General features: G+C 39.2%; 1 protein-coding gene across 1 annotated transcript; it reads left to right on the top strand.

The window, feature by feature from the left end:
* The first annotated feature begins 7,867 nt into the window (after positions 1-7,867).
* Positions 7,868-45,563, top strand: TRIM66 (tripartite motif containing 66). The gene is made up of 18 exons (XM_009952625.2): positions 7,868-7,891; positions 12,404-12,551; positions 18,790-18,922; positions 19,521-19,637; positions 20,556-20,670; positions 22,015-22,161; positions 22,306-22,423; positions 23,741-24,630; positions 25,662-25,823; positions 34,905-35,177; positions 35,390-35,612; positions 38,803-38,863; positions 39,566-39,737; positions 40,495-40,799; positions 42,340-42,463; positions 43,347-43,421; positions 44,515-44,667; positions 45,294-45,563. The coding sequence occupies exons 1-18, from the start codon at positions 7,883-7,885 to the stop codon at positions 45,561-45,563; spliced, it is 3,495 nt and encodes a 1,164-aa protein (XP_009950927.2). The 5' UTR covers positions 7,868-7,882.
* Positions 45,564-67,480: the final 21,917 nt, after the last annotated feature.

The raw sequence follows: 67,480 nt of genomic DNA, 5'->3' as shown, positions 1-67,480 counted from the left end.
AATGATATTTAGGCCTACAGTGGAGTAGAGTTTGGCCACCTTGGTGTTACAGCTGTTATATCTCCAGGACCCAGATAACCTTGTTTTGATGCAGTCATGTAAGGCAAGTGATGCAATGCAGCACATCTATTAATTCTGAAGGAGAATACCCATTTGCTTTAATTAGATCCACTTAGCACCAAATACGTTTTATTTCTGAAAACGGAAATAGAAAGGTAACTCTAAAGAGGGAAACTGTTCATAATGTATATATTTAGTAATTTTAAAATTGATTTAAAGTTAGTCAGCCCTTCTCGCTCTGCTGTTCAGCTACCAGATCCAAAAGGCAAGTGAAACAATGGGGGGGGTTAGTTATAAAAATATGAAGCTGTGGAGTGGGAGGTTGTCTTCAGAACTGTTTCCTATAACCTATAATTGGGTCTCCAAGGAAGTGTAAATTATGCCTGCAGCTTGAGCTATAGCTAATGCTCTCTGAGAATAATTATTCTGATGGCTGTTGGAGGAAAAAGAGCGGAGGAATAGGTGCAACATGTGGACAGCAAGTATAAATGTGGTGTGTATGATAGCTCTGCTGTTTGTTTCTTTATGCTAATCAATTCTCATTATAATAATAGGTTAATTATCTGCATTGATTTATTTCTGAGACAACCAGCTTGAGGGTTATTTCTATTTAAACCTGACCAGACTGGAAGACCTTGAAATAAAACTGCGAGCTGTGGCTTTTCATGTTCAAAAGGTCTTTGTACTCAGTTTTTATACGTGGTGGAGAGGTTACAGTTTGCACTTTCAGAGATTATTGCTGCAAATTATCCACAGCTCTGTCACTTGCAAATTAAATTGCTGTAACATAGGTGGAGTAAAAACTTGAGAGCACTCAGAAATTTTAGTTCTTTCATTGTTTGTGCTTCTATGAAGGAACACTTGTATGAGGGTCACTACCTTGATGTCTGCTTACTATTCCATGGGTCCAATGCAGTGTGGCAACTTTCATTAACAGAAATAAAAGTGCTGTGGGATATGAGAGATCTGACCTGTGGAGAACTAGGGCTTGAACAGTATATGGCAGAACCTTGTTGTTTTCCTGAAAGCTAATTTTGGATATCCCAGGTGTGGAGTTGGAGAGTCCAGACCGGGCACCTGTGGCTGACTACTGGATCTATTGCCTTTGGTTTTTCCATTTTCCCCAACCCACTGTCCAGTTACTATTGCTGATGGGAATGTGAGGGTGGAAATAAACATGTAGCTTATGAAAAACTTCTGCAGACCAATTCAGCATAGTAAACTGCTGCTGAAGCTTTTCAGGGCTCAGAGATGTGTGTGTATAAAGATAACATCACAGAGAGATATGTATGCCTATCACTTACTAGTGCTCATGGCTTTTGTGGTGGTGTTCAAGTCCATTAGCCTACCGTGGATGATTGTTAAAGGACTAGTGGAGCCCTGAGAGGATGTAGCTATAGGACTGTTCCTCCACATCTCTCACGTGTTGAAGCTTCATGGGAGTCTGTTCGATACCGTGTGGTCTTCAGTGATTGTTCAGTACTAGCTGGTAACTCAAATACACTGAGAATAGCTTATATGTGGTTTATCTTGCATGAAATTCTGAAATTGGGTTTTATTCTGTATATCACAATGAAATGGGGCTTAAATCCAGCATTAGGATCCTTGCTAGCCTTTCTAAATTCATGGTCATCTCTTCAGCAGTGAAATGTGATGTCATAAATAACGATTTCAAATAATGAACAGCAGGAGGTAATGAACTTCTAAAAAAATAATTTATGCAAATGCTCCTACCTACTTCCTACCAATTTCCATGTGAAAACAGAGCATGTCAACGGCTGTCTTAGCTTTTTGCTCCTTCTAGAGGTTTTGATAACAATAATGGACTTCATTTGGGCATCATGTTTGCATCATAGCTGAATTTGGCTCCCGATCTCTTAATATGTAAGCTGTTGTTTGAGTCCTGTAATTCCATGTTGAATTGCTATTCAGATCCAGAAATTGCATCATTCTCATACGTACAAACAGTGACTCTCTAGGGCTTCTGACTACTCTTCCCTTCACCCACAGTGCTGTAATAATGATATATTTAAATGAGCTGTCTGCAAGTACAGGTTCTTACAACAAATTAACAATGTTATTTCAAAGCAGGGGTAAGGTAGGAAGGCAAGAAAAATACTTAGGGAATGGTCTGCAAAATGTACCGTGGGAGTGAATGGTGTGGTAAGACCTGCTGCTACCCAGATCTGGAAAAGCTCTTCTCTTTCCTTGTGCACACTTGCTCCAGGTTATTCTGAGGACTGAGAGAAGACCCAGGCAAGAAGGGAAGTAGGATGATGCTATTCATTCTTGCTGTGGGTTTTTTATTCCACCACTTCAGGAAAAATACAACCAAGGCAAGTTACCAAAGGCCTGAATGAATCTGAGAGGCAAGGGCAAGAAAGAAGGCAAGAAGTAAGAAAATATGCACCTTGTAGTGGCCCAGTACATCTTTCTGCCCTGCTGATTTATCAGCACTTCTGGCTGAAGAAGGGGGAGCAGCCTCAGTCTGTGAAAGGTGTAGTGACTTCAACCTGCAGTACGGCAAAGCTTGCTTCCAGGGAGCACACGGGGAGCGCAGTTCTGCTTGATAACCACGTGCTCCCCGACACAAGTGACTTTGTGTGTAGCACTCTAAGTGACTGTCCAGAGGACAGGTAAGGGATGTCTAGGAAATTGTACTTCACTGGTGCTTTGCACTCTTGAGCATGAGTACAGCATAGTGCACTGGCTTTGTATTGAAGTACCCGTTTCTTGTGGCTATTTGTAAATATGTACATAAGGTTTGCCTAATTTCAGGGTAGTTGCTTCACAAACCATTCTGTAGTGTATTTATTATGCCATGTTATTATTAGGGTTTTTTTGGAGTTTATCTTGAAAAATGTTGGGCATTTCCAGGGAGTGCAGGTTTTTATTAAATGGAAAAGGAATCCACTAAGAAGCCCAATTAACTGAACAAGTGTGATCTCCAAAGCTACCATATTCAGGGAATCCCTCTTCTAGCAAGATGCAAATCCATCTCCTGTGCTTTCAATAAAGTCTTAGATATAGAATTCAGTATTAGGGTAGGCGAGAGGGTGCTTACTGATTAGTCCTCCTACAAGCCAGGAGAGTACTTCCAATACAGTATTGGCATGATTTCCCCATTATTCTTCCTGTTAACTGTTATGCTCTTTTTATGATTTTTTTATTAAGTTGAGGACTGTATATTCTTATGTTCATCTCAAGGGAGTTTTAGGTTTGAAATCATTATAATTCACAGTTACTTGGATATTTAAGACACACTTTGGTGTTTACACAGTCAAAGCTGTACTTGATGGTCTGTGGTAGTGAGTCTAGTACAAAGTTCTGATCTGTGTGTGCGCAACTCAATGTGTATCTCTGGAACAATACTGATTTCAGTAGCACAACTTGGATCTAATACCTGGGAAAAAAATTGTCCCATGGCACCCAGAGCATTACTTTTAGATATACTCTAATATTAATCATCAGTGATGTTGTCTAAGTCCAAAATCATGACTGTTCCGTATTTCTTAATGTCACTGCTTTTCTAAATATATGTAAGGAGGCTTTTGTGGAAAACTGAAATCCATGCATGATATATGTTTTCTCAGGGTGAAAATTATTGATGTTTTCTTTAAATACATTTAAAAACCTTAAAAAGACGGTCTTGGCCATTGTCAGATTAATGCATTCTTTATACAATGTATTTTATACTTCACTAGTTTGTAACAAATTAGCAGAATTTAAAGTTCACATGAATGCGCCTGAGGCCAGGAACATTCCATTAAATGTAATTCAATTGATATAATTTGATTGAACATTCTGCACTAACTGAATAATATCGGAATGTAATAAAACAGTAGCTTCAATATTAGCTTTTTTTACCTTATGTGGTGTGTAGACAGAAGTTGTCCTTCCTATGGCAAAGTCCTGAGCACCGCTTTTGTTTCCCAGTAAGCAGCTGTTCCCAGAAATGTTTTGTGTAAGACTATATGCTCACCCGTGTGGCATTTAGATGAAGGAATCGTGAGAGTCGTACATTTCTTGGTTCAGAAAGTAACCTGTTGACAACTTCCCCTTTGGTCAATATGTGGCATATTATGTAGCCTCAGCATGGAGGTTTCCTCTCTGTATTAGCCAGATCAAGAACTGGCACTGCTTGGGCAATGCTGTTACGGGAGTAAGAAACTGGTTCAAAGTCTCAAAGGGCTAGAGGCGATTCCCTGTAAAGTCAGTAGATGGTTTCCTATCGGCTACGCCAATAATTAGAGCCTGTCCCATGAGACTTATTTGAGAAGCTGCTTGCAAAGTAGGTATTTTGCTTATCAGTCAAAATGTATCTGCCTTTTTATTTCTGCTGCTGTTTTAACTGTGTTGCTTTGTAAGGTGCTCACAGGGAAACTTGAAAACAGTTTCACCTTCTAGGAATTAGCACTAGTTCACTGGTGCTTGTAGTGTGCACCATTTACAAGGAGTAGAAGGGCACTGTGGGTATAACACATCTCATCTTAGGTACTGCAGTGCTCCTGCTGTTTTTACATTTCTCTAGAGAATTGAGCTGTTAATGGATATCTAAAAGACACACACAACTGTAATTTGGGAAAGCGTGGAGAGGTTTCAGTGTGACTAATATGAAAGCATTCGGTTGTCCGAGGGTGTGACATAAGAAGGTGACTAGCTACAGATATTGAAGGTAAATAAGATACCTTTTCAGCTGCTCTCCTTATATTACAGATGCAAAGTGCAGAAAGAGTTTAAAAGACTTCTACATCTTTCTGTCATCATGGGCATCTTTATCAGATGAATTTTTAGCCTCTTTGTAACTCCTGTCACCAGAACACACTTAAACAAGATTTGGGTTATATGCCTAGAAGACAAGCAAAGCATTGGCAATTGCTTGCATTGCCCTGTCCCCTGGGGTGACTTGTAGCCGAGCAGCACAGGCACCTGTGGATACTGCCTGTTCCTTCTCACGTCTATGTGAGCACTCAGTGTTGTATGAAATGCAGTTAAACAAGTTGTCGTGGTTTGAGCCCACCCAGCTGGCAACAAAGCCCCCCACAGCTGCTCACTCACCCCTACCCCATCCCCTGAGGGACGGGGTGGAGAAAATACAACCAAAAGGCTCAAGGGTGGAGACAAAGGACAGGGAGGGCTCACCCACCAGTTATGGTCATGGGCAAAAGACAGACTCAACTTGGGAAAAACAACATCAATTTAGTTTAAACAACCACCACCATCATGGATAATGAGAAATACAACCAGGTCTTAAAAACACTTTCCCCTGAACCCTCCAGTCTTCTTGGGCTCAGCTCTGCTACCTCTTCCCCTCAGCAGTGCAGGAGGCAGGGAATGGGGATTGTGATCTGTCAAGTTGTCTTTGCTGCTCCTTCCTCCTCAGGGAGAGGGGTCCTTGCAGCCCCTCCCTGCTCCAGCGTGGTGTCCCTCTCACGGCAGACATTCCTGCACCAACTTCTCCAATGTGAGCCCTTCCTGTGGGGCTGCAGTTCCCCATGAACCGCCCCAGTGCGGGTCCCTCCTGGGGCTGCCGCTCTCCCAGCGACGGGCTGCTCCAGCGTGGGCTTCCTTGGAGTATGGCCTGCTTCAGGCCCAGTCCCTGCTCCGGCCTGGGGTCCTCTGCGGGCTGCAGGCCAACATCTGGCCCATGGCTTATCTCCATGGGCCGAGTGTCCACATGGTTGTTTCTTCTCACATCCCCCTCCTCTTCTCTGCTCACAAGCAAAGAACTCGCCCAACATGTTTTTCCACTCTTAAACAGTTATTCACAGAGGTGCTGATTGGCCAGAAGTGGGTCCAAATTGGAGCCAGGGGAACTTGAAGCCTCTTACAGGACGCACCTCTGTAGCCCGCTACCCGCTACCAAAACCTCACCAGACACAAACCCACCACACAAGTGTAAGGTAGACTATAGCCTGCCGCTTGCCCCCCCCCCCCAATCACAGTTCTGTTGTAAATGCAACCTCAGAAAATAGTAAACAATATATTTGTGCTTCTATAATAAGATTTGGGTTAAAAAAGACCTAAACCTCATGGAAGGAGTTCATAGTAAGGTGTCCTCTTCAAAGGAGATGTAACAGAACTCAGGGTTTCTTCAAAACATTTATGAATGAAAGTGAATGTATTCAGACATCTGACTGCATAGTGCTTTTGTCAGAAGTGGTAATGTAGGAAGGGTTTGGGGTTTGTGTGTGTCTGACAATGTAAAGTGCTGCTGTTAAAGTAACAGTAGCCCAGTTCTGCAAATGGGAGACACTCAGGGTTAGAATTGTGCACCTGGCCAGGGGCTGCAGGAGCCATGTCCCAAGGGCAGGCAATACTGCGCACCTGGAAAACATGAGGGTCTCTGGTAACTGTCTAATGTGAAAAGTAATAGATGTCCTAAGATTTAGTTAATCTACAGGATGCTGTCCTTATTAAAAAATCGTTTTAGTTAAGGAAAAGAGCATATTGAACGTTGTCAGTTCAGTAGAAAGTTGTTGATCTTGATTTAAGTGAGTTTGCATCATTTAGTCATGGAAAATACTGCTGTTGGTTATCATAAACAGATCACATGGCAAGGTGAGCATAGCACTGAAATTCTGTTCTCAACAGAATGGAAAAACTTAGATTAAAAAAAGGACTTGATGAGATAAGGCAAAAATAGACTGATACACCACCGCCGTCTCTAAAGGACTGGATTCACATCTATAGTATTTTACAGAAATGTGGTCAAAAACCTGCACACTGCTTTGGAAAAAAAAAAAAAAAAAAAAAGCACTAGACCTACATCCTAGCCCAAGATGTAAGCTGGGGGCAAGAGGTAAGTCCTAGCCCAAGAAATCTAGAAATGAAATAGCAGAGGTGCAAAAATGCAAATACACAGTTATGGACACCTTCTTGAACTGTTAGTTCTCAGCCAAGGCAAATGCTAAAATTCATCCCAGTTGTGCTCAGTAGCTAAAAATATTAAAAAATATTGATACTAGTGGTGTACGACTAGATCTGTGACAATTAGTATATTAGGAAGATACTGAATCTCTTGGATTCCACATTGTCCCCTTTCTGCTAATGAAGGTGGAGCCAGGTTTTGCTGCTCATGCTGCTCACTTCGCTTTGCTTTAGGTCAGATCGTATTTTGCCACCTGTGGATTTGTTGTCATAGATGGTTTGCAATTCTGACTTTTATTTATGAAATTGTTTTTTTGTCCTTTACCCTTATTCTGACTTGTTGCTTCTGCTAGCAGCATATTACTCTCTCACTTCACTTGGGTAGCATGCTGCACTGTAAAAGTAGTATTAGGCAGTGTGTGTTTCGTGCTTTGATATACCTCTGGTAATGTAAGTCTGGTCTAGGAGAACTGTAGCGAGTATCAGAAAGCACAAGTAGATCTCTAACAAGGGAATACAGTTCAAAGTGCAACTCAGTTTTTATCAAAGCTGTAAGCCCTATTGAATTCATGGGAATTTGGACATGCCGATATCATTGATAAATACTGAAATGAAATAAGTCAACTGAATTTTAGTGTCTTTCAAGGGATTTTGTTGCTTTGTTTTTCTTTCGTATGTATTGAACTAGATCTAGACACAAGTAACTTACAGCTTGAAGAAAGTCTTAGTTTCCTGGAGCTAAGTGTCTGTGTGATGTAAAGAAACGAGAGATACTGGTGTGGTTTATATAAATTTCCTGGCTCACATGGCTGATGTGCATTGTTTTATTTGTGGTGGTTTTTTTTTGTTTGTTTTAAATTCAGGTATCCTTTCCTGCCCTGTGTGCAAACAGACCTGCTTTGCAAGGGATGTAGTTGAAAATTTCTTTCTCAAGGACTTTCCCAATTCAGCTATGGCAAAGGTAAGTGAAAACCACTAAGCTGGATGCCTTGTGAGGTGTTGAAATACTACCAGATGAACACTGTTTGAAAACAGAGCAAACTTTGCATTGAACAACAGACTCTTTTACAGGTTGCTTATGCAGCACTGTAATTACTTCATTCCTAGAGGTGGACATACTGCCTTCATAGATTTTTTTTACCTGTATTTGAAGAATAAGTCTGACTCCATATACTTAAAATAGAGTCAATTAAAAAATATTGATACTAGTGGTGTGGGACTAGATCTGTGACAATTAATATATTAGGAAGATACTGAATCTCTTGGATTCCTCATTGTCCCCTTTCTGCTCTCAACACAAAGTAAACAGAAGCAGACTATTGGCTGAATGGTTACACCAAGATTACCCATTAGATCCTGTGGGCAATTACCATTTTCTGATTGTCTGTTTTAATGACGAAAAGGGTCACGTCATATTTCAGTTTCCCATTGGGGAATGAATGCAAAGGGTAACTGGAAGGCATAAGATTGCTAAACTACCTTGGCCTTGTATTGGCGCTGTACATAGATGGATTTCACTTCTGTTAAATACACAGTTAACAGGCCAGACTATTCTCACAGTTTTGTGGTTGTTACTACTTTGGGTCACAAGGAGGGACAGTGAAAGGTGTGTATTTTTGCCCCCTCTGTTACAGAACAGTATTCTATTATTTGCGTAAATAGGATTGATTTCAGAATGTGGTAGTATTACCTGTACTTGGGAGTTAAAACAGGTGAAAACTTGTCAAAACTATTCTGTAACCTGCTGACTGCTTTATCCAAAGTGTGATCCAAAGCAAGGGAAGAGTAACAAAGAAACAGGGATACTGATGGGTACTGGACTTCACCTTCTGAACCAGTTCCTGGACCTCAGTCTGTCTCTTCTGCACTTTTGATTCCTAAGTAAACTGGATAGCCACATTGGATATTCAGTTTCAGGGTGTTTGGGTGGAGGGGAACACTTTTTCCATAACGTAGGACAGAAGATATATTTTTTCACTCTTCTGAACTCCTGTAGGAACAGCAGCAATTTGTAGGTCAGTTCTGTCCCATGCAGAAGGCTTGAAACCGCTTTAAATTGTGCAAGTGACTTGCCCAGCGGCATCGTTGCAAAAAAGCGTAGAGGGGATGTGCTTTTTCCCTGTCAGTCATTTCTGTGTTTTGTTTTCACCATTGTTAAGAAAAGAACATGTAACCTAATCCATGGAGTGTTCTGAGGAAATTAAAAAATCAGCGCAAGCAAAGTGTGTTGACATCTTCAGGTGTAAAGTGCTTGAAGAGTGCAACATAACTTTATCCGAAACGACAAGAGGTCTATTCACATGTACTCTTCAAAGAGACAAAAACACATAAGATATTGCTGAGTCTTTAGAATGCGGTTATTATACTGGGATTCCTTAATTACCATCACTCACATCATTTACCTTTCAATGAGAATTTGTATAGAAAGGAAATCAAATGAGAATATCTAATGTCTTCAAAAGCACTAGATTATTTTTTCAAACCCTCTTTAAAAGGAGTTTTTCTTTTCTGTAATCCCTTAGGAGTCCTAAGAGCAGTTCAGTAAAGCAGATTTCACGCTGGAGCATAGGAGTACCCTAGAGGGACTCGTGAACCTTCCTCATAGTTTTTGGCTTACTTCCTTTTTATTAACAGTCAAGTCATGGATCGGTGAAGCTTGCTTACTGTCTTTTAACCACCATCCACCCCAAAAACTAAAGCCATAGTTTCACCATCAGTGATACCAAAAGGAGAAGCACAGCTCATCCAACTGAGACACAGCTGAACTGCCATCATTTTCTTAATTTACCTACTACATTTAGTGGGAATCTGTCAAGGCTTGTAACAAAGTGTTTGGAAGCAAGATGTTTCTCAGTGTGTGAGATAGTGAAGCATAAATGATAGAATGTGCTATATACCAACAGCAGGAGTTTTGAAAATATGCAGTTCAGAATCTCTTGCCCAAAAGCCCATTTCCACATCATAAATAATTTAACTCTGGGAACACTCTGCAGCTTTAAAGTAATGTTAACACAGTACGGTGTCAACGTAAGTTCTTGTCAGACTGGCAGCTGAACAGTTACAGATAAACCTGTGATTAAGCAGTTTTTGTTATTGCAGAGAAGGCAGAGCATCCTTCAACTTTTGACCTGTTCCCTAAGCTGGCCCTTCATGTGTATGTTTTAAATTAGACACTTATTTTTATGTAACAAGCTTTGCTTCCCAGACTAAATACCTTCACATTTTGGTTATATAAGTTATATTAGGCTTTTTGGTTTAAATTATTACATGTACTTTTTGGAAAGCACTGGTGACAAGCAAATGGCTAAAATAGGAGAATGGCTTACACAAATACTTCCCTGCCAAGACAATCAAACACATTTAAAACTTTGCTTTGCTGTCTTATTGTCAAGAATTGCCCAGTCTCTGAAAAAGCTGGGGAATACTTAGAAACTCTTGAATGATGAGTGAAATTCCAGCCTCACTGAAGGGAAATGTAAAATTTAAAATCATTTCAACAGAACAAAAATTTGTCGTCTTGTGCTGAAGGGATTCAGAACTTGACTCACTTGCATCTAACAATTTAGGTGGACATAGATGTTCCACTTAATTTTAAAGCCATGACTTAAAACTAAGGCAGCAAAGAACTGTGATTATTCTTCCTTCAGGCTTTCTATTCCCTGAGACACTGTGAAGAGAAACTCTTCTATTGAATTGACCAGTGCTTGCATCAGGGCTTTCGTGCTGAGTGCATGCTGCTATATCCTTCTCTTCATGTTTCCCATCAGAATGGCTGGGATGCAATTGTAACTGAACTGCATTGAAGATAAGCTGATGTCCAGCAGAAAGGACACCATAGGAAGTAGTTTTGCCATCTATTATTAGTTGCTTGAGTAGTCCTGAGTAGTAGCAATATTCAGGAACTATGCATAAGCACAGTAGATATATTGTAACCTTGTAGAAGTGTTTGAGTTTGATAATCTGGTGGCAAAGCTTTTATGCTTTGGTGATGGTAAAATTACATCACTATGTTCACTCTACCCTTAGTGCCTATTTGTGGCTATAGTAAGTCACAACCAGTAGTGTCAGGAGTTTTCAAATGAGGTATTTTATGCCTAGTGCAAATCCTTTTTAAAAGAAGTGTCATTGTAGCTGACTATATGATTAGTTTATATATAGTTATATAATTTATGTATATAACATATATAGTTTATATATAGTTCTCTAAGTTATATATATATATATCTCTGAAATAACTCTTGAGTTCATTCAGGATACTGAAAATCAAATTACCCACTTCATTTACGTGCTGCTTTATTAATTTCATTTCATTTTATTTAGTGGCAGTTCCAGACAGCATGGCCTATATTACAAAGGGCATTTCCTAAATTGTTGAATCAATAGAGATTATAGTTAATCAAGGTTTCCAGCTCTTCTCATGTTCCTGTGTCTCATGTTTCCAGTTCACCACATGTTATACCAATATATAAATTGAGCTTGTTTCTGGTCAGCTCTTTAGAGAATAACAACTAAGTTTTTAATTAATAGTGTGTAAGTGTCCCCATATTGTTTTCTAAATTGCATGTTTTATGTATTTTTCTGACAGTTACACTGTATCAGAGTGGTTCACACAGTGCTAAAGCAACTAGAGTAAGCTCTAATTTTAAATAAAGCCATGTAGATTTAGAGTAGCTCTGCTGAAGTAGCTCTGATTTATGTTCATATACACGAAAGCAGAAGTGGATTCTAGCCTATGTTTTTTTTAGTTTGTTAATAAATAATTAGTAATGGACAGAAATTAATGAATGACACTTAAATGATGTGGTAAAATGCTTCTGCATAATGTGATTAGAAAGGAAATGGTAGTCAGATTAAAAACTTTTTGCTGGGCTATGTTTGACCCTTCAATACTTCTAATATTTGCTTGACAACCTAGACTATCTTTTCTGAGGTAGAAAATATCTATTTATATATCTATCTAAAGAAATACATGTGTGTATGTATAAAAGGTGTACACTCATTTGATGTCTCAAAGCCATTAGTAAGTAGTACAACACTGATAGAAAGGCATTACTAAGCACACCACTCATTTTCAAAAGCAACTTTTAATTTAACCCTCCTTAACTTAAATTCGGCAAGTCTTATTTCATAGTTTTATGGCTTTTTCAGTTCACAAGAAGCAAGTCATTATAATTATTTCTTCTGACTTCATGTGTAACACGGACCCTAGAATTTTGCTGAAATTTCTTGCATCATCTCATAATTATGCTCGATTGTGCTAAAGCACAGAAAGACAACCAATTTAAGAGCTTCAAATCTTAATTTTATTCTGTTCCCTTTTACAACAATAACTGGACTCTTAAAATCACTTGAATTGCATTAGTCTGAGGAAGAAAAATACTAAGGTTACCAATCTGAACCATAGTCTATTGAAGATAACGGTTTGTATGGCCAATTTGTTATCCTTGTACATAACTGCACTTTTTGTTCTTAGAGCTGCTCCACGTGTAAAGAGAAGAGACCTGCTCACAGTCTCTGTACGAGCTGCAATAAGTGGTTGTGCAGCTCGTGTACAGAGGAACACAGACATGGCAAGGAAACTGGAGACCGCTTCCTGTCTGTATCCCTGAAGGGCTGCACAGGTACTGAAGACGCACTTTGAAATTTTGTTTCTTCTCATATCAGTTATTCATCTGAAAAAGGAGCAGTTGCAGGCTCTATGTCTGTGACTCAGAAGGGTATGTACGTGTCAGTGAGAGATCATGTGATTTTTCTGTAACTTTGGGGCCATTGCCACGATCAGCATTCCACAGCATTTGAAAAATTTTCGATATTTGTGTTTCACAGAGACTTTTCCACATGCCTTTTCAGTCTGCAGAGTGATGGGCTAGGGTTTGGTAGGCTACAACTACAACAGGCCTTGCACTTCCAGTATTTCTGTCCTCTTTTGGGTAATTTCCTTCAGAAAACTACCATGAAGCAATTCCTGGCTCATGGACAAGGTGTGGGAGGGAGAGTGACAGACAGCAAAAGGCTGTGGCTACTATAGGATGTTCCTTTTCTAAGCCTGGGATGAAAAACATGGCTCCTGAGTGTGACTACTTGCCATTGGCAAGCACAAATGAAGCCTGCTGGCAAATGCATCCCATCCCTATACAATGATGATCCACAGAAAGGATTATCATCTCCTATTACTTTTATTTTTATATTTATTTTATTTACTCCTATTACTTTTATATTTACATTATTTTATTTTCTTATATGCCAGAAATCTGCTGAGGAGTATGCTAACCTAAACTTACATGAAGAATTTGTAACCTAAAATAAGAGTTTTGCAATTTTATACAGTGATTTATACTTACACTTTGCTCACATATGAAGTTACTTGTGCTAGAGAGTTTGTGCTGCATTATGATTCTTCTTCATAAGGAAGATGAAGGACAGAACAAGGAGTAGACGTAGGTGTAGCCCACTGATGATACGTTTTATATTGGGTTTTTTTGGCTTTAGGATTTTGCTTGTGGAAGCATATACATTATGCTTGCCATAGACAGAGCTCTTTTAAGTTCTGGGTGTTCACATCAAACAGAGTTTGAGGCACTTGAGACATGAAATGCCATTGCTGAATAGAGTGTAAACAAACAAACAAACAAAGTCTGTAAGAATGGTAATAATAAAAAAGTACAGATGGCATTTAAGTGTTTACTGGGTCTTTTCTAGAGAATAATATAAACTGAAGTCCCTCCCAGCCGCCCCCTCCCCTGCCCTTAGATGCTCTGATTGGATGGACAATGTGTTTTTCTTCTTGAGTTGACAGCAAGATAAGGACTGTGGTTTTGAGGCTCCAGCTGTTTATAATTTCATTTCACCTTGAGTGAGATTACCAGCTCATATTGTTGACAAATAATGGTAAGAAAATATACCTATGGCTTAGTTGCGGTTTTGTGTGTGCTGTGTAAATAAAAGGATGCAAACACATGAACTAAAATGCTTTCTCATCTTTTTAGTCCTAAATTCTTTGTGCTGAAAAAAAAATTAACAAGGAATTGTTAATGTATATATAGCCTAGTTAATCTAAAAAATTATTTGGGATGTATTCTGTGCTTTTTAAAGTATTATTATTTCTGTATATATTATTTATTCAGGACATAGATATCCTCTCAGGATATTTCAGAGAAAGCAAATACTAGGATATTCTAGAACTCAGGCTGATTTTAATTTTTTTTTCTTTTCTGGAAATAAAGCATCCTTTACTTTCAGATTCAGTAGCCACCTTCAGTTTGTGTATGGTGCTTCTAAACAACAGCCACCTTCTTTGTAGGCCCTTGGTAACTATTAAGAGACTCTCTATCCCATTGATCTTGCACCTTTAAACTGGTCTATCTTTTGCCATTTACTTTACAAGGGCTAGCCTTTGTTTTGTCATCTGAATACTGTAAGATTCACTGGGTCTGAAAAGAAGTAAAGTAGAAAAACCCCCACGAAACGACTTGAGTCCTGCTTATTCTGATTTGGTTTTATAAACATTTTCTTCTTTGAGTGGCAGAACTAAAGGAGCTTGGCTTCCCTGGGAAACCTTTCTTTCTGCTTCTTCCTTCATGATACCTGTGCTCTGTGTGACAGGTCTGATCGCCCCGTGTCACACAGAACCTGCAGCTCTCTGTCACAGTTCCCCATCCACTTGCCCTGCACATCCTCTTGCTTCCTTCCCAGGCCATCAACTGCCTGCTGGGTGGGACCCAGCTCACGCGGCTGAGCTGGCTGCCAGGCAGCACCCTTACCTTGGTGACTCCTGAGGTCATGTGTGCAAAATTCATGTGATTTTTGAGAACTTTACCCTTCATTCAAATTGGTATTTAGAAGTTAAGGGTGTGAGTAGTAGCAGGACTAGGCTGGGACAGAAAAGTGCCATATTGTATAAGAAGAAAACAATTTTAAAGTAGCCTTTTACTTTAAGGCTTTACTTTAAAAGAAAATATTTCTTTTTCTTACTGACTTATCCTGTGTGAGTCTATAGTAAAGGCCCACAAAATCAGTGCTGCTGTGAGGGCTTCTTGATGTTGGAAATGGCTCCATTCTTGTTTGGAAACAGCTTTATTTTATTCACCTTTGCAGTATTCAGTAACATCTGGTAGCTTGGGCGGGCATTCCTGCTAGCTAGATTTCACTGTTTTGAACATGCTTATTGAGAACTGGAATGGGAAATTACAGGAGTGTTGTGTGTCACAGTTGTTCAGCTAAAGCTGTTACTGAACTCCTACGTTGAAAGAGAGACCTTATTTTTTAAGCATAAAACCAGAGAAATAGCATACACTGGACATCACTTTGGTATTCCCCCCCGCCCCATTTCACACTAACATTTATGTGTTATATGGTTGCTCCAGTGTATTCTTGTTAGCTGAACCACTTGTAGAGGTACTATCAAAAGTTCCAGACTATTACTGCTGGTTATCAATATGATGAGATGTGTTTCACAGATGATTAAACTGCACTACTTGCAGTTTTTCGCAGACACTGATTTTTCCTGACAGTTTTTTTTTTGGGGTGGGGGGTATTTTTTTTTTTTAAAAGAGGCAACCCGAAAAAACCTCAAAACTCTGTGGATCTGTGACCATAGTATGTGAAAACATGAAGTTTCCTTCTGGAATGAATTTGCTGAGTACTGGAGAACAAGGTGCTGGAACATGGGCCAAAGCTTTATGACAGATTAAGCAGCAGTCTTGGAGGAATAATCTTTGAAGAGCAAACTTTTCACTGGAGGGCTCTGCATTAGCACTAGAAATAAGTGAACTTTGTTAAGTTCAAAGTTCCGCAGAGGTCTTGAACTACTTAAAGTCATAAAACCAGAACTTCTTTCTCCCTTAGTCCCAAGTTCCTTAAAAGGACATTCAGTATTAGTACAGATTCTTTCGTTGTTAAGTGGAAATCTGTGCTTTGCAACTGAGTAGAAACAATCGTTTTGAAAAAACTATGTTAGAAGTGAATAATCTGGTACTGACATACCAACTATTTATAGGCTAGTGAACACACAATAATTTTCTCTTTCTTATACTACCCTTTTCTTTCAGTATCTCAAGATTGAGTGTGAACTTAGGAAATCAAATTTTGAATTGTTGCGAATTACGCAAGTTGAGGGAGGACTCTGTTAGACAAGATGAGATTGCGTTTTCAAAGTTGATGTCGACTGGTAACAGGAACAGAGATTTAAAACTTCCTGTTAATTATTCAAGACATCCACCTGAGATAAAGAAAATATAGGCTGTAGAAAATGGTGACTCAAATTGTATTAAATCAGAATTTAGGGCAGCTGAACTTTCTCTGTTCTTCAGGTGATGTTCTTTTCAAGAAGCTAACGTTGACAGTTATGGCCAAGATGTCTACTCCGAGAAAAACAGGCTTGTGCCCTTGTTTAGCATCTGAGTTGTAAGAATTCAACTTATTTTAAAACTGAACAGTGTAGCTCTGAGCTGAGTGTAAAGTAGGTTGAGAATACCATGGCTCTGTGGCAGTTCTCACTGATATGTCAATTGAATCAGGGAATTACCAGTGGCAGAGGCTGTGGCTCTCTGCTGTAATTTGATAACATTGATTTTTTTTTTTTTTTATCCTTAGTTTGCATTTGGAATCTGCTTGTCACTTAAATCGGCCGCAGTACTAAAACCCACACTGATTTCTCGGGGGTGATTACAATCACCCAAAGGCTAAAGAACCCTTCAGAGAGGGAAAAATGGAGAAAGCATCGTCTAAGCTTCATTATACTTGGACCTTAAAGACCGCATCTCAATATAAATTGGAGTTTAATATGGACAATTTGACCCTGAGTTTCCAGAAAAACAGCTTGCATGCTCTGCAGGTGCTGAACACTTAGAGGGGCTTTGCCGACTCATGAAAATTGGTGTACTTATTATGGGCTTTTTATTTTTCTTTTGAGATATCTGACGCCATAGGGGAGGAAAAGATAATCTTCAACATGCACCTTGGTTATATATTGGTTATATACAGCCTGCTTGGTTACATGTTATTTGCATTGTCAGCTGCAGGTTTTAATGCAAAAGTGCATATTTGCAGTACAATCAGAAAAAACTTGCTATTGATGTGAGTTCAGTTTGTACACTGATATAAAAAAATACTGGAGTGGGCTAAAATCCCTCCGATCCAATTTCCTCTTTTAATAATGCATTTTAATTATCATTTTATTCAATAATAATATAAACCAATAAACCTACCTGAAGAATAATGCACGATACTGTAGTAAATAATTCATAACAATGTAAACTAAGTAATGCTGTTACATAAAACTTGTGGCCTAATCTGTCACAAATTATCTTCTTGCACATAATGTTAAGAAGGTGAGGGGAAAGCCATTTGAACTGGAGTAAGTAAATCGACCATCTCTGAAATAGAGTAGATAGCGACCTAAAAAGTAGGAAATTTGGCATATTTTCTTTAGAGCATGGCATGGATTTTCTCCTTATTTTCATTGTCTTTGGCAGCCATCAGACTTTCTTAGCCTTTCTACTTCTATATTGTGCGTTTTCCAATTCGAAAATAAAGTGACTGAACTGCTGCAGCTTGCTGTACTCTGTGTGTCTGTGTTACTGTGACAGTACCACTTCAGAGGCTTGATTCTATAAAGGGCTCCATTTTACTGCAGGATAAGAACATGGTCACTGCCACAAGTTGGGTTTTTTAAAACATTTAGATAAGCAAGATAGGTTTGCTGTGGGAAAATGGAAACATTTTTTTCGTTTTATGTGGGCAAATAGTGATATATAAATAATGTTTTTATTTAATTTAAGGTTTGTATCAATAACTGTTACCTAATGATGATTAGTTTGTTTAATTTCTTGTATTGTCTTTCTAGGAATACTTTGAGGATGCAGTAATGTACTTTTCTTGTTGTCATCGTATATGTCCCCATGTGCTAATAAAGTTGGTAGCTTTGTGGACAGAGGATTTGAACATTGACCTGCACAAATCTGTCACTGTACTTTAGCATTGCTTGTGCTTTTTGACCATTTTGAGAAAATAATGATTTTCACCAGAAATAATGATGGATGGTCCTTACACTCATTAATGAAACAAAGCTCAGGAATCTGCGTTTTTTGGGATCCCAGAAAAGAACTTCCCCCTCCCTGCCTTAACTATTGATGCAGGTGTTCTTGTGAATGTCTAACTTCAGCAGAACGGGTTTTGTTTTGCCATGTTTTTTTGGCATTCTTTCATTGACAGTGTTCCTTCTTTCTGAATCAATTCTACCGTATCCAGGAAAGAAGGTAAGAATAAGTTGAACAGGAGCAATGTTTCCACTTTACATATCCACTGTCCGTTCTTACTCTTCGTCACATTACTCTTTAGAAAATCCTTCTAAGAACAGGTTTTAGTGCCTAATATCAGTGTCTCCTGGCTGCTGAAGTTTATGTACTGCATTTACAACAAACACAAGTTTGAAAAACAGTTCCCCATGTGAGTTTTTAAGAACAAAGTTTTTCCTTGCTTCTGCTGTGATTTCAGGTTTATTTGCTTTTCCACATTTTACAACAGTTTTGTTGGCTGGTTTACTAGATCAGGGCATTCAAAGTCATGAGGCAGGTGCCCAAAATCATGAGAGATATTTAAAATTGATGAAAGTTTAGAGGACAGTCTGAATTTGGTTTGATGACTTGTTTCTGAACCCCTTTGATGTGCTCAGTTTGCAGGATGTTTAAGGGCAGAAAAAAGTATAAACAAACCCTGCTTCGTATAATCAGATGGTTTCAGGGTCTGGGTGTTTTAAAAATAACACCAAGACTTCCAATAAAATTATGAGATATTGGCAACTCTTCTCCTGAACTATAAGAGTAATCCTTGTCAATGTCACCATTGCTTTATATTCCTCAGCAACTGAAGATGAGGCAAGCGAATTTTTCTTATTTTGCCCAGTGCACACTCAAGAGCCACTCAAGCTGTTTTGTGAGACCTGTGATACCCTTACGTGCCACAGCTGCCTTCTGACAGAGCATAAGGAACACAGGTACCACACATTGATTACTTAATCATAATCCTGTACAAAAATGTAGTTAACTCAGATTTAAGACTGTTCATCTGCATTTGCTGTCACCTGAAATTACAGGCTAGTCCAAACTTAAAAGCCACAGCAAACTCAGTTCAGTTGTCTCATGCCCGAGCAGTGTAATGCATGGGTCACGGCCCTCACAGTCACTCACCGCTCCCAGCAGTGCGTACCTTCCCAGTCACATTGTCTGCCCAGATGCTGTGTACGCATGCATATAATTCCTTGTGATTGTGCTCAAAGGCACAAGCTGAACTCAATACTTAGTCTGGTTCAAATACTTCTGTTTGTTTTTATCAAAGAAATCATGACTATACAGGACCAGAGTTACCAACGCTTAAGCATGCTGCTTGCTTGTGGAAGTGCGTGAGCCATGAGAGGGGCCGTCTATACAGTGACACTTTTTTGTGAAATGAGCCTGTCTATATGAGGGGCAAGAAAGTTTAGCTGTAACAGAGAACATTTGTGGTAGGGAAGACACAGGGGACTGTGTTCAGACAGATATTAACACAGCTGGTCCCCTAAACTTATCAACTGAGAATTTCCCCTTCTTTTGCAGGTTCAGACGTCTTGATGAAGCTTTGCAAAATCAGAGAGTTATACTGGAAAATGTTGTAACTAAAGTAGAAGAGAAAAAAGGTGGGATTCAGGTTTCAGCTAAACAGATTGAAGACAGGTAATTGCTATGCATTTTGTTTTTAATGAAAGTGGATGATCAGTAAAAATATTTTCACTAGACGTAGGTTAACAGAAGTAAATGCAGATGTTATTTATTTTTATTCTTGGAGGGTAGGAAATAATAGGAAGATTAAAAATATCAAATTTGTGTTTAAGCGGTACTGACAAGTCATGGCATTGTAATTCGTGATTCCATAGTCCTTATAAGGCATGTGACATCTGACTTCAGAGTTAAGATTTCTTTGTATAGTCTGTTTCTAAACTAGAATTTGAAAAGGTTACAAATAAAGACTATTTTTGAAATAACTAATTTTTTCAAGAAACCTCAAAACAAGCTGCAAGTCAAGACTAGTATAAAACTGAAAATATTTAATTCTATGAACTGGATTTTGGCAACTGATTATGTATGACCTGCTTGAGCGGGTCCAGAGGAGCATCACAAAGATGCTCAGGGGACTGGAGCATCTCCCCTATGAGGATAGCCTGAGAGAGTCGGGGTTGTTCAGCCTGGAGAAGAGAAGGCTCCGGGGAGACCTTACAGCAGCCTTCCAGTGCTGAAAGGGAGCCTACAGGAAAGGTGGGGAGGGACTTTTTTACCACGGAGTGTAGCGATAGAACAAGGGGTAACGGTTTCAAAATAGAAGAGGGGAGATTTAGATTAGATATTAATTAGCTATTAGGAAGAAATTCTTTACTGTGAGGGTGGTGAGATACTTTTAAAGGTCCCTTCCAACCCAAACCATTCTATGAGTCTATGTTTGAAGAGAAGTGTGGGAGAACTTAATGGGAAATGGTACAACTTTTATTGGATTTCTCTGTCAATAGTTAGATCAGTTCTTGTAACAAATAACTACAAAGGTCTGAATAAATGACATACTAGCTGGCTCATCCAGGGATGTGTATCTCTTACCCATAGGTTGCTTGAAGTAAAACATTTATACAAAAAGGTAGAAAATCAAATAAAAATGGCCAAGATGGTTTTGATTAATGAAATCAATAAACGAACAAACACCCTTCTTGAACAACTTGAAGTAAGTAAGGCTAGTTTCTGTGATACCTTGGGAAATTAAACTAAATTAAATTTAATCCCAGTGCCAATGGAAAGAATATGTGAGAGTTATTGTCCCTTTGCTTATGTTTTCAAAATTTTTTTAATTTGTTTTTTTTCCTGCAGAATTTTATGTAGAATCAATGGTTGACAAAGGATGAAGTGGCAAAATGTTTGCTTATCATGGGTTAACTACATTTTCTAATGCAATTACAGAGAATATGTGTGCACCTTTTGAGTACTTACAAACCAAACCAGCTTCTGTTTTTAATGTTTAATTTGTAGAAGACCAGTAGCAGCACATTTAATATCCTGTGTTGAAAATGATCCTCTGGTCTACAATCTGTTACAGAGCCTGCAGTTTTGATTCTTCAGGTTTTGGATGTCCAGTTGAAGTATATATGATTTTACTTTGAAATGTGCTGAACACAAAAATTGCTATCAGATCTGGTCAGAATTTCCAGTTCTCAGTTATTCTTGAGTAATTTTAGTAGGTATTGGAAAGACAAGGCACTCAGCACTTGTTGGCTACCTTTGAACTTACATATTTGACTCAAATATGGCTACTCAGCTAAGTAGCTTTACAAAAAGAGGAACATGTATTCTCTTTTCAGTATTATTAAACATTAAGTAAATTCAGTGCTCATGTGTTTTGCCAACATTTCAGTGTTTGAGTTATCTATAACCATAACCTAACTTTGCATACACATAAAGTATATGCACAGTGCTCTGTTGAAGTGCGTGTAGGTAGGAGGCATCAAATGAAATCAGGAGGTGCCAGGTTCAAATTAAACAAGGGCAGATAGTTCTTCACATAAATGGTAGGTAAGTGTGGAACTCCTTGCTGTGAGATATTGTGTGTGAGCTCAATATTTATAGACAAACACACTGAGGGTGATAATGTAGCTTCTGGTTTTGTGGCCCCTAAATCATGAACTGCTGGAGACTGGAAGACCATTCTGAGGAAATGCTGCATGCTTCCCCTCTTTTTATATTCTTTTTCGAGTCTCTTCTGTTGTCTGTTCTAAGAGACAAGAAAGCGGTCCAGGTGAAAATTTAATCCAACTTCTACAGCTTTCTTGGGTTACATTATTCTGTTAAACCAAGGTCAGAGTGATGTAGGTTGTTTGCTCCTGGAGAAGTCTTTGTTCTTGCTGAATTCAGACATATCTGTTGAATAGGATTTGCTTGCTTTTTATGATTGGTGGGTTGAAGAGATTCTAAACAGTGTCCCTGCATATAATGCATAATGTAGTGGCAATGCTCATATACATTATGTGTGTCTGAAGAATGACAACTATCTTTTACTGATTCACATTATTAACAGAAAATCACCAGTGAAAGGAAACAGAAATTAGAGCAACAACTGCAAAGTATTGTGGTTTTAAGCAGACAGGTAGAACACGTGCAGAACTTCGTCAGCTGGGCGGTGTGCAGTAAAAACAGCATCCCATTTCTCTTCAGTAAAGAACTGGTGAGAGCAATACTATTTTCTCAGTAAAGTGAAATTGTGCAGTAAATATGAGAATTGTTTTAAGGATTTAATGTTTCTCAAATAAAACATTTTTCATGATCTTATAGCTGTGAATAAAATTATCATCCTTTGATTTGTTACCAGATTGTATTTCAGATCCAGCGCTTACTAGAAACAAACTGTAACACAGATGTAGGCCCTCCTCTGAAGATCAGATTTACTTGGGATCCCTCCTACTGGACTAAACAACTGTCCAATTTGGGTAAGAAAAATATATTGTTGTTTGTTAGGCAAGTTCCCAAAGCTGGGCAAGACAGTTATAGACAACACAGTACTTTCCCTAAAGTGGTCTCCTTTTATGTTTCGACTTGTGTCATGTTCTGAAGAACAGCAAGTGTGGCTGAACTTTCCCATTTTTCCCTCCAGTTCCAATATCAATTCACCTATTAAAAGACATCATTATATATAAATATTACCTTATAAACATTGCCTAGAAATACAGTCTATAAGTATCATCTTTGATGGTCTTACAAAATCACAATGTAAGAACACAACTACTAGTTTAGTGGAAACACTGTGTAGGACTAAACAAATGACTTTTAACTGAATTTACTTCACATGTGGTGTCACTGGCTATCACACAGCCTTGACTTTGCCCAATGTATTTGAAATTCAGTTCTGTCCCAGCAAGCAATAGCTCTGTACAACAGTGTGACTGGCAGTCCTGTAAGGAGTGCCCTGGGTGAAACGGAGTATCTGCAGTGGGCCTTGTGCTGTTTCCTCTGCCTTATCCAGGGACAGCTGGGCTCAGTCATGCTCACACTCCTCAGATCCTTTAGTATCTTAGTGGCCAAGGGACCTGAGCAGTGCTTGAGACACTTAAATTAATGGGCAGAAAGATGGCTTTAGGACATTGACTCTATCATAATTACAGTGTTATTTATATAATGAATGTGCATACTGTGACTGTTTCCCAGATGTAGTGGATTTTTACAGTAAATTCAGATCAGTGGGCTGATCAATGGTCTAAACGGTTGGTTCTTTTCCCATTTTAAGATATTTAAAACTTGATGGGGTAAAATACTATCAAAAGTATTACAGGGAATAATCTTCTTTTGACTAAAAGTATGGACAAGATCTGTTCATAGGTCATTTCTATTTCTAGCTTTTACGATTCTCCCCTACATAACATCAATCTCTTTTATTTTTGTCGCTTTCATCCTGGAAGCAGTCTTCTGTGCCTGTGCTTATGGATGAGAAGATATGCTCATACTTCAGTAAAAAATGAAAGTATAAGCCGTATCCATCCGTTAAAATAAAATAAGTTGAGGTCAGTTCTTCAAAACATTTGGTGGTAATTCAACCACGAGTTCCACTGACATAGGTGGCAGTTTGGTGTGATTTTAAATTACTGAAAAATCTTGAAAAATTTGTCTTGAAGGTATGTTGAAGGACTGTTTGCATAGGATATTTGAATATCTTTTATATTTGGAATGAAGATAAGGAAGTGGCCACCATTCAGAATTTTGTGTAAATTTGTCAAGATCATATGAGAGACTAAATTTGCTGTTTTTTCCAGGAGGTTTCACTATGGAAGGTGGACACATTCCTCACTCAGATGTGCTAACTTGTGGAAATGTGCAAGGATTACAGACCTCTCTGATTCATGGGCACTGTTCACCAGCATCACAGCTGGAGCATGTGAATAGCCAGCCACATCCGCTTCCACCTGCAGTTCAGTGTTCTACGCCTGTGTGTTGCTCACACTGCCTCAACATACCTCACCTGAACAAAGCTCAGCTTTCTTACCAAGACATAAACTGCCATCAAAATTTTCAACAACCTCCCGAACTGCGTCAGCAGCACTTTCCTCTGCAATGCAGCATGCAGCAACATGACAAAGAGCAAAGGAGTGTCCCCCAGTCTATGAAACTAACACAGTCTAGGCTGGGACAGCAGTCACAGTCAGGGCCTGAGAAAGGGTCTGGAAAGATGGGAAAGCACTTACCAGCCCAACAGCTGCAGCAGACTGCACCCCTGGGTTATGCTGTTGTATCGCATGAGGCTCAGGAACTTCACACAAGCCATCCACAGCCATTCCATGCACAGGCTTCTTTGCAGACATCAACTGTGCAAGTACAACTTGGTCATCTTCAGAAGATAAAATCTAACCACTTGCAGCAGCCAACACAGCAGCAGCAGCTGCCACCACCATCACCACCATCAGGTCAGAATGAGAGCACCCATAAACAAGTCATCCATCAGAGCCTGGACATAATGCACCACCAGTTTGAACTGGAGGAGATGAAAAAGGATCTGGAGCTCCTTCTGCAGGCCCAAGGACAGTCCAGCTTGCAGCTGAACCAAGCCAAGCCGCCTCAGCATGTTCAACAGACCATAGTTGGTCAAATCAACTACATAGTGAGGCAGCCAGCCCCAGTTCAGCAACAAATTCAAGATGAAGCACAAGTAAGTTCTCTAAAAGCTCTTTCCTGTTGAGTTTAGTCAGTGTGATCTCAGAAATGGGAGACACCTTTGAGATTTCATGTATTTGGTTGAACTTTCTCTTGTTGTCTTGTCTGTGTTTGTATTCAACAGAGGCTTCATGCCTCATGCGGATTGGGCCAAAATTTTGTGTAAACTGCTTCATAAACAACCTGGATCCCAAGGATCTGAATCTCTAAATAGATAAGGTGAGCAGCAGGTGGGAGGATAAAAGCATCATCATTCGTCCTTTGTGAATAGGTAGTGGAAGACTGCAGTAGTCTTACTCTCAGTTTTTAAAGTTTCGACTCATTTAAAACTGGAAAACTCGTTAAATTCATTAAAACTCATTTTTACTGGAAACTTTAAGCCCTGAATCCTTGAAAAAGATTCCCTTTTGATTCTGAATGGTTAGTGAAAAGAGAGTGAGGAACACCTTTTTTCAGTCTGAGAATTATTTCCCATTCTACAGCTCTTGCTCTGCTGCATCATGTCCTTTAAGATTTTCATCAGTATTCACACATGCTGTTCTGTTAGTTTTGTCAGCAGGGCTTATTGCTCCCCTTTTCCTCTGTTGGTAAGAATCCCACTTTTGAAAAAGGGACAGTGCTTGGTGGTGAGCATCCAAACCGCAAGGCAGATGAGATGCACAATAAAGTGGCTTTGAAACTCATTCAAAACAGTGGGGATTGCAGCAGAAAGGTGGCTGGGACTTCCTATTATGTAAATTTTGTGCAGTTCCCACCTTGAATAGCTCTCAAAGGGGTTTACCTGTAGGGGCAGACTGCAGGCTTTTGTACATTTCTGCAGCTTTATTGATCTTTTTGTTTAGTTCATTAATGTTTGAGAGAAATCTTTATTAATTTATGTCTTTATTTAGGGTTACTTTGAACATCTTTGTTGTTTTAGAGTCTTTCCAGTCTGATCATATTGTGTATGCTGTGAGTTGGTGTGAATTTGTTACCATTTTTCTTTCAGAGATTTTGAAAACACAAATTCTTAATTGCGATTTGTAGGTCTGTGAGAGTTCCGCTGAACTTGATGCCCAGAAGCCTGTAATTCCTCTTGACAAAAGTGGTAGTCTCTCTCTGTCACAGTCACTAAATGAAGAAGCCAGTGTCAGCAGTCACTCCCCTGAGAGCACATTGCAACAATCAGCTTTCCATCCAGTGAGAAAGGTATAAAGAACTTTTTTTTTAAAAAAAAATATTTTAAAGGGAAAACATGATTTCATAATATTGAATATAATATGGTATTGGAATTTGGAGTCAGGTTGAAAAAATTAAAATACAGCTAAAGTCGACAAAATGGCTTGTAGATCTTGGAAGACAGTCATAGCCTAACCTAGTGTGCATCTCCCAGTAAGATGCCTATACACTGTGCTGTAGCCAGGATCAGCAACTGTTCTATAAGCTCGTGACGTTTAGATCTGGCTGGCATGGTTGTTAAGCAGGAACTGGTAAATAAATAGGAGACTATTCCTTCACTGAGTAAATTCTATCCAGTCCCTGTCTAGGGATATAACTATCAGGTCTTGCTAACTATGCACAGTTTCTTTAAAACACCCCAACTAAAGCACTTCGTATTCTGGTTGCTCAAATCTGTACTTCTGTGCATGACTTGTGTACTATGTAGAAGTCTTTCATGGATATTTTTTCTTGGAATTTGTCGGTGGAATATTGTGGAAAAACTTGTCTTTCCTTACTAGTCCCCCCCCAGAAGTTATTTTGTCCTTCTTTAGTGTATAGCTTTGTTGACCCAACGTATTTATGATGCAATAACGATTCAGAGTGTTGTTAGGGATCCTTTTGGGAATTGTAGAGACACTGAAAGGTAGTGATTACTAAGGATCTGGAAGCTATGCAATTCAGATTTGGAAGCCACAAAGAAATCTGCAATTTCTAACTTAATGTTGTAGATGTGATAGAATTCCTGGATTAGGCTGATGGCATCACAGCATTCTGAGATGGTTTGGCTCTGAACTTTCACATGTGGAAGCAGAACTCCCTTAATGACAGAGCACAGGACTGAGGAAAGCTATGCAAATTTTCTAGGATAGGGCTACCTTTACTTTAGGATGTGACTGTAAAAACTGAAGATGTGTATTTGAGGCCTGAGCAAGACCATGAACCTGAGCACATACTTTTCTTGTGATGCAGACACACCCTCAAAGTTATTTGTTAAAACGAATGGCAATGCTAATGACCTGGCTTTCAGAGGCTTTTTCTACATGCATGTTGAAGAAGCTGTCCTTTGTTTTCTGGACCTGTAAAGGAAGGTTACTCCCAACAGCTTAAACAAGAAAAGTGAGAAAGAGGGAAGAAAATGGAAGCAGATATGCAAGAGAGACACTAGTGTAGTCTGATGGGAAAGGGGGAAGAAAAAAGGAAGAAGGGCTGATTCGTTGCTGTACAAATTGCGAAGTCAGCAAGAGGAGGATACTCCTAGGAAAAAAAAAGGAAATTTTTCTAATAGTGCTGAGAAGTGTATGCTCTTGTACAGAAGGCACAGCTGTATCTGTTTTTTCTACTACTTTCCTGGTACCTCTGCAAGAAATGAGGACATTCAACAGCTACAGTACCCCATCTTTGCTTGTATTTAACTCTTGTAATGAGCTGTTTGGGTTGGCTAATTAGAAGCGATGAAGAGAAACAGCACAGTGAGGAAACCCTTGAAATATATTCTTCATGAACGCTGTTTAAATATGGCTGACTGCTTTTGCTGACAATTAGACTAAATCCAGGCTTAAATGGAATATCAGATTTAAGAACAAAGACATGTGTCTATTTTTTCATCTCTATTTCACTTGGTAAATGTTTTCACACTCATCCGCAGACAAAAATTTCTCTATCAATGTTTGTCCATTTGCTTTCATATGGCCTGTATTCAGACATTTCATCTTTCTCAAGTTCTTGGAGGACATGGAAAAAGTGAATGTGGAGAAGTCTAAAATACTGCATTTGGAAAATATGGCAGAGAAAATGGCTAGAGAAACCTTTTGCTGCCTGGAGAAGAAGTGTATTCTGCCTTCTGGAGAATAATTGATATTGGACTTCTTGGCCTTGTGTTGCCGTTTTGCTGAACTCCGCCAGCCTTCGCTGTGTGCAGCATTCCCAGTGGAGTAGGTAATTCCCCAGCTGCTGGGATCCTTTCATTAAAGGGAAAGCAGTGTGAACTAGGATATGACAAAACTCAGAAGTAACTGTTTAGTGATATGTTTGCCAAGACCTGTTAAAAAAATAAAAGCTTCCGTTAGCCCAATGGTTTCCATTATTTTGGAGGGGGACAATGCTTGATTTCTCATGTAATTGAACAACTGTGCATTACTTTTGAAACATGTTTATGGTATGCATTTGATACTATTGGCTAATAACTAGATGAATTGTCTGCATACGGGATCATATTCATGTGTGAAGCAATATAGAGCAGATGCTATAAATAGTTTGGAATCACAACATTACTCATAAAGAGAGAAACCACAAGTATGTTATTCAGATCATCCCAGACAAGTCCTAGTGCAGCCATTACACCACAGTGAGCGCCTTTAAGTTCAAAGAATGCCTGTTCAGGTTATTCTGATGAGTACTGTTTTCTGTTCTTCACATTTAAAGCTAGTTAGTCATAAGCAGAATTAGAGAAGCAAGGACGAAACACTTCACGCACTTGTAAAATGTCCTCATGTGTTATGTTTCACCATGAATCAGGACAAAAATTAAACACAGCTTCACTGAGCAGACAGAATTTTGTCTTTCCAGTAGTATAAAGCTGGCGTCGATCAGAAACATGGGCATCAAGGCTACTGCTCTCTTAAAGTTCAGAGTAATTCCTGTCTGTGCCCACCTGCTCTGTATGCATGTCTATAGTATAGTCTCCAAAGAAGTAACTTGGGTTATGTGTGGGCTTGTTTTCATTTGTATCACAGTTTTTGAAACATTAATGGTGGTATTTTGTCAGCCTTGCTAATGGTGATATTTTGTCAGCCGTGCTGTCTTCCTGTATATTCCTGTAACTATTCTACTATTCTTTCTCTATGGATTGATTTTTTTTTTTTTGGTGCAGAATAAATGTTTCTATACTTAGACCAGTGATTGTTTGATATAAATACTGCACTTAGCAAACTTTGGGCTTGATTAGCGCCTTTTAACAATGCAACACTAGAAATGGAAGTTTCTTGTCTATGTGCAAAATGGATATAATTTTCTCTTCACACTCCCCTGTCAGTATACTTCACTCGTGTAGCCAGGACCTCTGTTTGGGGTGGTGGAGTTGTTCCATCTCCATGCCTGTAAAATACCCAACCTCTCCAGTAAGAATGCCAGCAAGACAGAGGACACATCTCATATATCTCAATAACTTTTGTGACGCCAGCACTTTTTGTTCTGGGGAATCATGCCAAGCTCTAGCAAACAAATTTTACACAAGCTATTGAATGGCTAAATTGCAATGTGAAGGAATGCGTACTCAATTAGATTAACAATTTTGTGGAAAAGGGTTACCAGCCTTCTCCAATGATATGGTGGTCCTATTACTTTTAAATAGTAAGATGTTGAGTGATTAATTTGTGCACAGGACTGGAGAGGTCATCTATTCTGGAGCAGAGGTGAGAATAAGAAGATATTTTTGGCCTAATTGTATTTTCAGGAGTAATAAAGGGCGTACAATCCCCATTTTGCTTACATGTACCTAATTGTCATTTGTGGCTGTGACAAGCAAGAGGTCTAAAGGCTGTACCTAGCATTTGAAGAAATTTCATAATTTCTGTATATCTATAGCATGAATTTGTAGTTTGAGGTTCAGGTACTGCTACAACAGGCGCTGGCATTGTTGCAAGGCCAGCTGGACATCACTCCTCCTCAGACTCCATAAGTGTACCCCTTTCTCTAGTTTGGAACAGGGCCTTTACTTCTGGGAGGGAGGATCCCTTGTGTTGTCCAGCTATTGGGTTGGGTCCTGGGCAGCAGAAGACTCTACCATCCCCAGTCATCCTAAAATCCTAACTCACTTGGGCACTTGTTGTTCTGCCTTCTGGGACACTGATCACTTGTGAGTAGATTGGACAGTGTTTGTCAAACTCAGGTTTAGTAATGTTCCTCAGCAACCTTTGAGAGTTTCTCCCTTTGAGCTATTATCTCACCTTCTGCTTAAAATAAATCTCTGAATACATCATGCACTGTATTAGTAAATTATTACTGAACAGCTGTATCTGTTTGTTTATAGCTGTAGCCAATAGCAGATGCTTAGGAAAGGGTATAAGAACAAGTATAAAGTGATCCTTTGATGATACACTATTCTAGCTTCTGAAAACCAGCACTTTTTTCCCCATGGAAGACACTCTATCATTTGGTCTGTTATATCTTTGGCCATTTTTACTATATTTTGGTGGTTTCAATAAATCCTTTTTCAGACAGGGTGACCAGAAACAGTAATCAAGGTGCAAGCACATGGAACTTTTATATAGTGCTATAATGCTGATTTTGTATTGTTCTTTTTGGTTCACAATATGTCCCAGCTTCTTAGTTCAAGAGCTCTGTTTGTCTCAAGCACCATGAAGTATCTGAAATGGGAAAATTCTAGAAAATATTCCATGCCATCCAAGGAGCACTCTTGAGAGCACTCTGAGAGAAGCTTCTGTTTATTCCAATTATATGTAACGGTGGCATTTCATGCAAGACTAGCATAGTGACAGTTCATGGTGGAACCTCTCAGCCTCTCCTGGGACTTGATGTGTGTGAACTTCTAGGCTCTGACATGCCAATGCTGCTGTTACTACAGGATTATCAGAGAGAACAGTTGATCCCAGTCTGCTGCAGGTGGCATTCTTGGGTATTTTGCCCCAACACATTTGTCCTAAGCTTTATTAATGACAACTCTTCCATCTTGGTGGCATATACTTAACTAATGGTATTTTTTTTTTCTTTAAAAGCATGTGAAATTTGTGGGAGAGGGGTTGGGGGACACAGTTCAGGCTTTATTTTTGTGAGCATTGAACTGAGCATGTTGTGATTACTTGGTGACTGGAAGTAATAATGATGTCATACCTAACCCTAGGACTTTGTATCTGAGCTTGGGACCTGAGTAGGTTTGTTGTTGCTGGTATTTTTTTTTTTTTCCTAATTACTATTAAATTTAGGGGTTTTGGAGGTGAAGGAAATAATGATAACAGCCTGGAATTTAGGGTCCTGCAAATTCCTAAAGTATCAGGGTAATTTTTGGCTTTAAAGAACTGAGCTGCTTACAGCACAAATGCGTCCATGCTTAATGCAATTAGGTACATTTCCCAGAATGTTAATTTAACAAAATTTTTCCCTTTGACCTGGAAAAAAAGAATAAATAAAACATGATGCTGCTTGCTCCATACAGTCTCTTCCTCCTCCTGCTTTAAGCCAGCTCCAGTTTATTCAGACGAAATGTTAAGGAAGATTTGGATTCTTTTTCTCATAAAAACGGAAAGGAAATCCTTTGGATTCTATTCTGAAATTGGGAAATACGAATAGGAAGCATGTGTAGACTGTGTTATCAGTGCTGCTGTGTGCGGTGAGTTAAACAACTGGATTGGAGTAGTACATTTGTTTAACCTCCTAGCATAATGAGCTGCCAGGGGGATTGCTCCACTTAATAGCAGCCGTTCATTACTCTGCAACCATTTGCAGCGTGTTATTTCTCTTATAGCAAAGAGAATTGGCGGTTCCTAGTTTTAGCTTTCTTTATCTGTGACACTTAATGTCAACAGCCTTGAGACTTTGCCAAAACAATCCTAACAAATCCTAATCCCAGTGTTTCAAGGTAAGTATTTGCTTCTCAGAATTCTTCTGTATTAGTGCTGCATGTTTACACTGGACATTTTTAAATGCAACAGTGATCAAAGAAATATTTGAACTGAAGGATATGTTTCTTTTTTGTTCTCTGAAGGCACTTGCATGTTCTTTCTTCTTACCTTTCACTACCATAACTATGGAATTTGTGGTAGAAGGCATTTTGGGGTGGTGATGCTGCTGCCATTATATTATAAGGATCATCAGAGCAAAATTAATTATGAGACAATGAGAATTCCATTTATAATGACACAGATGTAGTTCCATGTGCCAGGCTGTACATTAAAATGTCAAAAGTTTCAAAATTAACCTCCAGCTGAAGCCACCCTCTACCCAAGAGCATAATTAATGCTTGTTGTTGTTCAAAGGGTGCAATGTAAAAGCAATAGAGCTTTTATAAAACAGCGATCAATTCTTTAAAGGCATCCCATTTGGAAAAACTAGCTGAACTGTCAAGGGAAAAGAGAAATTTTTGCTAATGGCAAAAGAAATGATTATTTTAGGGAGTGAATTAATAGGCTATTAATGAGCCTTGTTCCCAGTGCATTGTTCACTTCACACTTGACAGCAGCTCCATGGATCAGAATGGAATGTATCTGTTCTTAACTGTGAGTTTTAATATTTTGCACTGAAGGATCATAATGTTGCTTCATCATTAAAATAACCACAAAATTAACTTTTGCCCCAAGGGAAAGACAGATGGCAGTTTGATGGCCTCATTATTCTTTTTTCTTTTTAGCAAGAGTAAGGTTTTATATTGGCTTACATAATCGAAAAAGATCTCTCTGAAGAAACTGATGCTAGCTAGAAGAGTAAAAAGGTATAGCTGTATAATGCAATTGAATGTCACCTTTCTAAAGATTTTAGTTATACAAAGTCTTACACGTGTGTCTACTTCTTTTTTTTTGCAGCCAGAGTCATCCCAGCGACTGTTCCCGGTAAGTAAACTTGTCTCACTGAAGCCAGGAATAATCCTACCATTGTCCTACTAGGGCTAACATTTCACCTGTAGTATATACAGTTACACACAGACAGGCGTTCACAGGGTCAGGGCTCAGTATATAATAGAGGGTGGCACGCTCTCGTAACCTAAGTAAAGGAATGTGTGTGCAGTGATTAGAAGAGGTGAATAGCCGTGAGGTCTCCAGTTAACTTGCTATGCAGCTTTGGGTGGTGTGCCTACCATGTGTGTGCCTCAGCATGTCCATTTCCAATGGAGCACAGAATTAGGTAGTTTCTCTTGACTCAGATGTGAATTTGTGGATGCTTTGTGCTTTTGAGAATCTGGCTAAATAAATATTCAACTACCTCACAGGGACTTAATTAATGCTCACAATGGACTTTGAAATAAGGGGAAAAGGCAAGGCTGATTACGGTCCATCTGTTCAGTTCAAGCATGAATCCTTCTTATTTGTTTTATTTTCTGTAAGTGATATAAGAGCAATTCACATGTTTATTTTATCATCTGAAAAAAGTTTGTGATAAACAGTGATGGAATGAAAAGGAAAATGTGTACTTGATAGGCCGCATTTGTCACTGCATGTTCAGGCACATGTCACAAGCAAATTATGACAGCAGATGAACGTTTTTGATCTTCTTTAGGATGTGTGACCGTGAAAGCTGGATTCCTTTCTGACCTACGTGTATTGCTTTGGTTTGAAACCTGAGCATTCCTAGGAGCGCTGTGTCAGACAGAGTATATGGAAAATTGTGCCTCCACCAGTGCATTTCCTTGTTTGCTGTGTTCTAGTTTTCAGCTTACATGTAAGGTAGGAAGAATATGTTTGGCTCGTTCCAGTTGGTTCCAAGAAGTTATAATAGCTCAGACAGCTTACATTCAGGGACATTCATTTGCCTCAAGAGGAGGAAAATGGCCAGTACCCTGGCTGCAGAGACCCAGTACTCTCTGGGGTGCCTTCTACATGAAAGGACTCTTTAAAACAGGCTTACTAGAGCACTGTGTGGTAGAATGGCACAAACCTTCCCTAGCACTGCAGAAGAGCTCACCGCTTTCTGTCTCAAGTGCAGGCTGTTTTGTCTCATTGAATATAAGTGGTCACTGTTCAGGCAAAGATCCTACTGTAGGGTCTATTGCAAACTGAGGAAAAGGAAACTAAATTACATCCTTAGGTGAAAATTCATGTCTGTGGGCAGAGTGTTTTCTTAGCATATAGGTGATACGCATTGCAAGCAGAGGGATTCAAGACTGACTTCTTTAGCATTATGTAGGATTTACAGAGGCACAACAGACAGCTCAATGTAGGCTACTGTCTTTACCACTGTTGGATTAAGATGGACAAAGCTATCAAAATCCGAAACAGAGTAACAGTTGAGAGAAATACTAATTAAATCCAAGAAATGGGTCCTGTCTTAGATTCATTTCCAAGTCACAGCCCCTAATGGAAAACTAAGTACAACAATTAAATTAAACTCTGATTCAGCTGCAATCAAGACATTTCTTTTGTCTTGATTTGTATTACGATGAGTGCTACTTACTGTATTGTAGTCAAATGAAAAGAATTTATTCAGTCAATTGTCAAAGATGAAACACCAATGAACTATGATGAAATACATGGAAAACCACATTCAAATGACACAGATCTGCATACTTCTTAAGACTGCTTATATTTGCTTCATATGGATGCTAGAAGAGTCCTGATTTCAGTACATGTTCCTGGATGTAAGGCAGCTTAAGGAAGTCACATTTGCTTTGTTTTGCATAAGAGCATTTCTGTGGTTTTGACAGTGACAAATCATGAGACAGTAGAAAATGCATGTTGCTAAAACTATTTCAGACTTTGGTAAATATTCCCTTTCTTTGGAAAATAAACATGTATGTCCTTTCCTCATTTGGTACATGTAGGATGTTTCTGGATTTACGCTATGATATTAAAGAGCAAATGCCTGAGGTTTTAATATGACAGGCTCACTAACTAGCATAAAGTTTTCAGCATCACTGATAGTTACAATAGTTTCGCTCACTTGTGACAGATCTGAATCTTATTTCTTCCAAATAAAGTGATCTGACAATTTTTTAATAAAATGCTAAAATTTCTGATCCATATCTTATTTCTTCTGGAACAACTTAATGGAAGCTAGTAGGGTTTCTATCAAGGATCGATTAGTACAATATTCTACGTGCTTAGATTTCCCATTCATTGTAGGGAGTTAAAAATGAGGATCCCTAAGACTGATCAAAGACAGACATTTTTCGTGAATCACAGAAGAGTAACCTAGGTGTCTCCCGTTCCAGCTTTCAGTTTTAATGGTGGAAATTCTAAAGCTTTTGGAAACAATGTAAGATTGGATAGATACTTTCATGACACAACTGGTTGATTACCTATAACTGAAACAGAGTATCTCATCTGTTATAGAAAGAACAGTAGCATTTTGCTGCTGAAAAGCTTATTAACTTATTTGGTTTCTTTCTCTTTTTTCTTTTCCCAGCGTTCAGCATCCTTAAGCATTGTGGGCCTTTCAGACAGTTTGGGAATGGAATTGCCTTCAACAAGGTTATCCAGCTTGGCTGATCCACAGATGCAAGGTGCAGCCGTCGTAACACTTGGCTCACCCCCGAATGCCCTTTGTGACTGTGATACTCCACCGGAGTTGGTGCCCACCTACAGCTCGGCATTGGGCAGAGCTCCAAGTGACCTGAGCCCTGGGGCTGCTGCTGGCCTTGCACCAGGTGATACACTCCAGGGCAGCACTGAATGCAAGGTAGGAATTGTTCAAACTGCTCTACTGAAAGGGAATCCACTTTCTCGTTGATAGCACATGTTGTTGTTAGTCAGTCAGTCAAAGGCAGCTATTTCAGTAAGTAAAGTTTTCCTTATCTGATGTTTGAAGACTAACTACAAATTATTTTCTTAAGATGGAAAGATAGAAAACTAATAATAAAATCTGATTTCCCCCCCCCCCCCACTCCAAAGCTGGAAAATGAAGACTTCAGTACTGTAGATCATCCTCTAGAAAACAGCTTGGATACTGCTGGGCAAGATGTAGTTAATGAATTAACTCTTTCTATGCAAAAAGTACTGGAAGAACCTATTAATCTTTCGATCAAAAAATCTCAACATTGCACTTCTGAACTGCTCAGCAACCCTTCTTTCCTGCCTGTGAATGCCAGAATGAGACAACTTAGAAGCAAAGAAGGTACCAGGCTTTTCATTATTTCATTTAGGGTTTTGTTCTTTCTTTCTTAGCACTGTGCGTTGCAAGCATTGCAAAGCAGTATGCTTATTAATGTACTTAGATATAAATATGCTTTTCCAGCAAGCTTCAAATACTATCAGAGTACTTAATCCAATGGCAAAGCATATTTGATCTCATTTGCGGAAGAAAAACATGGAAATGATATGCCATGAATTTGTAACATCCTTCATCTATGAACCAGAAATGAGTGTTTCTGTGTGAAGTACCTGGAGTATTAGTTCTTTTAGAAGCACTACTGTTATTGAGACCTGCAATTATGACTATTGAAGTGCTTGTTTAAAGAGCCCAAATTCAATTTAAAAAAAAAAAAAAGTTCTGAAATGTAATGTGCCTTCTGCTAAGTCCTTCACATCAGTAGCACAGCAAATTTTTGGTAGGTTAATATGGTGCACAGTATGTGCTTTTGCTTGGCTCTGTCTACCGTGGAACATTCCCTTCAGCCAAGGTCTATTTCTTCAGCCTTAATGGAGAATTAGACCTTACTTAACTCTTTTCATGGGCAAATTGCCCAGCATCCTTGTGCTGTGCCGTAAAGCCTCATTCCTGCAAACTCTAAAAGTCAATGGAACTATTCATGCAAGCAAGGGATTGCAGGATCAAGTTGTTATCCTGCGACTTATGCCAATATTTGGCTGCTTTTCTATGTAAAAGATGAATTAATATTTCTATCTCCATGCTGTATTTTTATTCAGAGAATTCTAATTAGTACAAAGGAGGCCTAGTTCAGTGAGCCAAGGAAATGTATTTGTCTTGTCTTATATGTACTATGCCAAATTGTGACAATTATGCCACAATCGTTTGTGTGAGTTGTTAAGAATCGGATGCACCCCTAAAAAGCTGTGCCTTAGGCTTAAGTGTCTCTGAGAGGAGCAGCTTTGTTGCATCTGGTTTGGGTCGTGTGACACTGCGCACAGAAAGCAGCCCCAACATCCAGAATCTCACTGTCGATAACAGATGCTACAAACTTGCTCTGTGCAAAGCACATGTCCTGTTGTGCAAGAAGATGAAAAGACTAGAGCGTTGAATTCAATGCTGCTCCCTTTTCACAAGGAAGGATCAGGGGTGAGCAATAACCATCCTGCTCTCGCTGTTTAAAGGTCTGCAGTGAGGGGAGACCTGAGGAGATACAGTCACCGTATGCAGTGTGCACCAGTGAGAGAGACTAATTCTGTGGCAAAGGCAACGTTCTCTCTGCTAGTGGCTCTCAGTAGGACTTATTGGCTTCAGCAGTGCTGTGCTGCCAAACCCCACTGCTTCTGGTATATGTTTCCAATGACCCTAATATAAAATCTAAACTTTTCAGTTTAATTTTCAACAAAATGCTTCTTATCCTAGCCCCAAGGGATGTGGTAAAAAGTACCTTGTTTCATCATTTTCCGTCTTACAGCCACTTTTCTTATCATGGCTTGTGTAAATATCCTCCTGTCCCCTTCTCTTTCCTAGTCTAAAGAAATCTGATGGTTTCAGTCTCTCCTCGTGGGTCAGGGTTATGATTTTTTAAAACCACGCTGTGCTATTCTAGGTTCTCTGCAGTTAAGGAGTGCTGCCCACAGTGAGAGGCAGTGCTGCAGCTGAGGCCTCTGGGGTGCCATGCAGAGCCGGGGTATCAACATGTGTTTTACATTCCTCGCTGCTGGTAATACACTGCAGGACAGCACTCGCCTTTTTTTTTTTGCAGCAGCAGCATTATGATTGACTCACATGTAGTGAATGGTCCACATTAACCCTTAGTTCCTTCTACAGAACAGTTCCCTAGTCAGTTGTTTCCCTTTGTGATTACATTCATCTGATCCTTCATAAGCATAATACTTACAGTTCTTTCAATTCAGTCTTACTGAGATTTTTTTATATATTTTTTGAGATTTTTTTTCTCTCATGTATTAAGATAATTTTAAAATTGTAAGCATTCTCCACAGTGTTTGCAGCCTCTCTAGTTTGATGTTTTCCACAAATTTTATAGTTAGTATTATTTCATGAACTAGGTTGCTGGTGGAAATGTTGGTTGATATTAGGAACCCAACACCACTGGAACCATCCTGTAGTTTGACAGCGTGGAATGAGAGCTGCTCCTTCAGCTCAGTGTGCAGTCAGCCTTCAGTAATTCTGTCCAGAGCCATCACTACCACCCTTCACTTCAGCAACAACCACAAGTGAATAACACTTTTGGAGTGATGTGAAATGCACCTTTCCTTGGCAGTCTTGATTGTATTGCGTTTCCTGTGGCTGGGAGCAACAGAGTGTCTTACAGGCACATTGCTTTCAAGCCATGGGTTGGGTACCATTGACCCGAGCTAGATTTTCTTTAAAAAAGCAGGTTTTCCTGGCACTCGCAGTCTCAAGGTAGCCATGATATTTGGTTTGTTTTCTTGTTAATATTTTTTATGTCAAACTAATTCCTAACAAAAGAAGGAGTTACTATGAAATTTGTCAGTGGACTGATATTTATTTACAAGGGCATTCATCTCTATCCCATGCCATCTCTCCAAAGTTGTTTTGTTACTCTTGTGTCTAGTATCAGTCAAGAGCTGCAGTTACTTGTGCGCTTATACAATGGATAGTTTTGAATTCATATGTTGATATGTTACACACGTTGCAGGACAGAAAGGAATCATACAGTGTAGCTTTCATCCCTCAGTGGCAAATGGGAGACAGTTTTCTTCTTGTTTTCAAGTAACTAGAATTATCCAGAAGCTTCTTAGCATGGAGCAGGAGACTGCAGAGACTTCCTGAGCCTCAGGGATTCAGACCTCAATAGGTCTGTTTTTCTCAAGTGAAGGCTGTATGGCAAAGAGGATTACTTATGTTATTCCATGTATATGGATGAATGTGGCATGGCTGTGTACATCTATAATTTCCTGGGAATGTAACCATTTCAACGAAATATTTTGGAAAGGCTCCTCATATTCAGTATAAAAGCTGTGGTTAAAAGCAAAGAGAAAGAAAAAGACTGTGTCCCAGAATAGAAAATAGCATACACATTTTCTATACATATAGATGAAATGATTCCATAATTCACTTACGATATCATATTAAACACCAGTCAGAAGTACATGAATATTGAAGTACTTTCTACCCTAATCTGACTCTGATATTATAAATATTTTATTCATTTTCTTATCTTCTGTTCCAGATTCCAATAACTGTGAAAAGGAACATTTTGAAATGGATATGAAAAGCAATCAGAATGTCAGGTATCAGAGTCTTTTTTTTATATAGAAGTACTGGCCGTGAAATTTTATGCATGTATTTAGAAAATTTGCCATACTTAATGATAAGAGAGAACTTAAAAAGAATGCAAGATTTGTTATAGATAATTCTGAAAGTTAAACTTGAAAACAACAGTTTAAAAGAAGTGGTGAGTTCATGTATTTCTGTTATTCTGTGTAATTTTCCAGAAGGAATAACTATTTGCAAACTTATCTCGCTTGAACAATTAGAAACTGTTTAGTCCCAATTAAACCTAAAAACTATAATGAGAACAGGATTAACATTATCTCAACGATTTTATAAAACTTCGTTTTCAGCTAGAGCTGTGATAATATTTTAAGGCTGGTGATGTGCTGTGTTCCTGCTTGAAGCCAGCCACACTGAAAAGTATCAAGCACGACTTAAATTCGAATAATTAAAACAAAAAGATAGGGAGCAGGGCAAAATTTTAGCACAGAAGTTAGTAATGCATTTACACATATGATTAATTTAAAGTGATCGCATTCACATTTCTTAAAGAATCAGCATGTGAAAAAACGTCCAGATTTTCAGCGTTTAGCTAGCAGAGTCACAGTTATGAAGGAAAAGGAGCACAAACAGTAATGCGTGGAAAATACTGAAACTGAGTAGGGAGGAGAATTTTGTGGAATATGACTGAATTTAACCTTATGTCATTTTGATTGTAGAGCTGGCCCTAAGGAGCAGAAGATACCCTATGTGCGACTAGAACGTCTGAAAATATATACATCAGAAGCAGGGGAGCTCCCGGTGTTTAAGCTCCAGCCACAGGGCAATGAGGAGGGCAATTTCCTCCTGATCGTTGAATGTGGGACCCAGTCTTCAAGTATGTCTCTGAAGGTGAGTGGAATATTCTTGAGGCTTTACCTGCTTTCTCCCCTTTGTCACACTAGCTTGTACCCACAGTTTCTAAAAGTTATTATACATAAAACAAGTCTGTTAATTCATTTCACCCTCAGACACTTCTGTGATGGGTTGAAGTAGCAGAGAATGCAGCTTTTAGTTTGCTGTATAGTTCCCTGACACTTCAATTTCTGAGAAGTCTGTCTCTGGGATTGGATAACTGTAGTGTTTTTGTATTCTAGCAAACAACCTGGCTTATCTGTCTAGTTACAAATGTAGGATAAATAGCTTAAAACTAACCCAAATGCATATTTGAGTGGTAGGAACTGATTCCAGAAATCAGAGTAATAGATTTTTAAAAGCTTTGTATTCTGTTCCTCATTGGAGTCTTGAGTGTGAACTTCTTTACACAGAAGGAAATGGGAATTTCTGGTGGAAACAGAAAAAAACCCACTTTTTTTTTTTTTTTTTTAAATCTTTACTGTAAAATTGTAAAGTGTCCTGTTTCTATCATCTGTGATATGAAATCTGTACAGCTCTCACAGTGCTATTACATTATGGTATGTGGAGGAAATGACTTGACCAAGGTGACCTGGCCAGCCAGTGGTAGGTGTCAAGCTGAGCATGGGCCTGCTGAACCCCAGTGCCCTCTCCAGTAGGGTTCACTGCAGAGAAACCATTTGTCTGCAGACAACCACTGCTGTTATATACAGAAAATGATGACTGTGTGATCCCAGATTTTTCTTCCTTCAAGATAAATAAAGATAGTCCACCTGAAGGACAGCAATCCAAAGAGGAGAACTCAGAGGACAGAAAATTTCTCATATCCCAGGCTGCAGGACAGACACGATCTCCTGTAGCTACTCTGGCTGTTGATCAGAAGCTCAGCAACGGCACCTCCGTCATGAAAAAATCTCCGATTACTCAGGAAGTCAATCCAATTGAAAATGAGGATTTCTGTGCTGTGTGTCTTAATGGAGGAGAACTGTTGTGCTGTGATCACTGCCCCAAGGTCTTCCATCTCTCCTGCCATGTTCCAGCCCTGCTTAGCTTTCCAGTGTGAGTATGTATGACATTTTACTAAAGTGCTCAGTTTCTGCTCACTGCCTTGGGGCAGAATATATCCTCAGGGATGTATGTGTCAACCTTACACAAGCGCAAGGACTGCATCTCTCACTGCCTTTATTGCTACTTTCCTTGCAAAGGGAAGAATTGTTTTTCACACTAGGAAACAGATGAATTATTGACAATAACTCTTTCCAGCCATGTATGCCCTTTTGGCAGTTAGCTGGCCAGTACAACAAAGGAGGTGACAGACCTGAGCTTTAAAAATATTCTTATGACTTCCTGGAGAAAAATAAAATCCTAACTCTCACGTAACATCTGTGGTGTAAACGTCAGCTCTTCTCTGCAAGAACAGTGACTAGCACAAGGAAAGGGCAATCAGTGAGTTCCTATTCAGTTTTCTAGCCAGTTTTATGGGAAATTTAAGACTATTTGGGCTTCTGTGGAAATGTTTGGGACGTTGGTTTCTCTAAGACATACATTCCGTAGCAACTTGTCACAGATTAATTCTATGTGACAAAGAGCCAGAATTAGGTACACTTCCACACATCAAACTTTTACAGTGAGGCTGAATATTGCGCATTACTAATGGCATATAATTCTGAATTCTGTTACAAAACATTACCAGGTGGGACCAGAGGCTACTTCATTTTTGCCAAGCCCAAATAACTACCTCAGCTGAGAAAAATACGTTGTGAGATATTAGTTTCGAGATTCTGGTTTGTTCTTTCTGTTCAAGAAGCAGGAATTTCCATCTCTTGGCTTTTCACTCTTTTTTCTAATAGCAAAGTCATTATTAAAACTCTAGTTTCAAAATGATGTGAAAACTAAGTTTTCCTTTAAAAATAAACTTCCTAGGAAAGTTAAATTCTAATTAAGTCAATTAATTCCCTTAACTAATGTTCTGTACTCATATTTCTTTAATATGCCTTCAGCTGTAGTTATTCAGGCCCTGAAGATGCAGAAGTTGCATCACTGCCTTCATGAAATTCTTCAAGAGGTTTCTGAAAATGGATCTAGTAGGAAGGACACATGCCCATGCAGAATTAGGTGTGTTTAGTTTGGGAACCTGTGTACTAGCACACGTTATGACCTTTTCTGATAATGTTGATTTCATAGGTAAATATGTCAATTATCATATCAATTGATAATAAATATATCAATTATCAAATGGGTCTGATTTTGTCTTGTGACCCAACTGTTGGGTATTTTTCCTTCGTTTTTTTGTTTTTTTTTTTTAAAAACAGCACTTGAATCAATGCAGCTGCACACACTACTGGTACATGATTTCAAACACTATTTTGTGTTTTAATCTGTGACAGAAAAAGTACAATGAGTCAAATCTGAAATTATTACACTCCTCATTAGGTTCAAATCTCTTGAAGAACACCTAGTACAATGGGTTTCAGCTTGCCTGCTATTGTAATACTAGTTAAGGATGAGACTTGTTTACACAAGTGCTGTTGTGCTGTTGTGCTATTCAACAAGGTTGCTGACAAAATTTGACAAAAGTTTTTGGTTTCTTGTTTTGCAGAGGAGAATGGGTGTGCACGCTTTGCCGTAATCCAGTGAAGCCGGAGGTAGAATATGACTGTGAAAACACACGCTACAGCCATAGCTATAATGCACAATATGGCCTTGATGACTATGACCAGAAGGTGGGAATAACTATATATGGTGCTATTTAGAAAAGAACGTATAATTTCGGCATGAGATCTTATCTCTTCATTGGGAATACAACAGTTTTGACTTGGTTGCTACTCGAATGTTTCAGAGTAGTAAATACAACAAAAGCATTGTTAGTATTCAGTTATATCATTCAGCCCCTTGGCAAGGCCTATAAGCATAGCCTCAGAACTGCTTAAATTCATCCATGCTGTTTCCAGACCTGAGCTACTCTGTCCATAAAGGGCTGCACATTGATGTGATGCCTGTTTCCATTGGATTGGGTACAACTTGCCAGAAATAGTTGGGATCTGGGTCTTGATTAGTGAGGTTCCATTTAGAAAATAGAGTTGATTAGAAATTCCATTGCTTGTGAGCAAACATAGCTTATAATGTTTTTGTAGTGCATTTTTTAATCAAAGGCTAGTATGAGTATTTTATGAGTTAACGATGATTAAAAGCACTGTTTTCATACAGTACTTCCAACTATATAACTTGCATCCATTTGTATGAATGGGTATGAACAGCATGAAACATTTTCCATTTGACTATTTCCACGCTCTTGCTGCTATTCCTTTAGTCAAGAGCCAAGGAGTAGATCTGGAGTGCAGAAAGGAAATGGTGATAGTGATGAATTCCCAAGGGTTTCCAGGAAAGATACATGCATACATAAATTTTTATGTAATATTTCCTTTCTTGCAAAGAAAACTATAAAAAACTATGAAAATGCTATGAGGCAAAATGTCCCCCCAGTTAGAGTTAAGCGTGCCATTTTGCATCAGAAATGCACAGACTACGTGAAAACTCCCCTCGTTGTTAGTATGATGAAACACACTTGTTTTGAATTAAAGTATATTTCAAATTTGGCTTCTACAGAAGTGCGAAAAGCTGGTGCTTTCCCTGTTCTGCAGTAGTATGAGCCTCCCATTCCATGAACCTGTCAGCCCGCTGGTAAGTATGTGCATGGGTCAGAAGGAATCCAAAGAATACTCTGGCACACTCACGAGTTTCTCCTTTGTCTTCTCAAAAGATATTCATTAGCTTTTATCCTAAACAGTATTGCTTTCTAGGGAAGGGTAGGTGTTTCCCCATTGCAAATGCTTTGCGAGGTCATAGGCAGGTAAATGCTGGCCAATGTTCTCAGGCCGGGTTTGGGTGCCAATTTAAGATGCTGGTAGGATACTAAATATATATGAGGAGTTCCAGTGATTAAGAAAGTTGACTTGCTGCATACATGGAGAATGTTGCACTGCTGTAAGAAGTCTGCTTTAGCAGTAACCATGGACTCCCACTGTGTTCGGGGGGAAGACGTAGAGACTGCTGTTTCATCCATATACTCAACATTTGCAATATTAACTGGCTGTTTAAAGGAAGATATAGATTCAATAGAACACAACGTGAAAGAAGTTAGAGGAAGAAAATGAGAGAAAAAAACACAGGTTTTATGTGAAGGAATAGTACACATAACAATGTAAAAAACATTGCAGCTCATAAAGCTTGCAATGAACTTATGGAACACATTATCTAACAACTAGGTTTTGACCCAGGAAGTTTTAAGGAGTGGGATATCCTGGTAGCTGGTGCCCATTGAAAAACATTTTTGTTAAACTCTAAAAAGAGTGCATAGGAGCATATTTTTAGCCACCCTTGGCAGGCTACTTCCCACAATGTCAGCTGCCAGTATCTCAGCACATTATTTTTATAACTCCTTGGGGGAAATGTTAGCTAATTGTCAATGTTACATATATTATTGATTATGGTTAAATGATGACATTTATATCTGGGGATAAACTTCAGAAAGTGCAAATAGCAGAGCAGTCACTGAAGTGTGCTATTTTCAAAATCAATCTTGCACGCAAATATGCTTTTAATCAAACCAAAAAGCACCCAGGAAGATGATGTGCGAGTGTAGACGCCAAAAGAGTAGAGCTCTCTTCCTTCATGCAAGGAATTGTCTGCAGTGACTTCTGTCCAAACTTGGATAGAAGTCACTGCAGAGGAAATGCTTTAATTAAAAAGGTTACCTACCTGCGTTTTATTGCAGGCTCGGCACTATTATCAGATCATCAAAAGGCCAATGGATCTGTCAATCATACGAAACAAGCTTCAAAAAAAGGACAAGTCCCACTATTCTGCACCTGAGGAACTTGTGGCTGACGTGCGTCTCATGTTTTGGAACTGTGCAAAGTTCAATTATGTAGGTTTCTAATATGCATGGGTGGGGGAATACAAACCAGAGGGGTGCTCTTTCATGCTGACACACTGGTGTAACTATTCGTTCAATTGACATTAGATATGGGATTGGGATAAACAAAAGCACTAATCAGTTTTACTCTTTGGAAAGGATAGAATTCGTTTTTAATGACAGAAATGGAGATATATATATATAAAAATGGAGATATATATGGACCTGAGAACTGGAGATACATATGGATCCAAAATTAAAGAGGAACATCTTAGCGGACAACTCTTTGGAATGATGATGAGTTTGCTGTGAGAAGCCAGTCAGAGCCAGTGAAATAGCTAGGGAAAATTCAAGTGCATAGAAATTCCTAAGCAATGGTGACCGCTATTCTTTCTAGGTCACTGCGCATCCCGTTTTCTTAGAGGTGCGCAAACGTGTTCCTTAATAGCAGCATCTGGTTTTTACTTACACTGTAAATGCAGAGGGACTAATGGGCTAATGTAGAAAGTGCGCAGGAGACTAATGGAGATGTAGCAGACAGGACCAAGGTGAGACACTAGGGTGGGGTAGTCATTTGGTTTTGATCCTTGATGATTTCTGTGCGTGGTAACACTGAGTGGTTATTTATTCTCTTACAGCCCGATTCAGAGGTTGGTGAGGCTGGACGATGCCTAGATGTATTCTTTGAGGGCAAACTGAAGGAGATATATCCAGATAGGCATTTTCCTTCCGTGCAACAGGAAGACTCCGATTCTGAAGAAGTGGAGAGTCAGAACAGCAAAATGCCGCCCCAAGATTTTCAGTGGCCATCATACGGACAGGAGTGCATTCAGCCTAAAAGGAGACGGCGCCATGCTGTAAAGTTGCAAAAGCACAAGCATTTGGTTGCTAAGCGGCCACCCTGCTAATTCTGTTTACAGCTACTAATGGGAAGTTTTGGCAGGGCTGTGTGGGAAAACTGTCAAGCTTCCGTCACGGAGATGTGATCAGTTCTACAATTTTATGTCAAGATCCTCTGAGTGGAATAAAGTGTCAGTTGTGTATAAATGTGTGAGCACGAACAAATGAAGTCTCTCAGGCCACACAGTTATCTTCCTAGCAGAAAACTCTGTCAAGATTTTGAAAAAGACGAAACCCTTTAGCTATTCACTGTTTCCATTGCACACAGAAAAGTGAAGAAACTAAAACTGATGTTTCAGCCAGCTAACAGCCTTCCTCAGGTATCCTCAAGATGTGAGATTTGCTATGAGGAATCCAGCAACATAACTGACAGAGTTAAGGTGTGTGGGAGGAAAGCAAAGCACTTGGGCTGTTTATTTAAACTCTCCTAATCTGCTGACCATATGCCTTATTTCTAGATCTTATGGATAGATAACAGATCCAAAGTGTTTGAATCTGTCAATGTTCAATCTGTTAAATCATGTATATGTTTTGCAGTGTTTACACTGAAGTACTAATGTTTTGGTGATAGGTAACGATGATTAACAATGAAAGTAACATGCTAATGATGTCTAATACTGCAGTGCCATTTTATAATCTGTTCAACGTGACATCTCTATTTTATAGAACACAGGTAACCATGTAATAATCTTGCAACCTCACTGTGAATGTTGGCCGTGCTTTGTGATGAATACAATATGTAGTCATAAAAACTGTAATCCTGTTGTCTTATTTGATGATTTTTCTGGGAGCTTGACTGCTCAAGGCCTATGAGACACAGTCTGATGTGATGATCAGATTAGCTGTTGCTTTTGAAGCAGAGCGTTTTCATTAAATCACGAAAGAACAAGTGCTAATACTAGGGCTCTGTGTGAGCTGTTTCTGAGTGCATACTGGATGCTCTGTTTTCAAGGAATGATTCTTCTGGTATCTAATTAAAGCTTGGTAAAGCAGTGTGGGATTTCTTGGGTTTCAAACATAGCATTTTTATACAACCCAGTTATTTTTCTTTAAAGCAGATATTAGAATTCAGTAAATTAACTATGAAATATATTACATGGTCGTAGAAGTGCCTATAAAATAATGTCATGTAGTCCTGATTTTTCTCTGCTTATTTCTAGTAGTTGTGATTACCAACAGTGCTAGAAGATGATGGTAATGTGTATATGTAGAAGCTCAAACAGAATGAAAGGATGTCTAAGCTTTTTTTTTTTTTTTTCTGCTAAATTCCACAGTGTATTGGCAGAGCTCCACCAAGGGCCAGAAAAGCAAGTTTAGAGTTCACTTGAACAAAGGGTAGCACATAATTGTAAAGCCTGAAGGGTGGGATAAGTAACAAGATATGACACCTGATCAGGGAGTGATGATTTGCAGGCTGCTTCCCACCTCTTCCAGAAGCAGGTGAGCCAGATCTTTGCATGGCCAATGTGCGAGGGGCATCTTCCTCCTTAGAGCTCTACCCAGCAGTGCAAAGCTGGACTATGGGCCAGCTCAGAAAGAAGGGTTGTTGCAGATCTCAAACACAGTTAAAGTTCATTTTAATTAGGTTCCTGTAAATAAAGATGGTATTTTCAAGCATAGTTTATATGGGCTATTTGATCTGGTAACCATGTATGTTATTTTAGATAACACTCTAAAGTAAAGGTTTGTATATGAAATGAGATGATGTGAATGTTATATTTTACTGTCTATGTGACATTGTTTGCCATTAACTTGATAGTGAGCTCATGTTTTCTTTTCTTTGAAGAAATAAAAATCTGGATATTATAAGCTGACTGGGAAACTGTGAGATGAAGGGACAGCCTTTACATTTTCTATATGTGGATTTCTATGTGTTTGCTTTCTGTCAAACTCCGGTTCTCAAAACAGTAAGTGTCTTGGCATAGGGAAAGGAGTGCAGGTTTGTAACTGAATTAATCACCCTTATCTGTATCATCTTTTCTCAGCTGGTAATTAATTCTGCCACCAAAGACCCATCTTTTGCCATTAATAGTGCAGGAATGATATGCTAGATATTTTTCACCTAGGGGTAAAAGTAGAAATGGGAGAGATTATTGATATTTTCCTCTTTTCCTGGAAGAGCAGTGTCAAAAAGAGCCTGCTTCTGTTTCTTAAAGGCTGTAAGTTTGTTAACTGTACCATTAGTTTTGGAGAGCACCTGTTTTAATAAAAGTTATCGAGGGTAAATTATACCTTTATTAGAAATAGAAGTGTACCAGTTTGTAATCATATATAAGATACCCTTTGGATGTGTGCTGGCAGGACTCCATGGCCTGGGCGCTCATAAGGTTAACTTTGTTTTTGATTACTTCTCTAAGACATAATAACAGTTAAAAAGAAATACTCATAAACTTCGTGTTGTGTTGGTAAGCGGAACAAAGACTGAACTTGTACGTATGACATCACACACTTTTAAACACAAATCTGTGGGTCAGCAGCTTCACAATACATTGCATGTCATAGGGACGATATTGTCCGTCTTAGACATTGCCTTAAAATTGTTGGCTCGTGATGTTCCTGCTGCTGGACACTGTATCACCAGGGCCCGTAAATTGTTGGGGCATTTATTCTGTTGAAGTCCAAATGCACATTGACAATGGCACTGACAGGTATGAAAGGAAGAATCTCTCTTCTAGAATCCAACAGCCCATGTGGCCCAAAAGAGAAGTGATAGGTTATGTTGTCACTTTTTCTTCTATCATAGTCTGTTTCACAATCCAGACTGTGTAGGAAAGGAAGCAAGGAGGAACTCCTGAAGTTTTCCACTGGAAGTAAGTATAGCAGAAACAAATGCCAGGGACGCTGTGGAAACCCCAGCGAATGCACTAGGCTCCTGCAAATGCAACCGAGGGCACAATTTTCCTTTTGTCTTTGGTAATGGGTTACACGTAAAATAGGAAAATCCTCTGGTGCTTAAGCAGTTGGAAAAGAGATTAATTACCATTCAGTAAGGGGTCTGTTGAAGAAGAAATGACAGCTACAAATTTGACTTTCATTCCCCTACAGACAATTTCAAAGGTATACTTCTTCCAGTACCATTACAGCAGAATAGCCTTAGGGTTAATACAAACAGGTGTTTAAAAATTCAGATTATAGAATGATTGCATGTTTATATGTGTAATGTGCTTTGCTGATCAATAAAGTATGTGAAATGTATTTTTGCACATCAATCTGAAATTTTTGCTCTGAGTACATCTGCTTTCAGTTAATATATGGATTATATAGTATCATTTAACACTTATTAGCTAAGTCATTGATAACTACTGATGGCAAAGCAGAATGGTTACAGAAGCAGCTATGCTAACATGGGAGATTGGCTTTCTACTTGTGCTTGAATTTTTGATACCAAGTAGATATTTTGCCTTTTCATTTTTCAATTAGTGTGAGTCAGTGAAAACCAAAGGTGCCATGAACAAGCAACAAAAAAATGTTTGTAGTGAGATGAAAAAACTATTGTAGTGTATTTAATCAGAGCAAATCAGAAAAGATATTCTAAAATTGAAAATACTGGAAATAGAGGAATAATTTATGAAAAAATAGAACAAAAATGTTCTATTGTCAAAGTCAGGCAGACACTGCAAATGTTTTTCTGTCGTTATTGGTTCTTAGCAGTTTGGTTTATGTGAGTATAAAAATATCAGCAGCAACTTTCTGACCTGGAGGCTTACTGGCTTGAGGTGTAAGGAATCCTCCTTTCAGGATTACAGCTGTGCTGCTCTTCAGACATAATTAAGAAAGAATTTGTGGATGTAACTTTTTTATGGTGTAAACAGGAAAATGTAGAAAAACTTCTGGGCATGCAATTCCTTCAAGTGTGAAATACAGAAAATAGACTTCAAAGATAAATACCAGCTGAGTTTCTCTGACTTTAATTAGATATCATTGAGATAATCTGAGGGAAAATATAAATAGGCAGTAATTGTGGGCTAAGGAGGATGCAGATCTTCTGAAGCTGCCTTTGTAGATCAGGAGCAAGAAGTGGAGTGATCAATTTCTGAGAAATGTTACACCACTGTTTTTTCCTGTCTTTTAGTAAATGTTTATGAAAGTTCATTTTAGTGTGTAGTTATGTTCATTTTTATAAGCCCATTTAGTGATTGGTAGCATTTAGTCTACTAAGCAGACTTTCATAGAAGTTTATATTAGGATGTGTAACAGTAGGACCATGGTATTTGGATGGCTTTGTTGTGAGACGTGTTTACTGCAGTGGGGATACTTACTGTGGAGATGAGAAATTGCAACACTCAAATCTGTTGCCAAATATCTAGCTCCACTTGCTCCATTTTCATTCCAAGTGTCTGAAAAGGGGTTCTTGAAAGATACTTTTTTGAATAACTTCTTCCTGCATAGGTTGTAATTTGTAACAGATTCTCTATAAATTCTATCTCAGTATATTTTCATCATAGAAAAGTCCTTTTTAGGTTAAGGAGAGAAGACATGCAAGTGTTTTTCCCAGAGCAAATAAGGTAGTGTCTGAAGGTCAGGGAGTATTTTACTGCTTTTGGACAGTGTCTGAGATGGTTACCAGTTTTATGGAGGTAGCAGCACTGATTTATGGTTGTGCTGTGGATGTTAGTTTGAAAGTTGCTATTCTTGATCTTGAGGGTAGTGCCTAGGACAGCTATGTCAGTATGGAAGTGCTCCAGAGGCAGTCAGATACTGAGGTAATGCTTATTAAATTTGTTGTGAAAGCTGGGTTTCTGATACAGATGAGAGATACCACTTAGTTATTTTGGGCATAACATAGATGCTATGTTCCTTGATAGACTATGCTGTGATGATATATCTGTCCTTTATTCCAACATTCCTCCCTTACCTGGTGCACCTGACTGCTTACCATACTAGAATGACTTTTTCACAATGTTTCTCGTTAACAGTTGAGTTCACTTTAGATGGAGACAAAAATAATCTATTTTTATACACTGACATTTGGGCAGGAAATGAAAAATACTTGAATATTTTTCCTTGTTTGCTTATTAGCCTGCTCTTGCTTATGATGAAGTTCTGAAAGGCAGGAATCGTTCTTACTTCTCTTACAAATTCAGTACTTGCTCATTATTCCATGATATCCTGGTCTAGGAAAATGTGTTGGTGCTATTTAATTTTTTACAGTAGACTTCCTAGAGTTTCTTGACGTAGTGCAGGTATGGGACAAACAGGGAAATCATGAGACACTTTATGGGAAATTTAAGGTGAAAACATTATAAATATTCAAATCAGAGCTAATGTTTGGATCATACCTCTGAAATGGTAAGATTTGCTCCTGTGGATAGACTTAGCTGGTTGCCACATCTTGGGCTGAACTTCTCTCCTGGCTGAATGAACAAACACAGGGCTCTAACAGCAACAGAATGGTGCTGCCTTCAGACACTGAAGGTAAAAAACTGTGTTGTAGTGGGAAAGTTAGGATATTGGAGCGTTGGGATATTTTATGTAAGCCTTTCTGGATCGTACAGTAATTTGTAAGTCAGTGTGTTCATTCTATAAATAATTGCATTTTTTGCTATTTACTACACTTCCAATGTTTCTTGCAGCAGCTCTAAAGGAGACCTAAATTTAAGTAAAGGAAATAGTTTATGCGCACGTCTGTACTGTATTGCCTAGGCCGTGGTGCATAGTGCAACACTTCTGAATTTACAGATCACACAGCTAAGCCGTTCTCTCCTGCATCTGAGCAGCAAATGGGAAACACCCTTAATCTCTAATAACAAAAATATTAACAGAGTGCGTTGACAGCTATATAACCAGCAGGCTGTGCAAAAGTGTTCCGTAAATCACAGAAATTAAACAAAAACCTTATAGGATATTTTATTTTATAGTATAAATAAAGAAACAATATAGAGCTCAGATAAAGTGAAAATCGATTCAGAATTCATCCTTATATGCTACCCAAACTCTGTGCTGCATCTTACAAATACTTGTAAATACCTCAGGCATCTGCAGTGCAGTATATTAATCCATAAAGGTGGTCATCAGTTTATGAGAAATAACATTAAAAAATTCAGAGCTTCAAGCAAGTGCTGGACACTCCTGTCTTTCTTTTTTCCTCGTGGTCTCTGAGGGCTTTAGAAACACTGGTGAACTGGCTCTCATCTGTGTTTGTGATGTACTGATAAATATTTCCCATTTATAACTGTGAAAAACAGCGTGATAAACTAATGGTACAAGTGAGCAGCAGAGATGGAAATTGAATATAGTCATTGGACCTGGTTGCATGATTATCACCTAGCAGTGTCAAATGAAAGTATTGTGAGATGTTTCAGGTTTGGGGTGCACAGCTGAAATCATTCATTATGGAGGAGGAGATTTGGCTCTGGCAGCGTTCTTTAAGTGGTGCCTGAGGTTAGTATCTCCAGTCGTGCAGCAGTGCTGAGAATCACACAAACTGTTTCTTGGCTACAGGGAAGTTTTATCCAGTGAAAAGGAGTGGGGCAATGCTCAATCCACTGCTGCAAACCTGCCGCTGCCTTACAGTATGGGAGCAGCCGCAGTGGCATGGGCAATGCGGATATTGTAACGATAATCTCTGGCTGAGTGAGGTTATCTCAGGGATATTACAAACAGGATGGATTTACTCCAAAGGATGAACCTCATAAAGGCTCCCCGGAAGTAATATTCCTTACCACTAAAGAAAAATTAAAGTTTTCATCTTTATTTTTGATCTTTCGAATACCACAAAAATCTCTGCAGTGCCAGCAGTATTGATTGGCTTGAGTCTGCTGGACGAGGGAATCACAGCAATGATCTTTTGAGGCGACAGTCCCACTGCTTGGTTGTAGCTCTTGCATCATGTTCAAAGCTCTTCCCAGACTGCTAGCGCTGTGCTATGCTGTGCTGTGTTGCATCATGCCACCCTGAGCCCCATGCCGTGGGGCCTGTAGTCCCTGGGGGCAGGGGAGAGGCTGCTGCTGTGAACACGTGCTGGAGAGGTAGGAGCACCCTGGAGACATTCAGCCCCTGAGCTGGGAAAAGTGTTGCTCCAGCATACTTTTCATCTGCTATCTAGATGACTTGTATAGCAGAAGGGTATTTAGTGGAAGGAGAATACATAATTTCCTTCCTTTCATTAGTACTAATTAGGAAATGCTGTAAATATCTGAGTATATTTATTGCCACAGAACTCAGCCTCCTACTCTTCTGACTAGAGAAGGGAAGATACCTGCAGAATTAGTCTGATTCTGCATTTATCGGATTTTATTGCTTCCGAATAATGTATGTTCATATTACAAACAAATTTACATTTGTTGCCTCACCTCTTCCCAGCTGTCAGTCTTGTAATGCCCTTCTCATTTTGAGTTAAGTTCTTCTGCATTATTAATTCAGCAGTTTGTAGTTAAATGATTAGCTAATCAAACTGTTCCCTTGAGCACCTGTGTAAATGCATTGAAGACTGATTGATTTAACTGAGGTCACTCAGAGGTAGTTTAGCTTTCAAACTCACCATTATGAAGGATGAGAAACAAAGAGGAATAGATCTCATGAGGAAAAGAATCTCTGAGCTGGGGGCAGGAGGACTGTGTCTTTTAACCTTGTACATGTTTTCTAGTAATTCCTGTGGAAAAAAAATGGTTCTGGAACTCGGGATCCAAAATGACATGGACTTTTGTGTTCATATTACTTTACCTGTCAGAACTTCAGTTCAGATTTTAAAATGAATCATGACAACCAGGAGCTTTCTCTTTTGTTTTACTCTATCTCATCATACAGGAACAAAAGGAGAACTCCTTTAAGGGAACTAAAGGTGAGTAAACACAGAAGGGTGATACAATGGGGGTGGCACTGCAGTATTGTTATTGCTGTTTTTGTCAGAGAAGTAAAGCTCTAGGTAACTGTCCCACTGATTTGATCAAAACTGCTTCTGCAGCTCCTATGAAAAGATAAAATGCTTACACAGTTGTAAAGGGGTGGGAGGAGAAGAAGAAAAGTTTTTCTTATTCCTTCCTCAGTTAGCTTTTTGAAACCAAATGGGCGTTTTCTAGGTTCCTCAAAAGCATTTAGGCACTGGTCATTTCCAGAGGTAGTGGCACAGCCTGGATGGGTCAGTAAACTTCAGTGATGCGGAAAACTCAGCTTTTCCCAATATTCGCTTTAGACCAAACGATATAGGGAGGCAACCTACTCCTGTCCGGTCATGGGAGATTCACCACCCTGTGGCAAAGCAGTGTAAAGATTCGGCACGCAGGCTGCTAGGCTGGCTGTAGGGTAGCTGCAGAATTGGAACTTCTAAAACAAGGCAGTTGGCTCCCTCTGCTGATTTGCAGCATTATTTTAGTTATTTTAAGCAACGAGCACTCTCCTCCTTTAAGTCCTGAAGGTTCCGGTATTATTGTGCCTTCTAGTTTTAATGTGGTTTCTTTCCCTGCGAAGTAACTATGATGCTGCATGTTGCCCTTTAGCTTAAAATCTATTCAGACCTTTACAAAGATTAATATATGTATTTACAACCGAGAATCAAACTGTAATGTGGCAGCTGAGTATAAGCATTTTAGGTAAGACCTCCATAAAACCATAATTACACCCATCTGTTTCCCTTAAGTATCCAGTGGAAACAGTTAGCGCTTATATATCTCTTAATAGCGCTCTCTCAATCTGGTATTATGGGGAAAGAGGGAAATTAATTTCCCCCTTTCTTTCTAGAAAAAGATAGTGCTTATTTTCTAATGTATGAGAAAACCAAGCTGAAAGTATTTGTTGAAGGAGATTGTTTGTATATGGATAGCATCAAAACAGTAGTTTTCTGAAAGTTTCTTTAACCCTTATGCACTAACTATGGAAAAGACAGAACAGCCACGTTTCTGATAAAGCTGTGGCCATATCAATAGATATTAACAATAAAACCCCACATACTATTTCTTAAAAATATGTACAGTTGCACCAAAGCTGTTGGATATAAAAAGAGCCTTGTAAATAGCTGTAAACTGAATTCTCACTGGACAGATAATCAAATAAGACTTTCTGTTATGGGCAGGCTGGTGTTATTTGTCCAGATTCTCACCTGGGGTAAACTGGTGAACCCTTCAGTGGAGGGCTGGGAAAGGCCAGTTTCCACTGTGGCAGGACTGATGCGCTGACTCTGGAATTGATACATTTCTATAGTCAAAGGAGGAAATTGTTGGACACAGTATTGAAAAGAAAAAAAAAAAAAGAGAACTTGTCTGCTTGTTGGGTTTTTACCACTTACCGGTGGCCATTTTAGGGACATTAGTGCCGGGATGTTTGGTGTTGCACACTGTTAAAAAAGGTCGCCTGCAAGAATTTGACAATCTGGGTGCAACCAAGTTACCTAAACCCAAGCTCCTCATGCCTTTCAAAATGTCCTCACGTACCGCGTCACTTCGAAGCTGCTGTGGAGCCTCAGTGATTTTGAGCTCGCACGAAGGTACTTGAGGCTTTCCACAGCCAAACGGTGATGTCGCGCTCTCTCTCCTGCAGGTACCTACTTGACTCTTCCATGGACAAACCTTCCGTGTGTCCTGTCTTGCTCTTTGCACAGGCCGGCGAGATCCTCTGACCGGGCGCTCCAGCTGCCCGAGGCGAACACCGTGACCAGGCGGTACGGTCACTTCGCAGGGCGTCTTCGGAGCTCGCAGCAGCAGCTCCCCGGAGGGGATCCCGTCAAACCCGCCGTCCCGCCCGCAGTGCCGCGGAGTGTCCCGGCGTGGCCCTGCCGGCCGCGCGGCCACGGTACCGGTAGATGGAGCTCGAGGATCCCAGACACCGAGAGTCGGCAAGGGGAATGTCGAAGGTGCAGGCCAAGATTTTGCCTTTTTCGTGTGTTGCTCATATTTGCCCTTTGCTATGACCTTCCCCCCCCCCCCCCCCGGAATGAACTTGCATTAAGAAATTAATACAAGCGGAGCGCTTTACACGATTTGAGGAATCAGATGGTCTGAAAAAATGTAGATAAGTATTTACTGCTGTGTGACTCCAAATGCCACTTCCTGAATTTCACCCGTTGTCAATGACACTGCAGCTCTTAGTGTCACATTGTCACTGCCGTGGCAATTAGTTAAAGGCACTGGCACTTGATAAGTTTATTATGCTCTGTACTGTGAAGGAGGTAAAAAATTCTGTGCATCTGTATATGCATTCTTACTAGAATCACGATACTGTACGATAAAAGACATCATTTGACATCTCTGGTAATCGTTTCCTCTGGTGTTGCTATGGGGGGGGGGGGGGGGGGGGGGAAGGAGCAGCTGGTGGCACTTCATCTACTGGGTATTTAATGCCATATGTAACCAAGACAAAAATAACTTTCTGCAGGCCCTAAGGAGAGAAGCAGGTATACTCACACATGACAAGATAAATATTTAGATAAATAGCAAGGATATCTAAAGCTTTCCCATGAACTTTCCATTAGTTCACACCTATGCTGGATTCTGTTCAAAGCACAGCTAAGTAGCACAGAGGAGTGAGAGCTTTCTGTAATTCCCTTTTCAGATAAAGAAGTTTAGATGTCACATGTCAAATGTAACATGACCTCAGGGGTTTCAGCCTAGTCTTTAACAGGCATTTCTCACCCTTGAAAAAATGTCTGGCTTTTGAAACAATACCTCCTTTCAAGAAATTCAGCTTAATATTATGGCATGAAGGTCAAGATTGTCTTGTACTGACTGAGAGGAGAACAGCAGCTTTCACAGTGGTTCCTTTCTTCATACGTGGCTCTTGCTTGTACTTAACATTTTGAACTAAAAAATGAAATGTAACATGAGAAAGTATAATTTTCTGTGTGTGTCTTTGGTGTGTTTTATCTTTTAGCCTCACTACTGTTATTGTCTTATTGTAATACTGAAGCTTATTCTCTTATTAACTGATGAATTTTATTTGATAGGACTGTTTACTTTTGTTGGTCTTAAGTTTCTTCGCAAGGTACACAGATAATTTCAACTTGAACCTTTCCATGGAAGGAACAAAAAGACAATTTAGTGTGTCTCCTCTCTACAGGCTACCAATGGAATAAACAAACGGTGGACCTGTACGAGACTGTGAACAAGCCAGGTCAGCTCAACCCAGACACAATGAAGGTAAATTACAGCACAGGCAGGCTGTGAGCAACCACCAGAAGGGCTGGAAAAGGTTATATTAAAACCTCTCAGATCTGAATAGAGGGATTACTTCTGGTTATAAAAAAAGAGTCTGCACATTGGACGTGTGCAATTACTTCAAGAGCAATCGTGCTCCAACTGACCCCAAAAGGCAGTTAGCCAGTCAGACAGCTGGCCAGGGACAATGGGCAAAAAAACCCTGAAAGCAGCCCTGCATTAGATTATATTACACGTTTTTGTTATCACCCAACCTCCACGAAGACCTCTCGCTCTTATCCCAGGTGACTGCCGGGTGGCAGTTTGAGCTGGCTGTTGGCCTCCTTTCCTGGGAGTGGATGAACTTGCCAGAAATAATGGACGTATTTGGCAACTGTGACACGAATCTGCAATGTAGGTATCTTAGAGGAGTCCAAGTTGCTCTTGATTCACAAGCCACAGTGGTCAAACAAGCGATTTTTCTTCTGTAGCTAGTGTGTTATGTATGACATCTTCCACTTGAAGTGGCCTTTCTCAAACGTACCTAAGTCACTCACTGTTGCCTCAGGCTCCGCTTGCTGTAATGTGGTTTTTTTCTCAGACTGAAACTGAAGTAATGTGGAAAGGATGCCTGAAAGGACAAGAAAGAGAGATGGCTTAAGTAATAGGGTTCTTCCCAACCTCTTAGGGATAGCAAATATTGAGGAATTTAAATATGCCTTTTTTTAAAGATTCCTTTTTGTTTGGAAGGCCTTGTCTTTTATTAAATAAGCCTTTGAGAAAGCTCTCTTAACTTTGGTGCTCCTGGTCACAGCTAGTGGCATCAGTAGAAACAGAACTGGAGGTGCTGTGCCCAAGTTAAAGCAAGATTGTAACTGGGGACTCCATCCCAAGGCTCACCCCATGCAAAGAAAAATTCAACACCCCTAAAGAAGGGAAAGCACAAGCACTCAAATTTTAAACGGAATGCCACGAAATTGTATCCAAAGAAGGGAGAACTCCAGTTGGTCTCTAAATTGTGACACAAGCCAATTTAACTTGCTTTCAGATTATTCCAGGGCTGACAAGTACATACCTATGTCTTTATGTCTAGGAAATTAATAATTCTTCATTAAAAATTCTTCATGGCACACAAGGAATGCATAATAATTTACCTGGAGTAACTGATTCATCTGTTACCTTAGTCCTTAAATCCTCAGTTACTAAATGGGCAGATATCTGAGATCTAATATTAAATTTTGGCCATGTGGCCTATCTATTGGAATAATACTGGTTTCAAAGGCCTGTTTAATATGGTGATACCAAGAGTTGTGCACAATGCTTTTAAGCCTGGCTTTTTAAATTTCTCCTCTTAAGGACCAATTCTTACTGAAGTAATTCGGTGGAGTCAATATTGCTTTTGGTAGGAGACGCCAGACTCTTAAAATTTTAGCAGAAGTCCAGGCAAGGGAAAAATACCAGAGATCTTAAAGATCCTCGTTGATTCGATTAGGTTTGATTTGCATTCAGGTACCTTTTGAGATCACACACCTGCTTAATAAGTTAACATAGCAGTTTTCCTTTTTTGCCTTAGCTGTTCAGAATTCTCTTTGCTTTGCCCCTTTGTTTTTCCTGTGTTCAGCTAGCTTTAAAACAGCTCACTGCCTGCATTGAGAGAACCTCACCGAAACCATTGTCATGCACTGCTTCACAACACAGAAATTAGTTTGTTTCCTCCAGCAGCCTTATAATACCATGTTTGTTTTCCTGCCCTCTGAAACATGAGCGGGGTGCATGTCACCTCCCTGGGTCAACACGGATCCTCCTTGCATACCACAACGGGAGACGCCACTGAGGTGAGCCACTTCCACTCAGCATGAGCTGGAAAGACGGCAGCAATTTCAGATTCATATTTCATAATGTGTAATGAGCAGAATAAAAGCACTTTCTAAAACAGAACCTTTTCCCTTTGTTTTTTTTACTGGAAAATCAAATACATTTCAATCAGATACTTCAGACATTTGTAGCTATGAAAGTAAAATGACTATTTTTGGCATGGAAAGAATATTAGAAAATTCAGAAAAGAAACTGTGTGGTTACTGCTTGAATGTAGCTTTTAAAGTTCTAATCCCCAGAGGTGCTGTCTCTTGAGCTGGGAGCTGACTGCAGGCATAAGTGTTGCTATAATGTTCTGCACCCGCTGGCTTTACTGTCTCTCCAATGATAAGTAACTTTGGGAAAACAAGTGTAGCTAGTTGAAGTACACTTAGATGTGGCGTTCTTAACAAATATTATAACTTATATATGTTAGAAATACCAATATTTAAGAATATTGTTTTTTTTTTCCTAACACAAACCTATCTGGGTCTGAGTTAATCTGATGCCATTCTACTTTGTTATAGGCAGGCCAGGCAGTAACTTTTACTGTTCAACTTTTTCCACAGAATTTTATGAACAGGCCAGAATTTATGAATACACAGTGCTGGGCCTGGATTCACCTGCAGGATATAGCTCATGGCTACCGAGAAACAACTCAAAAGTTGTGGTGAAAAACGGAACACACCAGTGGGTCAGGGCAGGTGAGTGTGCCCGTTTGCAGCAGGTCTGAGAGGCAGGTGGGACCTGCCCAGCGCTGGGCTGGAAACTGGGACAGCCCTGGTTCAGCTACTGCCTGGCCTGGGGTGCTGAGGTGTAGCTGGGCAGTGGCAAACCTCCATGTGTGTGCCTTCAGGGGGTGCTCTGAATTTCAGCGTTAGGGAGTGACAAGCAGCAACTCCACAGCTTTGAAGAAAGCTACAATAACAGACATGGGAATAAGTTAAGTTAAAAAACCCCAACAATTGAGTTAAGGGCACCACGAGCTGTGGCACGCGTGGATGGCCAAGGTGGGCATAGGTTGTCAGACGTGGATCTGACTGCTGCCTGTGCAACAGCAATTTCAGTGATCAGAACACGGAGCTTTTGCCAATTGTTGAGGAATTACTGGGCCCACCCAGGACTGCGTGTGCACCTGATGTTCAGGGGCATTACTGCAGCTCTGACAAGAGCCTGGTGTGCAGAGGGTCCCGCAGGGCAGCCTGGGCTGGGGGTGGCCTCTCTTGGGCCCAGTGTGGTCAGAGGGGGTTTGGTAAGGTGGCTTCTCGGCTGCTGGGCATGGAGTGGCTGAGCTAGAGCTCAGGGTCTGACTTCGAGGATGGCGTGTGCCCAGGGAAATGACTAAAGTTAAAAAGCACTGCAAGAGTTAGATGTTGTTCCTGTCCCATCCGCCCCCCCCCCCCGAATTAGCTGCATCATCCCTTTGTCCCTTAAATAAGGGAGAGAGTGTTTTAGTCCTCCTTGTCCAGGTGACACCTTCTTCGCATTGCCCTTGCACGTGCTCACCTGCTGCAGGCACGTGTGGAGCCACACGGGCAGTGGAGCACGAGTGCGGTACCGACCATCTCCCAGCTGGTATCGACCTCTGCCCCTTTGCCTGCTGGTGGAGGTGCCCAGACCCCCCCTTGTGCATCCGAATGTCAGTCCGTGACTGTGGAGCTGCCATCGGAGGCAGTGAACAGGCTGCAGAAGGCTGCCTTCCCTCAGGGAGAAACACCTGAGCCTCCAGCTCTGCTGCCTGCGTGCGGGGAGAGGCTGCGAGGGACCCTCGCCTTCGTTCCTGCCCTCCTGCGCAGCCAGCCCCCACGGTCCCCCAGCCCTGTCTGTGGCTCCTGGCACCCTCTGCCCACCACGCGAGCGGCGCAGCTGGCAGCTCCCAGGGTGTGGTGGGTTCTTTGTGTGGCTCCGAGTTTATTTACGTGTCAAATGCTATTTATGTGTGTCATGCAATTTATTTGCAATAAGTTGAAAAATAAGAAGTTAATTTATCTTAAAATGAGTAAATTTTAACTACCTAGATTTTTCTGGCTTAGTAGCTGAAGACTTTGGTATTCTCTTATATTGAGCAGTATGTCTGTTTTCATTATGAACTGAATTTGCAATAAAGTACAGGATTTAATTTTGATATTAAAAGTGTTCTCAGGTAACATGTATTGCTAACTTTCTCTGTTTGGCCATAATGATCCAGTTTATCCAGACATTACAGAGAAGGTCACCTAAGAGTTACTCTACTGAAATAACAGCATATTAGTGAGACAAAGTGCCATTTACTAAATCAAGCCATAAATATGTCTTTTGACTTTACTGCTACCTTTTATTCCTCTTTCCCAGTGGTGTAGCTATGTCCTGACTATACTGCAGTACAAACATTCAAATTCTTTGATCAAACCTACTTCATAATTGTGTAGACCCTGATCCTATAGAGCCCTTCCATTCTTCACATAGAAGCTTTGTTTCTTCACATAGAAGCTTTGTTTTGTATTATTCATTTAATTTGGAAGTAATGCTTTGTAGTCTGTTTATTTTGATATCCTAAAAAAGGTAAACAGTGTCCCTGTCAGGGCTAAGGCACAAAGGTTATCTGCAGAGTCTTGTTTCTGATGCCATAGCTGTTTGGTGGTGAAGATACGTATTTCTTTTTCCAGAACTCTGATTTTATTCATAATTCTGGAGAGAGAAAAAAAGTCTGTTAATTAAAAGCAAAGATTTTGATCTATATAAAAATGCCATGTAAAAGACATATAGTGAGAAGGTAGGATTGCATTTGAGTGTTTTCTGACATTGAAAATATGGCAGAAATGTTGTTCCTCAAAAATAAGATATGCTTCCTAAAACATGTTATATTTACGAGACATGGAAGATGTGGGGACTTGTGTTGGTACAGCAATGATTTTAAACCTCCATCTGCCTTGCCTAGACCCTAGTAGCCATTAATTTATTTCATGTTCAGTAGGGCTTAGAAAATGCCTAGTGTATTTAAAATATTAAGTGGTTTAAAAAGAACTATGTAAAAGAAAGTATAATCATTAGGTATAGAGAGAATTACAGTAAGAAGTTTTTGAGTACTTTCCAGGAGGACCCACAAGCTCAGACTTGCCTGAGAGGTTTCCATCTATGTCTCTCCACCGTTTTTTTTTTTTTTTTCCTGATTCATTTGAGAAGCTTCCTTATCTGTGTGTTGCTCAGTAAAGGGTATGCCATCTGCATATTATTGTGAATTAGAGGATTCATCCATCTACTATCTTAGATAAGTACAGCTTTCCTGCAGGAATTTGTTAAATTGTGTAAATTTAATTCTCATATCCCTTCTGGAATATTGAACAAAACTCATTCTATGACTGCAGAGCTTGAAAGCAGAAGGGGCAGTAAACTAATATAATTAATCATTTTGTCATTGCTACAGAATAATGGACTAATTCTCTTCCTAATTTCCAGTTACTTATCATTTTAAATCTCACAGGGAAAGCAGCACTGTATAGAAAGCAACAAGGAACAACCAATTAAAAGTGTTTTGTTTCATCATCTTAAGCAAGAGTAACAGAACTGAAGAAACTCTGGTTGTGATTTATTAGTTGCATTTGTTCTTTGAGTTTTCACATACAGCTGGGTATTTCACTGAACTGCTTCACGTGGAAAAAATAATGAATTTCCCCGGATTGACTTATTTTGTGCATCAAATTTTAGTTTTTAAAAAACACTCAAGTACACAGAATAATTGGCTTGAGTTAAAACGAACAAAAGAAGCCATCTAAACCTTTTAGTTAACTGTGAAAAAATTAAAAATTCCTACAATTACAAAAATTCAGTTATCATCTGACACTCTGTCCTAATTTGGGCCATTTAAATTAAATACTTACATTTTACTTACAGGACTGTTTCGAATATTTAGTTCACAGCTGAATTCCACTCTGCCAGTACAGGTTGGTGAGTATATCCTTTACCAGCTCATCATTTTAAATATATCTACTGCCTGTCACTAGTTTTGGTGCAAGACTGTGGGCTCTACTAAATCTTTGCAGGTTTGAGTTTAGACTGGCACAATAAAAGTGACCAATACCTCTGACGTCTCCTACTGGGATTGGAATCTGGTTGTTTTTAGAGACATTCAGTCCTTTTCTGGTAGAGGCAAGGAGAGAGAATGAAGAAGGTGAAAGAGAACAAATAGGAATGAAGCACTGCAAAAAATTCAGAGATAGCTAAGGAAGGAACTGGAAAAAAAACATCCCTGAAAAGACTGTCTGGAGCCTGTAAAAGATGCAGCTGAGTATTCGAGGAGATGAAGGAAAGGCAAAGTGGGAATGCAGGAGGGAATAGGATGTGCTGGATAGGAACAGAGAAACAAGTTTCGGGGTGTGTGAGATAGGACTCCATGGGATAAGTAGGACAGAAGGAGAGAGGGCTAGTAATATCTGACAGGAGTGAATAGAGGAGGAAGAGAAACTGGTAGTTCCTGTTGCCGTACAGAGTTCAGCATAATTTCTGCCAGCAAGCTGGAAAGCATTTAAAGGCTGAGCTTTCAACTAAAAATTCTCATTAAGCAGAGGCCCAGTAACCGCATCTGAAAGGTTAGAAGAAAAACAGCAAACAAGGCAGCATTTTTTCCACTGGTTTTCACACAAGTACAGCTAATTGAACTGAACCTAGAGGAAGTACTGACTTGAACTTTTTTTTTCTTGAACAGGATTTCAGCATGAACTGTTTGTTGCTTTGACGTTTTGTTAATCTGGAACAACTTTAGTCACTGCTGAACTCAAATTAGAACCTAACTGATTAATTAACCTGTTTGACCCTCTACTTAAATGTAATACATTCAATACCAGTTCTGGGCAATACTGTTTTCTGCCTTCCCCAGTTCAAACCCACTTACTGTTTATCCTGCCCAGATTCCTTCCAGCCTCCTGGTTTTTGAATGAGGTGGTGCTAGAGGTTGTAGAAGACCTTCTGGTGGGATGAGTGGGAGGAAATTTCTAGGGTTTGGGCTGTGGGAGTAACATTGCTCAGAGTTCTCTTTTTTTGGTATTTCTCTCTTTTTACTTCCATCCTCATGACAAACTTCACGAAGGGAACAGAGGAATGACCTACCTGCCTGTCAGACGCTAGGGAGAGTATTTCTCCATGTTCTGTTGTACTGCTAAGCCAGCTGTCCTCTGTGCCTAATTGTTGGAGGAGCACTGCTGTCACAAGCCATTTGGAAAAAAAGTAACAGGGGTCATGTGAGTTTTTGTCTAGAACTGTCACCAGATGTTTAAAACATTTTAAAGAAGATGCTGGGAAATTCATATAGAAATTGCTGTGCAACAGTTCATGCCCGTTACCTTGTTAGCAAACTTGGATGCTGCACAAGCAAGCTTTTTGAGTTTGATTTTTACTTTACTCTGTCTGGAGAACATGGTGAAAAGTGCCCATTTTTTTATTTTAAGAATAGTCTTAAAGACTTGATTGCTCTTTGATCCTAATATTGTGTTGAAGGTAGTTCAAAGTTATAAGGAGTTATGTATGCTGTATCTTAATGAAATGCTTGTCTGAAATGGTACTGATAGCCTGCTGTGAAAAAATCAATTTGCCATCAGCAAACTGAATGTACTTGCTGCTCAATTTAGTTCACCCAACTATTCCACGTTCTTTCCCTATAGTAAAACAAAAGGATCCTGAGAATTAATTACAGTGTTAGCATCTGCTCGTGGCAGCTTTGCTGATATATTTAGTAGAATAAGATAGTTAAGGCAGGAGTGAGATGGAGTGTAAAGTTCTTCCCACTGCCATTTCTTATGCAAATGTCTTTTAAAGGACAGGCCCCTCTCTTGATTCCTATACATACTTTTCCTTTTTGCAGTAGAGTATCCAGTTGTATATAAAATCAGCAAATACTGATTGATTCCAAATAATTTGTGTTATGTGACTTTTTCATGGTTCATATTGCTATAAATATTGCTGGCTGCAGAGTGGAGTATTGTTTATCTGAATGCTGATAATAACGTTTCTTACTTTAAAATAAGTTCCAAACTTTTTGGATCAATAGATGAATGAGAGGTTTGCTGAGATTACAGGATCCTGAGATTCCTGATGTTGAATTTCGTGTTATTGTAATTCCAACCTGCTGTGCCAAGTACACTGTGGAGCAACCTTGAATGCCAGACAAGCATACTTTTGTGTTGTGCAAAATCTCGTTTGACAGTTTCATCTTTATTAACATTAAAAAGTGTTAGTGTGCTAACATGCCAATCTAAACTGAAGTTTTATTGTGCTAAACAGAGACTGAGCTGCAACACAAGCCCACAAAATGTTTGTAATGTTAGGATTTTAGTATTCTATAATTTTGTATTTTAAGGCATATTCAGGTAAATGAATCTCTCTTGCTTGAGCTAGAAGAATGATCCAGGTCCTGTTCTTTTTGTCTAGGCTTTTTCTTTTTGCTGAAACATCATGAGGTATAAATTACCTTTGTTGAAATGCCTGAGAAAACATGATCTCTCAAACCCAAGAGATTTTCATTATTCGTAAGTTCTCTGTAATTTCTGTCATGTTGGATTTGAAACATGTTCATTCCTATCACTGTATTTTGGAGAAGGTCATCTTAGATTTCTGTGGGAAAGTGCCTGAAATTCTGTCTTGTCATGAACAATTGTGATGCCAGTAATGGTAATAGGGTTAGTCCTATTTGCGTTGGAGAACAATTTCAGTTCATGTAATTGTAATAAAACCCCCTAAGTTTAGTGAAATAAAAACAGGTTCATTGTCTAATTTGAAAGAGGAAAGTTATGACCAGAACTAGTGGGAATTCTAAATGTTTTTAATATTTATAGTTCCATATTTTCTGACAAGCTGCAAGCACAAATGGCAGAACACTGCTTGCATGGCTGAAGGTGTGATATATGCTCTAAGCCTTCAGAAAATTTGCATGTGGCCCATTAGTTGCTTGTGCATTTTGAATAATTATCCAAAGAAATACAACCCAAGCTTTCATTAGATTAAGCTTTTTTCTTCTGAAGACATTTGAATATTCTTTATGATATCATTTGTTAATTTTAGTCTTTTCTATATATACACATTATCATTAATGCTTCAGCTTTTATATTGGATACAATTCTTAATTTTATGTCCATTAGGTTGCCATATACTGAATGCTTTTAACTTAACTCATAAAAAAATTGTTGAAGCAGTGCCTGGCACTGGTCAGGTGCAGTGATAATTATTACTGAAGTGAAAAGAAAAATATCTAATTTATGTATTTCATAAATTAATAGTCTTAAAAACCAGGTAGCCTAGTGTGACATTTAGTAAGCACACCTGCCTATCTTGTTCCTTCTATCAACTAAAATTTTAACTAAGGGTTGAAAGACTGGATCTTTGCTCCCTATTGGCCTAGCAATTGAAAAACATTTCTGTATTTTGCAGATATGCTTTGTTAGAACATTACACGGCATGAAATTTAAATTCTATGCATGTATAACAGTTTTTGAAAGAATATGTGGTTTGTTACTCTTCCAGAGCAAACACATCCTCTAAATAATAACCATTTTGGTAAATACTTGGAATTATTCCTGAATATGTCTAGAGAAACCCTTGAAAATAAAGGGTGGTGTAAGTGAAACGAAAACACAGCTAAACTGTCAATAACACTGGTAATAAAAGAACAGCCTATCTGGACCTCAGAACTGGGCTGTACACCCCCATGCTTTTCTGATTGTCAATAATACACAGCAGTTATGCCAACAGGGACGTAACAAACAGCCGTGAACCTAAGAGATCACTTTTTCTCAAAACCGGGTTAATTGTGTGCTTCATCCCCAAGTCTGAGAAGAGAGTAGAATCTGCTAGTTGTGTAGGGAAGTATTGAATTTAGGAAGTATTGAATAACTGAAATCAGCAGCTTACTGAAATCAGCAGCTTACTGAAATCATTGTGCTTTTCTCCCCTTATATTGAACATATTTAATTGACAAATGTCATAAATACACAGTTTATAATGGAACAGTCATTTTTGTTACTTAAGCTTCTTAAACATTTAACATATGTGGACTACTACATGCTGTTAGGCAAGATATTTTATCTCTTACATATAGAAAATGCCATTGTCCTTCAGAAAACAGGCTTTCTTACATTATTTTTTTATGAAAATGGCTTAATATCATGAAATGTTTTAGCTATTACCTTTCTTTACATAAGCAGTTCCCATCGTGTATATGTAGAAAGAGTATGTTGAACTTGAAAAAAAAATCTTCATACTTTGTTATTCCTTTTAAAAAAATTATTTACAATTTTGTGTCTACTTAGAAAGGCCATTTTAATCAAGAAAAAAGGCTTGTATTTCTTTATAAAAATAAGACGGTTATTAGAATTGTTGGTGAGAACATTTGTGATTCCTTTAGATACACATAGATACTCAGGTGAATTGAAAACTGGTGGTTTTTGTGATTTTGAATATAGTTTCAAGAAGGTATATGTTTTATATTTGCTTAGCAGTATTGAGGTGAGGGAAAAATAGAAATATGTTTTATCATTCTAGAATTTTTATGGTACGTGATAATTGTTACCTTGAAAATGTCAGGATACATTTTCATATAAGACGTAAGACTTACAAACCCATTTTTTTCTATGTTAGATTTAGTCAAGGATGTGTGCAATATCTTGTGATCTTCATTCCTTGTATTTATGTGAGAAATAATTGTCAGTAAGAAGTACTTTTTTTTTTTGAATACCTAAACAAAAAGAAATGGAAACTGGTATGTAATGCCTTCTGTGCTTTCAATTTCATAGGAAGGGAATAAATTTAGTAATTTCTCTTTGCTGTGGCAAAAGCATTCCTGGTAGCCTGATATTTCATATAGTTGGGAGGAAAAATTGTAACTTTTGTACACTGCTTAATTTCTCTAGATGTTGAAATATTTTCATCTGGAGAAGCAGCATATTTTGTGCATAATATTCTTCATCACAAATGCTAACTAGCTATAGCTAACAAATGCTGGTGTTACGCATTAATACTCAGAAGAGCATCCAGGAGCTCCAAGA

This window comes from Leptosomus discolor, chromosome 12 (assembly GCF_034619465.1).
Source record: "Leptosomus discolor isolate bLepDis1 chromosome 12, bLepDis1.hap2, whole genome shotgun sequence".
In the NCBI taxonomy this organism is placed as follows: Eukaryota; Metazoa; Chordata; class Aves; order Leptosomiformes; family Leptosomidae; genus Leptosomus; species Leptosomus discolor.
The sequence above is the reverse complement of the archived record's forward strand: the minus strand, read 5'-3'. Positions and strand labels throughout refer to the sequence as shown.

Bases quoted from the DNA above. Each gene is read 5' to 3' on its own strand.
- TRIM66 (XM_009952625.2), top strand. The intron at 20,671-22,014 runs GTAAGTAAGGCT...CATTATTAACAG, and splicing joins CCCTTCTTGAACAACTTGAA to AAAATCACCAGTGAAAGGAA. The intron at 40,800-42,339 runs GTGAGTATGTAT...CTTGTTTTGCAG, and splicing joins GCCCTGCTTAGCTTTCCAGT to AGGAGAATGGGTGTGCACGC.